Source organism: Nematolebias whitei, chromosome 18 (genome assembly GCF_014905685.2).
Source record: "Nematolebias whitei isolate Nwh7 chromosome 18, NemWhi1, whole genome shotgun sequence".
Classification (NCBI taxonomy): domain Eukaryota; kingdom Metazoa; phylum Chordata; class Actinopteri; order Cyprinodontiformes; family Rivulidae; genus Nematolebias; species Nematolebias whitei.
In genome coordinates, this window is record NC_056515.1 from 25695084 (window position 1) to 25756368 (window position 61285).

The following is a 61285-nucleotide window of genomic DNA, read 5'->3' on the forward strand; positions in this document are numbered from 1 at the left end:
TGTTAGAATATAAAAAGGGGGTTGCATTAAAATCTTTATATTTCACAACTTCACCTGCAGCATTATTAGACATATGGAGCCTCGCGCACCCACTGAGCTCCTCTCATTTTTACGCGTCTTCCTCTCGCCGTGTCTCCCGAAGCCCACGCGAGCCCAGCACCAAGACGTATTGAAAGCTGAGTGGACAACTTCTCTTGGGACTGACAATGCCGCAATGATTTCCTCACCTCTCTGTTTGGCGGTCTCATAGTCGGCCTTACAGACCAGCCTGCTGTCCTCCATCAGGTAGTACTCGTCCCCCGTGGCCAGCTGCCTCTTGCACACGATGCAGGCGAAGCAGTGCAGGTGATAGACGAAGTCCTGCGCTCTCCTCACCACCTGCGTGGGCGGGATGCCCTGCTGACACGCCGCGCATTTAGTCCCGAATCTCCTTTTTGTCGTTGGGACACGAGAGCGTTAGAAGCGTTATATGGGCACTGCACATATTTGACGTGAACCCCGTTTCCCACTCACTTGAAGAAGTCCTCCTTGCAGTAGACGTTGTCCCCCCTGCTGAAGCACTTGTCCGCCAGCTGCGCGTGACAGTCGCTGCATTTCAGACACTTGCTGTGCCAGTGGCGGTCCAGAACCTTGAGGATGAAGCGGTCCACGATGTGCTGGCTGCAGCCTGCGCACACCGGGATATCTGCAAGACACCGGGGGGGGGGGGGGGGGGGGGGGGGGATCATAACAGGTTAAAGGAGAAAAGAGGAGCAGGAGAGGAAAAGTGATCCTTGTGTCGCTAATGCGCGCAGCTGCAGAAATAATCATCCTTTTGTTGCTGTTTAATTATGGAAACTCCCTGATTAATACATGGGATATATAGTAAATTAGATAATTATCAAAAGCATATAAACGAATAAACATGTGTTTTTCTTGTTTATATTTTAATTATTTTTTTTTAGTTTTCCCATGTTGCGATTTACCTGACTATAAAAGGTTAGTTAAAAAAGAAGGTGTGATAGCAGTTTATGGTTAAAATGATGGTAAAGCAAGCAAGCAAGCAAATAAATAAACAAACAAACAAGCAAACAAATCACGCGCTTATATCGGCTTGAGTCCGATCGGATAAGTCTGCTATAGCTATATTTAAAAAAAGATTGTATTTATATGTTTCAAAACAAGAATCAGCCAAAGAACACGCACTTTTTTGGTCGGCTGTTTTTGCTTTGTCCGGAAAATTCAACCTTTTTAAACATTTCAACCTCATCACACATAAAACAGTTGCTTTTGCTATGAGTAATAGAAAAATAAATAAATAAAACAAATCAATGCTTAATATGTGAATTTTATTTGTTGTTTTCAAGTGTTTGCACAAATGAAAAGGGGTTGGAGTTTTCCACGACACGAAACTTGATTCATTTGGTTCAGCAGATGCCCACTGATTTTAAAATGCCTTACACGAAATTAATTTTACAACTGGAATATTAGAAATAACTTTATTTTATTATAATGATAACCAGAACACCAAAACGGCAGTAAAAAAAAAAAAAAAAAAAATGCAAAAAAAAAAAAAAAACTGATTCCAGGATTTAAAAAAAGAAATGCAGTTACTTAATTACAATGTACTTATAATAAAACCATTAAGCATGATGGCAAAAATGACTTGTCCCATAATTATCTCCAACTATTCATTCTCACAATTCAAGTCCTAAATAAGTAACCAAAGATTGATAATTGATTTATTTTTAGTTTTTGAGCCTGAACTGAAATCAGCAGCTTCAACAGTTTGAGCGACTCACCGGAAGTGAAATGAGGACACGTGGGCCGCCAGGTGAGTTCTGGGGTTATTCGGCCTCTTTATTACTAATTAAAAGCAGCTCGAGCGCTGTGTGGGGCCGTGCGAGGACCGCGCGCCCCCATTGTTCCGTGGCGGACAGGCTCATGAAACATTGACGAGCATCAGCAGCGGGACCCGCGTCAGGAACAGGTGGATCCGGCTCATCATTTATTCACAGCCTCTGGGTAAAACTAGAAAGCTGCGGCCTGTGTGGCCCCGCGGATCAAACCCACACGAAATCCCGGCTCAGTTTGGACGGGTGGAAGGATGAGGATTCTTGTGAGGATTACAAGGATTTCCTGATGAACAGAAACTGTATATCCCCCCGCATTCTTCTAGCTCGATGCTGCAAAGAGTGCACAATGCTGCAAAAATGCGTAAAATCCAAACGGTGAACGATGCGAGGTAAACAAACTGTGCGTAAATAAAAATCTGAACATTTGCAATAAGACCCCCACCCCCATGCTGTCCTATCTGCTTTAAAATTATGTTTTTTAATGAATAAAGTGCAGCTGCATTAAGCTTCATAAAGATATACCTCCTTTAAACAACCCTAGGCCTATATATGACCAAAGCGCGCGGATACATTCTGTATCCCCGCGCGACAAAAACAGCAATGGAAGAAAAAAACAACAACAAAGTGGTGATAGTCTGAGTCCCCTTTACCTTTCCGTAACTCCTCACTGTGTGACAGCAGAGCAAGAAGCATCTCCGCATTGTTTGGAGCCTCTTTGAGAGAACTGCGCTCACCATGTCCATCCATTACGCATGATTTACATTAACACGTCGCGCGCGCACACACACACGCCCACAAACAAACAAAGGCACCCAGCAGGAGTGTTGCTAAATTTGAGCAGCGAGGAGTCCCGGACCTGAGCAAGAGCGCGCATGAATGCAGCAGCAGAGTTTGCTTGTTTTCAGTTTCAAGCCTGCGCAGGATACGCGCTGCCGTTTCCATGGGCGACAGCAGAGATCAACATCACCTGCTGGGGAGAACCTTACCCGGAAGAAGAACGGGCAGCAAGTGGCATGAGTTGAAGCCAAAAGAGTTTCAGCACTGAGAGAGGCAATGGCAAAGATTTGAAAAAAAAAAAAAAAAAAAAAAATTTTTTTTTAAACTTTTTATTTAAGTTAGCAAACTGAAATATGAGCATCTGAAAAAATAAATTCATTTTAATTTGTTTTCTCTATAAATATTCAGAAAATTGTGTGTAAATCTGGACTGATTCAGTCAAATCATTATAGGAAAAAAGATGACGTGCTCAGGCTTTTAGCTTTTAAAAACAATAAAGAAAAAAAAACTTTTTTTAAACTCTCAGAAAGATTAAACATGATTAAAGTAGTAGAAATAAAAACTGAGCCGACACAAACACATAAAACAGAGAAGAATGAAAATACACAACTAAAACTAAAGAAAAAGATGAAGAATACTTATTATTATTATTATTATTATTAGTGACATAAAGTTGTAAATATGTTTATTTTATTGTTATTTTCTTTTTATTATTTTATTTTAAAATTAAAATCCAACCCTGGGAAAAAAAATACAACACAAACAATCAAACAAACAAACAAACAAAAAAAAAAACAACACCAAAAAAACCGCACGATATAATTTTCCCCAAATAATAATAATAATAATAATAATTATTAATAATTATTATTATTATTATGATAATAATAATCTACAAGAGCATCTTCTCGTAGCAGTTAGAATAATTTTAATAACTCACTAAACATTAGCCCTGCCTGATTTCATAAAAAAAAAAAAACTTCAAGCGAATCATTATTTTTAAAATGTCTTTCACATTTTTCACAGACGTGCGCGCGCATGCACACGCGGTTCTATGCGAGCTCGGAGACAAGTGTTTATTTAGGGGAGCGACTGGTTGTTCAATAACATGTTGATCGGGCCAGCACCCCAATGAATTTTATTGACACTGATCTTTGGCACAAAAGAGCGCCTGGGGAAATCACGGCTAGTGGCCCCACGCAGCCCGGGGCCGCTGATGAATCTAAAATCAATGCCCCATTTGCCTGGATTTCAACAGTATATGAAAGGCGTTTTTGGAGAAAGGTGTGTGGGGTTCATGGATGCTCTTCCTTCCCACCCTTTCTCTCCCCGCATATACTTTGTAATATTTCTTATTTCGTATTGATCGGTGGCTTTTGAAGCGGGCTGAGTCGACAGTAATGTGACAACAGGGCCATAAAATGACCATCAGAGGACTGCGCAGTCAGTTAGAGGAAACTTGGAAAGATGATGAAATAATAAAGTCTTTATCTAATCCCAATCATCTTGATGGTCTGGGAATAAACCAGTCACGCACCTGGATCTTATTTGTAACCCGCAACAGGTGAAACCTGCAGATCTGGGGTGCTTGAATTTATAATGAGCTCCCGTTTGCTCAAGAAGACCCGAGCACCTCCTTGCCCCCCTCGGACCTTAGGTGTCCCACCTGTCGGGGCAGAAACGGGACACCTGTTGATCGGTGCGTCCTCCGCGTCCTGCTCTCCGCGCTCCCGCGATGTCTGCGGGCGGCGGTGTGAGGTGACAGCACGCGCATAACATCTGCTCGTGCCATTCTCCAACAATGAGCGCTCATTACGGATTCATAACGTCTCCGGGCAAAGAAATAAATACATAAGAGAGAGACGCCAGGAAAATGTCTCAGTGGAATCAAGAGATGATGATTTTTAAAGGGAATTTCTGCAACTTTTACCTCCGTGTTTGACCCCCCCCCTCCAAAAACCCATAAATTATTTTTGCAACGCGTTAAACTATTTTAAGCACCTATTTCATGCTTGTCAGAGTGAACTGGACCCTTCAGTCCTGCTGTGCTGCACGATGACCCCTTCTAAACTCTCTTTAAGGTTCCTTCCTTTCTTTACGCAAATCTCAAAGCTGTGAGTGTCTCACCTTGACCCGAGGCGTACCGGGAAAAACTTCCGCTGCTTTGACAACTTGATCCCGGATGTTCCAGCAGCATCTTCCCAAGATGCTCCAAGTGAAAGGAAAAACGGCAGGAAAAGGCGCAAATCGAATAAAAAACAAAATTGAATAAAAAATAAAAGCAGCTCAGTGTGAGCGGCCAATGGTTTTTATCCGCTTGAGTGAGCTGTCTATCCTCAGAAACACAAACGCGTCTTCATCAAGTTGCTTGTCTGTGATGCCTCGTTAATAAGCCAGAGATGAGAGGAGAGGTGTGCGGCAGTGGAAGGGGGGAGAAGTGCTGAGCCTGCACGCGCTTCACTTTACCTTTAAAACACCCGCTGCCTCTGTCCAGGGTGCTGAAAGGGGAGTTTCTCTTAAACTGGCTGCTCTATCACCCCTCGAGGCTATATTTAAAGCTCTCTCTCTCTCTCTCTCTCTCTCTCTCTCTCTCTGTCTGTCTCTCTCTCTGTCTCACACACACACCAGTCTACACTTGCCCTCCCCTCTCTCCCTACTTATCTTTGTTGCACGTGTCTGTCTTTGAAAGGCGCACAATGGGGCAATTGGACATTGTTGTCATGCGTTTCCATCTCTGCGTCGCTCCTTTGTCGGGATAAAAATAGACTTAAATCATCCGAATGGATGGAGCGAACGCGCTGTTGTCTTGGCCTGCATGAAAACTGTCTGATCAGCTTTACAGACAATAAAAGACACAGGAAGTAGGTCTGGACCTGGATGTTTTGGCATGCGTTTTGTTTTTAGTAGCCAGATAGAAACACCGCCTATTTTTGGCTGGGTGCCACGTCTTAATAATTTGGTGCAGCTTTGATTCAATTTTACCCGCCCGGCCCACAAGCAGTGTAAGCCAATTAACAACTGGTGTGTTCATCATTAGTGCACCAAAGGAAATTAGACATGGACAAAATAATGATCTATTATCTCATGATCATTCCCAGCGCATTCTTTCCTTTTATAAAAAGCATGTTTACACAGTGAGGTTTTTTATGAAGTCAGCAAGACCCGATAAACAAGCAATGGGCAGATTAAGGAAGAACATGTAAATCTGTAAAGGCTTCCACACAGCTGGAGGAGCTTAAAGCAGGAAAAACAAGACTGCTTTCCTCTTCTCATCCACAGTGAAAAAAAAAAAAAAAAACACGATTTTTTTTATATGTATGACAGAAATGTGACTTGGCTGACTCAGTTTACTTAAAAGGAATAAACTGACAAGCTGTCTTATCTGAACACAAGCATTAAGATATATTTTCTACCTCCTGAACAGAAAATATTTATAAAATTGCTATCATGACCTATATGCCAATCTGATCACATTTTGTGAGTTTTGAGTGCTTGTAAAATTTTGCTCGCAAATGTAACAACAAGTGCTGGTTTATACCGTAATTATTATGTAAATAAAATCCAAATAGTGGAATTAAAACTAATGCAAGACTAATGAAAATTGATTTCTTTTTCTTCAACCCTGTTTTTAGCCATGCACGTCCTCTGGCATCCAACAAGGGGTGCTGCAGCACCCTTCTCACCCCTACTTCCTATGTCTGTGAAGATGACAGAAATGCTAAATAAGATGTTAAAAATTCAAGTTTTTTTTTTTTTAAAGCAACTTTCTTTTTTTCTTCTTTTCATGTTGTTTTGACATTCTCGACCGACACCATCAAAATGTGGGTGCGAAAGGTGAAGCACCCACACCTGTCTCCATCCTTATTTGCCCCATTCTGGACCCTTGAGCAAGGCCCTTAACTCCCACCATCGGCTCCCCCAGGTGCCCTAGATGGTAGCTCTTTGCTCCACACAGAAGGCTGTGGTAGCGCGGTGGTCTCTGGTTTGTCATCCAGTGTAAAAACAATTGCCAAGTCTTTGTGCTAATTAGCTCACTGTAGTGACCCCTGAGGAAAGGAGCAGCAGAAAAAAGAAGATTTAAGATGAACCGATCCCCGTCAAAGCTCTGATCCTATTTTTTTGTTTTGTTTCCACGCACCAGTATCCACACAGCATCCTTACAGAAAATTGGTGCAGTGTTAACCCACCTGCGTCTCATCATGAGAGCAGCTGCCATAAGCAAATTTAATGGTCCTCCATAAGGGCTCTGTCTTTTGCACCTATGAGAACTTGATTTTTGACCTTAATGAGCTGGTTCGGCTGTCACAACAAGTGCCTTGCGAACAACAGCATCTTCAAAAGAACAAACTAAATGTTTCAGATCAAACCTCTGCTGTCGTTCAAGTGGGGACACTTGTCTGGAGGAAAACATTATAGCTTCATAAATGCAGCTTTCTTAAAATCAGGTGTGTTTCAAAATGATTAGAAAATGACACAAATACATTTATGTTAGTATTTTCTTTAGATGTTTTGATTTTTTTTGTAAAAAAAAAAAACTAAATATATTTAATACAATTGTTTTTGTGCAGGTGTAAAACCCAAATATCATTACTATCAAGCTATATTAGGAGACATACTTATATGTTTCTGAATCATTTGGCTATTTTTTTTCCATTGAAAACAATGTTTTCATGTCATGGTGCTCTTTAAACTGATTTTAGCTAATATTACTTTTGAAAATGTTGGTTTTATAAGTCACTATTAAAGGCAAGCCATCTTACTTGTACTGAATGGATAGCATTGGTACTATTAAGCATCTGTCTTTGAAAAACGCACAATAGTTCATTACTTAAAGGAAAAGTAGTAAAGGTAAGACCATAATGGCAAAAACACTGAAAAACATTAAAAATTTTGGAAATCAGCTTCTCTTATTTTTCTTGTTGATTTTCATGATAAGATTTATAGATTTTTCCAGCTCAATATGTCGCCAAACTCATGTACTGTATGTGTATGCATGCTGTCTCTCTGTGTAACTGCTTGCAACTGAGTTGGGTGAATGAGTGCTGCTGCGGGGGGTCCGTGTGCACCCATGCCACCCCTCTGACACCAGGCCACCATTGTGCTGCTGTCATGATCAATCATATCTTATAAAGAGTGGCCTTGTCCAGGAGGGAGGGGACCAATCACACGCCTCATTACCCAGGCTTGGTTACTCTTAAACAGTTTCATCCCAAGACACCTCAGCCTGTTGCTGTTTGGAAAAAAAGACAGGAAGAGCTAAACAAGCATGTGACGCTTTGATATGGACAGAAAGTTTGAAAGTGCATCCTAATGATGCAAGTTTGTAAAAATGGCAGTAAACGTTGTTTAGATGTTCTACATATTCAAGGTTGTGTCACAGATTTTAGCTGCATTAGAACTCCAGCATGATCCATATTTCAATTGAACTCATTTAGAGTTTTCAAGGCTTTGCAAAGTACGTGTGTTGCCTGGTTAACCAGCCTCTAGTTTGTAGCTATAGCAGGCAACTCTCTTTGTTTTGAAAAGGGCTCCATCTGGCAAGGTTTCACTGACCAGGCCAGCTGAGGCTCGCAACCCCTAGCAGCTGGCTAAACTGTCCAACCGCTTCACCGTTTGGCCCTCGCACTAACCGATACTTTGTTGGCTTTACCATGAACGCACACACACACAAACACACAATACTAGATGAGGCTAACTGTCCACCAACCTGCCAGTCTTGGGGTCAGCTGGCTTGAGTAGAAGGAGGGGTGGGGTGGAAAGGGGTGACACCATTTTGCCTTTTGTTATTCATCCAGGAGAACTGGAGAAATGGGTCAAAAGTGCTTCAAAAACAATAGAAGAGAAACAGATTCTATTCTTTTGAGGAAAAAAAAGAGTAAAAAATACACCAAGTTGCAACGCTGCTCCGCTTTCCAACCACTGAGAAATTAAGCAACTCTTCATCAGTTGTGTATTTAACTCAACAGTTGGCCCTTCAGAGCTGAAAACATGTCTTGTTTTTTGTGTCTATGAGGGTCTATAAGGCTAAAAAGGCTGCCACCTCTGCCCACCATCAACCCCTCTGAATATTGATATGCTAATGATGAACAACACAGGGAACAAAGCTGAACTGCTACCACTGGAAACCAGTACAATGGACCCTCAGTCAGGCTTTGACACTTTTACCACCCAACATGTGTCCTCAGTTTCATTCACAGACAACAAAGGTCAACAATTGCCAATTCAGTCATATGAGGGACATTACTAAGTTCTGCTGCACCGTCTGCGCTCTCTGACTGGTGATGGTGGGTTTTCCTCATCTTTGTTCATGGTGGGAAATACCAGCTATTTAGAGCAATTCTAAGCCACCCAAGAGGCGGCCATATTACCACACAGGCCAGAGTTCAAACTTGTCAGGCAAAGTCCAGACTTGAAGGTGTCTTTACAGATGTTGACCTCTTGTGACGTTGTTCTGATTTATGTTGGTCAAAAACACAAAAGTAGTAAACATGAAAATAAAAAAAAGATTGTGATTATCTTCAAACAATCAAATAGTTTATGGTGAGGGATAATCAATTCAGCACATCTCGTGTCTTATTACAAAGTGACCAGACAGACAAAATTGATGCTATATGATCTTTAGTAAGACATTTTTGTTATAATCAAGAATATGATAATTATCTCATGCTCAGGATCTCAGTGATTTCAAAATTCTACAAGCTTTCCACAAAAAATAGATTTTCTGTAGACTCTATACATCAAGCAGTACAAAACAGAGTTTGCCTGTGATTTTTGTATTTCGGCACAGCAATGATTTGATTTTAAACTAGTTAAGTTCATTGCAAAAATCAATGCAGACATGTTCCTGTTTTAGAAATTTACATTGTTTCATTATGTATCTTGTTTTACCATTATTTTGTTTATTTTATATACTTTTCATTTTACATGATTTTATATGTATGTTGTATGTACCTCATCTGTGTTCCCTGTTTAAAACAGGTCTCTCTTGTAAATGAGTCCTTGTGACTCCATGAGACTAACGTGTATAAATAAAGGTTGAATATCCTGCTTTGACACATGAGTGGAAGTAGAGTCCAACAATCCAACAATAAAATGTAAAAGAAAAACAGTAAAAAGATCTAAGATATGAACTAAGAAAAAACATCATCTAAATAACACACTAAGCACTGGTAGCATAAAAACATTGCGTCAAACAGCAGCACGAACATGAGTCTGTGTGAGCAGACGAGCACACATGAACACAGCAACATGAAAAAAATCAGCAGCAACATGATGTGATTTTTCACAGTGATTATTCTGGTTAGAGATTCATGAGTCTAACAGCATCAAGGTAGAAGCTGTTCCTCAGTCTAGTGGTTCTATACACTTAATGCTCCTTAACCTCCTTCCTGAGGGAAGTGGGGCAAAAAGTGTGTGTGCTGGGTGAGTGGGGTCCTTCATGATGCAGGTGGCCCTCTTCCTGCATCTAGAGGTGTAGATGTCTTTGATGGTGGGGAGGCTGACTCCAACAGACTTCTGTGCAATCTTCACCACTCTCTGCAAAGCTTTTCTTTCTGCAGCTGTGCAGCCTCCATGCCACACGTTGATGCTGGAGCATGGGATGCTCTCCACTGCACACCTGTAGAAGGAGGTGAGGACTGAGCTTCCCAGACCAGCTCATCTCAGTCGCCTGAGGAAGTAGAGTCTCTGATGATCTTTCTTGATCAGGCTGGTGGTGTTGTTATTGTATGGGAACATACACTGATGTCAATACATAGCACTTATCTATTACTAATGGTACTAGTACTACAAATACTACTACCAATACTACTTTTTGATTTAGAGTAAAATACTTTCTTAAAGGCTATACAGTATTATTAATATGAGCATATACCGGTACATTATGCTATGTTTCCTTATATTTGTCTATTAATATTTAATTTAACTAAATTATTTCAGAGCAGCACGGTGGCACAACTGGTAGAGCTGCTGCCTCTCAGCGAGCAGGTCCTTGGTTCAAACCCCGGTCCATGGGCCTTTCTGGGTGGAGTTTGCATGTTCTTTCTGTGCATGTGTGGGTTTTTTCCGGGTACTCCGGTTTCCACCCACAGACCAAAAACATGCATGTTAGGCTGATTGGTAACTCCAAATTGTCCCTAGGTGTGAGTGAGAGAGTGAATGGTTGTTTTGCCTCGTTTGTCTCTATGTGTCCCTGTGATGGACTTGCGATGGACTCCCGCCCCTCGCACAGTGATTGCTGGACATGGGCACCGGCGACCCCCGTGACCCAAAATGGAATAAGCGGGTAAAGATAATGGATGGATGGATGAAATTATTTCAGAAACATTTTAAGCCTGAAAAAAAAATCATTGGCCCGAGAGTTATTTCTATTATTTACCTAATTATTTGCTTTACAATGAACATTTGTGTAGCAATGCAGGAACAAACACCACTGACAGTGTCAAAGGTTTTCTTTAATATTATCAATGTAGGGAATGAAAAACACAACGGTGTCAAACTTTCCTTATTACCGATTCTTAAAGGATCATTGTAATCTCAAAATTCTAAAATTCTGGTACTAAATTAAAAAATACATTTTATTTGATTGTTCTTTTTAAATATGAATTAGGTAAAAGAGGGGATGGGGTAAGATTGGGATATATTCTATACGTTATTGAAGTATAACAAATAACTACCAGTAGTAATAATGTTGTGTTTGGATTCATATGAAGGTTATGTGAAGGAGCATGTGTCAGTGGTCATAACTGACTCCTCTAACCCTCTAATTGAAATCTCACTCTGTTCTCTTCTGTCTCTAATGAGCCCCTGGCGACACAGCTAACCAACCATTTGATTGGGACTCAAGCAATAAGATACTTTCTTCTCTTGAGTAAGATGAGTGAGATTTGTTTCCCTCTTTTACTTACACTGCATTTTTTAGCTATTTTACAAGTTCCCATTCTCTGTCAATGACATATTTTGCAGTCATTAAGTGGAGGCCTGATCGTGGCCATAAGGCAGTGGGGACCTCTGATTTTTCTTCTTCTTTCGTCTTTTCCCTCTTCAGGGGTTGCCACAGCAAGTCATCCTCCTACATCTCACTGTCCTCTGCATCCTCTGTCCTCACTCCAACTACCTCCATGTCCTCTCTAATTACATTATATATCTCCTCTGTCTTTTTCCTGGAAGCTGGATTTCTAACATCTTTCTACCAATGTACCCACTGTCCCTCCTCTGGACATGTCCAAACCATCAGTCTGGCCTCTCTAACTTTTATCTCCCAGTTGCTCAACCTGTGCTGTACCTCTGATGATCTCATTCCTAATCTTACCCATCCATGTCACTCCTAAGGATAACCTCAACATCTCAGCATAATTTCTGCCACTTTCAGTTCTTTCTCGTCTCACCACTGTCTTGTAAACTTTTCCTTTGACCTTTGCTGCTACTCTTTTGTCACAAATCACTCCTGTAACTTTTCTCTATCCATTCCATCCTGTCTGGACTCTGCTTTTCACCTCTTTACCACACTCCCTTTTTTCCTGGATAGTGGACCCCAAGTATTTGACGTCCTGCAGTTTTGTGACCTCTGCTCCTTGAAATCTCACTGTTCCACCTGCCTCTTTCTACACTTACTTACCTGTCTTACTATGGTTGACTTTCATTCCTATTATTTCAAATGCATACCTCCACCTCTCTACATTCTCTTCTGCCCTGCTCTCCACAGATCATGTCGTCTGCAAACATCATAACCCACTGAGATTCCTGCTAACTCTGTACATCACCCTTGTTCTTTAAAATAGACACCAGCACACTTAGTCTCCATTCCTCAGGCATTTTCTCATCCTCAAATATGCCTTTGAACAGTGACGTACAGTCAGGGGAGGCAGGTGAGTCATTGTCTCACCCGTGAACATGACAAGTAAAATACTAACAATGCTCAGAGAAAGTACATTTGACCACTTGACTGTTCTATAAAACTATTTCTGATTTATTTCAACACTTCAATGGTCAAAATCATGGATTTTATGCATTACCTGTTCAAACATGGAAGAAATATGGGGTGAGGCAGTGTAGTACTGTGCTTCACCTCTGGTGGTGCTGTGTCATATACAATATGAAGTAGATGGTTGGATCATGCCCATTGCTGTCTCTGTTTATATCGCCAATATAAATGTTTGATTACACATGTGATACACATGCTGATGTTCTACAGTCTGTCTAATATATTGAATGAATGTGTGTGACATATTTCTTCTTTCTATTCGGTCATAAATGCATGGTGAAAATACACAGGGGTGAGGCAGAAAGTACCATGCCGCACCAATAGGGGGCAGTGCTGCCCCATAGGGACAGTGAAGCAGGTGCAGTCTCTGTGTGTTCTTCTGTTACAAAGAGGGGCAGGGGTGTGTAGCAAATCTATAATGGTACACTTGTTTAAATTTGTTTAGCCAAAATGGAATCTCAAAACTAAAGGATTTTTTCTAAACTCAATTTTCAGTAAAAACAGAAGGTATTAGAGAAAGGAATAAAATTAAGTGGCTCAAACCTCACCGCACATCACTGCCATTGAATATTTGAGTCAAAAATCTCACTGCCATCTCTCCTAGACATTTCCAAACTTTCACTGGGGTGTCATCAGGTCCTACTGCCTTCCCCTTCTTCATTATATTCAGAGCTTTCCAAATTTCACCCTCACTAATCTTTCCCACTTCTTGGTTCAGTTTCTATGACCTCTACTCTTCTTTCCCTTTCATTTTCTTCATTCATTAGCTCTTCAAACTACTCACTCCATCTTCTCAATGCACTCTCATCACTTAGAACATTATCATTCTTTTTTTTCCACAAGCGTAACCTGCTGCACATCCTTTCCAACCTGATCCCTCTGTCTCACCAATCGTTAAAAGTTCTTCTCGCCCTCTTCAATGTTCAGCCTCTCATACAGCTCATCATACGCCTTCCACTTTGCTTTAGCTACCTCCCTCTTTGCTCTATGTTGCATTTCCTTATAGTGCTGTCTCCTCTCTTCAGTCCTCATGCTGTCATATTTCTTCATGGCTAACCTCTTTCTTTGAATAGCTTCCTACAACTCACTATTCCACTATCTGGTGTCCTTATCATGTTTTCTCTGTCCAGATAACACACCTTCCTATCTGTTTCTCTAATTACTGTTGCTGTAGCATCCCAGTCATTTGGAAGCTCTTTCTTACCACCAGAGCTTTTAACAGCTCCTCTCTGAACTCATCACAACATCCTTCTTTCCTCAGCTTCCACCATTTGGTCTTCTTCTCTGGTTTTACTCTTTTTTGTTCTTCACAACAACAGTCATTCTACACACAACCATCTGGTTTACTGGCCACACTCTCCCCTGCCACAACCTTACAGTCCCTAATCTCCCTCAGGTTTCCTCTTCTACATAGAATGTAGTCTACCTGTGTACTCCTTTGTCCATCCTTGTAGGTCACTCTATGTTCCTCCCTATTTTGGAAATAAGCATTGACAACAGCCATTTCTATTCTCTTGGCAAAATCCACCACCATCTGTCCTTCATGATACCTTTCCTTGACACCAAACATACACATCACTTCCTCATCCCCTGTTTCCTTCACCAACATATCCATTCAGGTTTGCTCCAATCACTATTCTCTCCTCGCTGGGAATACTCTATCACTTCATACATATCTTACCAAAATTTCTCTTTCTCCTCCACATCCCATTCCACCTGTGGAGCATAACCACTGACAACATTTAATGTCAGACCATCTACTTCTAACTTCATACTCATCACCCCATCTGACACTTTTTCCCACCTCTACTACATTCTTTGCTATCTCCTCCTTTAGGACCACCCCTACTCTATTTCTTTTTCTATCCACACCATGGCAAAACAGTTTGAACCCTGCTCCAATGCTGTTTACCTTGCTGCCCTTCCACTTGGTCTCTTGGACACATAAAACATCTACCTTCCTTCTCTGCATCATGTCAGCTCTCTACGCTTTTCTATCACTGTCCCCACATTTAGACTTGTCACCCTCAGTTCCACATTCTTGACTTTCCTCTTCTACCTCTGTCTCCTGACATGTTTCCCTTTACGTGGTCTTTGACTATTTGTAGCACAATTTCCACTGACACCGTTTGTCAACAGCACTGGTAGTGGTCATTGTTAACCCAGGCCTCAACGGATCCAGTATGGTGTTGCTTAAATGAACTTATATATTGTTTTTTTTCAAAAGTGTTTTATGCCAGATGCTCTTCCTGACAACCCTCACCATTTACCTGGGCTTAGGACCAGCACAAGAGATACACTGGCTTGTGCTCCCTAATGGCTGTAGTGACCTCAGATGATGGTGATTATTATTTTTTGGCTAAATTAATGACTTTTGCATCAGTTATGTTTTGTTGCTGAATCAGAGTATATCAGAGGAGCAAAATGCCATCAAGTTATCAGGTGCTTAAAGCCAACCTTTATGAAAGTGTTGCTTCTGGATGTTATTGCTGAGCTGATGGGGGATTCAGAAAATTAGAGAAAATCATTATAAAGACTGTTCTCAATCACTGCTTCACTTTTTGTTTATTCATTTTCTTTAGTCATGACCATAGTTGAATAAAAGATCAAACATTATTCTAACAAGCTTATAGGGATGTTTGTGTAGCCCTTGTTGATGTAACATGTTTTTCTTTTCCCTCCTTTCTTTTCTTCTAGATGGAGAGGGGTGGGCGGTATGGATAAGAGGCAACCCGGCACACGTCTGCATGGCCGTCGGTAATCCCACAGTCTCAGACTCATGACCCACTTTCTTGGAGGAGCTTGATGGAGAAGCAGCCTCCTCTCACCCAATAGGTGTCTCCAGACGCAGGGTGGGTGATGTACACCCCCCACCCCCCAAATCACATTAAGACAAAGGAAAAGGCAAAGTCCCGAGAAGACTCCAGAAAGGCCTACAAGAGATTCAAATATACCTAAACTCCATGCTCTTATCAGCTATAATTAATAAACAACAGAAATCAGAACACTTCCATTGCACATAATATTTGTTTTTGCCATCATGTTGTTATTTATGGCTATAATTAGCATTCTATGAAAAAAAATCACACTTTATGCAGACAATGATCTCTTTTACATGAAATTCTAAAACTGTTGTTTGGTGGAGGTAAGTGACATATATATGGCCACTTTGTGAACTTAGCTCTTGTGATTCTGCTTGGGATGATCCCTAACACGAGTCAGTCTTTTGTTTCCTAAAACAGGAAACTCTTTAATATTGAGCGATGATCTCAGCCATATTCTAATTAAACCACTCACTTAAATGGAGCTCATCCACTAATACAAACAACCAAAAAAGAAAAGAACAGCTTCCCCACCATTGTGTCTCATCCCCTGAAAACATGCTGACCGGCATCATGGCACGAGCCACCCCACCCACCCCCAGCTCTTGCTTTTATTCTCTGCTGAAAGCACCACAACACACATCGCTCTAACTTCTCTCTTTATCTTAATCCCTGGCAGACTTTAAGTGTCTGGCATTGGGACAAAATCCCAAACCGGAGAGGAGCGTGTTTGGAGACCTAATCCCCTTACCCATAGACTCGAGTTGCCCCCAATTCACCTCTGCCAAAGTAGGCCAAGAACAAGGAGCCACAACAGAGAAGCAAGCGGCTTCACGAGGCTCAGCATTATCACGACGCCAGACGAAAAGAGGGACACAAAATATAAACACAGAAGGACACAGGAACAGATGATGCATAAGCTCAGCTACTGTACTGACACACATGCAACAAGCTGACTTGAAGACAGCCACACGCAAGCTATAAGCTCAGAATCACACAGTTTATTGCTGGTATTGTCTCTCTGTTGGAGTCTACATTAATTAGATACACATGCATTGTTTTCCATGTGTGTCTTCTGCCATAGCCTCCTTTCATATTAAGTCATCCAGAAATGTTTCACTCATCCACTGAGGCAAAACAGATCAGCTACACGTTATTCCCTGTTTCTTCCTAATTACGTTATAGCTTTCTTTCAGTGTGCAGAAGCTTAAAAAGAGATGATGGTCTGAGTATAAGCTGTGAACACAAATCAATATTTCTCCATGTTGCATTCCCACATGCTGTTCTCAGAAATCTCCAGGAATGGTCACTTTCTATGGCTAAACATGTTTGTGTTTAAAAAGATGCAAATAAAAAAATAATTTGCAAATGTTTCATATCTGTTTACCAATCTTCTTATTGAGCATGCGTCAGAATGTTCAAATCAATATTTGGTTAAAGGACAACAACATCAAAGTAACAAAAGTACTTTTTTTATAATTTAAGTTTATTTGGAAAGAAATTATACAAATGTCCTTGCAAGAACATTTTTAGTTAGTTTGCAACTAATTTGTTTTAAAAGTAAATTTAAATTCATCCATCCAGCAAAGGAAAATCTCCCTAAGGGGACAATAAAAGTGATAATGATGATAATGATGATAATGATGATCCATCCATCCATCCATCCATCCATCCATCCATCCATCCATCCATCCATCCATCCATCCATCCATCCATCCATCCATCAGTGCTCTGAGATGACTTCTGTTGTGACTTGGCACTATATAAATAAACTGAATTGAATTGAATCCATCCATCCATCCATCCATCCATCCATCCCCCAACTTTTTCTGTAGGAAGCCAGTGGTCATTAAGTGAGAGAAAGTGCACTCCTAGTTTCCCTAGAAGCTCACTGTCAGTCCAACACATGACAGAAATGATTTAAATAAATCAGTTTTATGACTATTCTAGATAGATAAAACAAATATGGATGTTGTGCTTTCCATTTCTATTTCTAGATCTATTCTTTGACCCAGCCGGTCGAAGCAGATGGCCGCTCGTCCTGCGCCTGGTTCTGCTGGAGGTTGCTTCCTGTTAAAAGGGAGTTTTTTTCTTTCCACTGTCGCCGATGTGCTTGCTCAGGATGGGAGACTGCGATGAAGTGAAAATTCAGCACAATCTGCTGGCTTCCTTAGATAGATAACTTTTACTAATTAACTTTTATAATGTATGTGAATGTTCGTGTAAGCGGTTGTTTGTCTCGTTTGTCTCTATGTGTCCTTGTGATGGACTGGAGACTTGTCCAGGGTGTCCCCTGCCTCTTGCACAGTGGTGGCTGGTTATGGGCACCAGTGACCCCCGTGACCCAAAATGGAAGAAGCGGGTAAAGATAATGGATGAACTGAAATTAAATATTGTTTTTAGCGCAGTTTACAAAAACATACCGCATGCTTCCTTGGAAGAGAGTGGATTTCTGCACATGGTTCTGGTAACTTTCTAATCTAAATCTTTCGAATCTGTGAAAGATGCTCTTAATGTTGACAGATTCTGCCAACAACACAATGTTTGTGGAGCACGAGTTGTTGCTATTCAATCAAAACTGACATAGAAATTTGTATTTAAACAGCAAACCCCAATACATTTTAAGGGTGGTGTTGGAAATATATAAAACTGTAACAATTTCGTATCTCTTTGCATTGACAAAAACACCATATTTTATTAAAACACATTATTAAAACATAATATAGACTGTTTTCTTTGCATGCTATATGAAACATTTAATGCATTTATTTCATTATTTGTAAATGATTAAATAAATGCCTAGAAATGCCCCCCCCCACCCCCGAACTCATATTAGTGTCAACGATTTGAGAATAAAAATGCCACATATCTGCAAACTGTTGTTTCCCTGATTTTCAGTGTTGTATTACAAGTCTTTGTTTTTAATTGTAATACGCTGAGCTAAAAAACGACCGTTGTTTTTAAGGTTTTACCATAAAGGTATGAACAGTGGAGAAAACAATTTACCTAATGGGGGGAAGAAAAAAAAAGTCACACTTAATCTTTTCTGAAATCAGCCTAGGAGCTTGATGAGACGAGGAGGGAGGGTCAAAAGTAGCGAGGGAAGGAAGTGGAGGAGAAATGAATAATAAGTGTTTCCAACTGGAGCTGATGTCTCTGATCCCCGTCTTTAACCCTTTGCTGAATGTCCTTTATCTTCCTTCAATCCCCAAAACAGTCATTCAGTTTCCCACAATCCCTCTGGTATTAAGAAGGCTATAGTTTCCTGTGGTGCAATTCTGTTTTGTTCTGATGGCTAAGGTTCATATGTTTAAAAAAACATCATAACACAATAATTTGGCATTAAATGTTATTAATTCTGGTTGCATAAATTGAAGGTTTAATGACTATATTTGGTGGACTGTTTTAACAATCACTGATTATTTATGTTTGGAACAAAAATATATATTTATATATTATTTATAAAAGTTATAATGTCAATTTGCCTTATTTTAGTTGTTTTATTTATTTTTTTTACCAACCAAAGGGTGGCATCATTGTTTGATTTCTTCTTTGTGAACATTTGTTGATGCTGTTGTTGTTTTATTTGAAACATTTTTATAGTAAAGCTGTAATACATCTAAAGGTCAATATAACCAAAGACCTGTAATCGTAAAGATTCTGATGAAAAGGTTGTGGTCTGATAAAAAATAAATAAATAAATAAATAAATTGCATTGACAAAGACTAGAAGGTACAGGTATTAAAAAAAAATATTAAAAAAATCACTTTTTTATTTTCATGTTTCTTCCCCACAATACTTTTTTTTTTCCTTTTTTTAAGTTTTGTTCATAGTACAGAATAATTTGAATATGAAACATAAACAAGTTCCACTTTATAACAACCTAGTTCTGGTGAATGTTTTTAATTGATTTGTATATTTTTATAAAACTGATTTTATGAAACATGTTTGGAAGGTAAATTAATTCTGCATTTTGACAAACAAAACACACCTTTTATAGCTAAACACATCACACAAACGTCTGAATAAAAATCACAATAAAACAATAAGTTGGTGGTATTATTGTGCATCCCACATAAACTATTTTCTTTTAACGTATGCACTTTAAAATGTAGAAATGTAGTGTGTTGTCTGAAATGCTCAGACCAATTTTTAGATTGACCATTTAAAAGAAAGCAAATTTTTTTTGGAACATTTTAAATTTGTAGGGTCTGTTTTAAATTTAAGTCATTTATTGAGATCAGGAGTCTTCTGCTTTCTTTGGCTTACAGAATCAAAATGATTATTATTATTATTATTTTAAAACAAACAGAAAACAACAAATCGTCATGATGGATTTTGCTAAAGAACCAGGCAATTAATCTTCCAGTTTGTTGCAGTTGAAAGCAGTAATCTCCTGACAGACTCTATGGAAAACAATATGACAATTAGAGCTTATACCTACTAGAAAACAGATGGTTTTATTTTTGCAAACAAAACAAAAACAAAGTAAATTTAAGTTGCTCAGCTGTGAATCTAAAATCAGCTTACCTCCATCTTGTTTTCTTTTTGTTGCATCTTTGTCATCTGAAATAAGCTGCTGCTCACATGCACAACACCCAACTGGGGATTTAATACAAAAAATAACAAATTATACAACATAATATAAAGTAAAACATGTTTGTGTTGTGTGAGAACACTGAGTTTTCTTGAGAAAATTCTTTAGTCTAAATATAGACACAGACATTTATTAAACTAATGTTTTTTATTTTTTTCTGCCAGGATTTCATACCAAACAAAACAAACATCTGAAGATTAGTGGAAACTTCTTTGTCTTTGGATCAAAAAACATTTTTAATATATGATATTCAGGCATAAATATTTACCCATATGTGATGTCACTAAAACTGTACCTCATCTCCATTAATGACTTTATAAAAAAAAAGACCAATTAAATGTGTTTTTCTGTGTTTATTTATTTTGTAATAACTGACTTTAACCATATCAAATAATACACATTTTTTTGTATTATTTCTAATTTTTATATAACTTTTCAGAAAATGCATTAGATTTTCTCAAAAAATGTATTCACATGCATACCATTTAGCAACATAAATCTAATCAGAATCAAATTTACTTATCAATATGTCTATTGTATTCCTCAGCACTTTTCTTATTTCCTGTAAGACATTTAAAAACCGCTATATTTTATTTAAAACTGACTTTATGGCAGTTCAGTCATGTATATGTGAAAAAAAGAGAAATACTGAAATATTTTCAGTCATAAGAATAATTCCAGGTCAATATCTGGTTGTCTTCTGTTGTTTTCATGCATTGCTACAGTGCAGTTCTGCCCTCTTGTGTCCAAATGTATGTACTGCAGAGCATGTGTAATTTGAATGATTAAAAACATACAAAAAACAACTGAAGAGTCAAACTTCTGTTAAACGTCTCATGATACATAGGTTCAGATATGGGGGGGGGGGGGGGGTTGTCCTGTCTGTTTTCAAATACTAGATAAAAAAAATATATATAATTTGAGAGGTATTTATGTAGGGGTTAGAAAAGGGTTCTTCCAGGATCCTGAATCACAAGGAAAGTTAGTGAGATTCCATCCATCCATCCATTATCTTTACCCGCTTATTCCATTTTGGGTCACGGGGGTCGCTGGTGCCCATGTCCAGCAATCACTGTGCGAGGGGCGGGGTACACCCTGGACGGGTCGCAAGTCCATCACAGGGACACATAGAGACAAACGAGACAAACAACCATTCACTCTCTCACTCACACCTAGGGACAATTTAGAGTTACCATTATAATTTATATAATATAATATATAATAATACAATATATAATATAATCTAAGTGATACTACTCTAAGCTGATCTTTTTTTGTCACCTTTGCCTGTACATCCTTTTCTCACCTCCTTTACTTGCATCACATCAGCAGCACTAAGTCTGTGTGAGCAGATGAGCACAAATGAACAAAGCAGCATGAAACAGATCAGCAGCAGCATGAAACAGATCAGCAGCAACATGATGTGATTTTTCACAGTGATTATTCTGGTTCGAGATTCATGAGTGTAACAGCCTCAGGGTAGAAGCTGTTCCTCAGTCTAGTGGTTCTACACTTAATGCTCCTCAACCTCCTGCCTGAGGGGAGCGGGGTAAAAAGTGAGTGTGCTGGGTGAGTGGGGTCCTTCATGATGCAACTGGCCCTTCTCCTGCATCTGGAGCTGTAGATGTCTGTGATGGTGGGGAGGCTGACTCCAACAGTCTTCTGTTCTATTCTTTGCATATTTAAGCTGTAAATGAGTTAAAATTGGATGGATGGATGGAAATACAGTATTTCCGTACATACCCAGAGCTCATACTGTAATGTTTATTTATTTATTTTTAATTAAGTTTTTTATCAACATTACAAACGTCTGCCAGGGGTATATTAGCAGGTACAAAGGCAATAGTATTCAAGTATAAAAAAGAACAACATCATTATAAAAGGGTACAAAAGGTAAAAAAAAAAGTCGAAAAAGCTACAAAACAATCTATTTGCAGGTTATATAGATACATTCCCATTAAGTTTTTCTAAAACTGCCTTTTTGTTTTCAAGTCTTTTAATTGTGGTGCTGTATATGTAAAGTTCCTTGCTGAAGTGGGTTATGCTTGGCTTGAAGTTTGACCACTTTTTCTTGTGAATGTGAAATTTTCCCAGGAGAAGTAGAAGTTGGGTGAAGTGCATCAAGTCTTTATCCATATCAACAAAGTCCATGCTCAATAATCCAGGTATATTTATCCATAATATATTTCCCTGTAAGTTGAAGTATTTGTCCAGTTTTCTGTCGTATGAGTTGTTGTACATCTGTCCAGAATGCCTTTGTATGATTACATTGCTAGAATAATGAGAGATTGTCTCATACTAATGTTCTGGCTCAGCAGCCGAGACAACGTGACGTAAACGAGGGGCGGGGCTTCGCGCTTCCGGGTTTGTTTGTAGGAAACCTCACTTCCGTCGCCGAAGCTGCCATTACTTGAATGAAGAAAGAGTAGAGAAAAAACGAGAGGGGAGGGCGCCGAGAAGCGGCACGCCTCGAGGAGGAAGAAAAGGCTCGCTGCCTTTGGAGGAAGTAATTGTAAAAAAAAAAAAAAAAAAGAAACCTAGCTAGAGGAAGCGAGCTCGAAGTCGAGCACATTAGCAGCTCCCATGGCTCAGTCAGCGGCTAACGGCGTGAGCCAGGACCTGGCGAGCAAGAGGCTCAACTCAAGGTAGGAACACGACGGGGTCAGCCGTGGCTGTACCACGACCATCGTCGGCGAAAATTAGACAAAATATACGAACGGAAGCGGCTAAGAGGGTTAAAAGAAAAACCGAGGGGAGAATAACAAACAGGGGCTGCTAGCTCAGGTCTGAAGTTAAGGAGGAGCTAAGCAGCCAGCTTTCAGTGATTTAACAAAGCTCAGGACCAGCTGGTGATCCAGAGTCCAGGTCCTGGTCCTGGGTTTGGCTCATTCAAGTGTACAGACTGAGAGGAGCTCTGTAAACTTAGAAAGAATATTGATAAGGACAGACTGTCAACAGGTTGGATATATTCAGTATACACAAGGTTAAAAGTACCAGAGTAGCACACAACACTTTCAGTTTTACTCCATATTACCATGTACTATATTACTTTGCATGGGCTATTTTTCCTTTTCCTCCATCATTGGCTATAATAAATATATTGTCAATTTTGACAAGATTGACAACTACCTGTTGTCAACAAAGAGTCTTATCAACCAATTAACTAAGTGGATCAACTAATGATCACTGTATATCAGACTCTTTGGAGGATTAAGGTCTGACGTTGATGTGTTTGTCATGTCACACCACAAGAATGCTGTTAAACATCTGAAAGTTATGTTTTTTTTTAAATATCCCTCTAAGAATTTATTGATTTGGTCCCATCTACAGTATACAGTCATAACAAATCAAAGATGAATCACAAGTTTATACAATAAGTTGGATTAAAATTCAAGTGTCACTCTAAAGGAATGGGATGTACGGAAATACTTTTAAGTTTGTGCACACATACATGTTAACATTGTCTTTTCATAAAAAAAAAAAAAAAACATTAAAAGAAATTGACACAAAGCCAGAATCACCTTCTTAGTGTTGCGAACACAGCAGTCGGTGTGGAAGTGTTGATCTGAGAAGTGACATTCACGAGGCCTGCAAGGTTGTCATGTCCCTGACAGTCACACACAAATATAAATACACACGTTGAAGTGTTGGTCACAGAGCGGTTGCTTTTCCTTTTTGTATTTTAGATAAAGTCAAAACATGACCTTTCCACCATGTGGGTTGAGGATAGTGCGTGTCTTCCAAAAAGTCAGATGAAGGAAATTATCTCTAGGCGTTTTGTGTTTTTCTTAACCAATACCTTTAAAATTCTTCTTATTTTTTTTATTGTGGGGGAGAAAGTTATAGCACGAGTTTCGCCTGGTGTTTTTTCGAACAAATTATAATTCTATCCAAGTAATTCTGCAACTAAGAAAAATAGTATTCATTACTAACAAAATAAAAAAAAGACGTTCAGATTCATGAGAGCAAAGAAAACGCAAGACAGTTCTGATTTTCTCTGAAGGAGACCCTCTCTGCAGGAAGGAGGACATTCCTAAAGAGTTTCTCTTTGGTTTCCTTGACAACTGGTTATGGTAGTCTGTAATTATGGGTTTATTACGACTCTGAGCCCAGGGTTTCAACGTGATGCCAAGAATTATAAACGCAGACCTTTTGGTTTTGAAATAAAAATCCATTAAGAATTAGACTGCATTAAAGTATCACTCATCATATATGTATGGTTGTGTCACAAGCATGTACCAGAGTATGCACGCATCACTTGCTTTAAATAACAGTTCTAAATAGGTTGTTCAACTTTTCTAATTAACTGATAGTAATTAATAATTTCTTTTTTTATATACATTTTTTTTATTCTAATTGTAAAATGTTAACTGCTCAATATTAGAAAAATCCTGAACATGAAAAACATGAACTTTATTCTTCAAGTTGTTCTGCCATTCTTTGGTAGAACAACTTGGGGTCTTTGTCTTGCTGCATGACACCCCCCCCCCCCCCACTATCGTCATCCCATTGATTGAAAACACCCGACTCTAATTTCACCTTCAAACTAACTGCTAATCAACATATTGAAGGTTATATAATTAATTATAATACCTTATATTGCTGCTACACCCTGCTTCCTGACACTTTGCTGTTGTAGTGACTTGAAGGTCTTCTTTGTTGGATCATTGGCAGTTTATTATGGGATGACTATTTCCCCAAAAAGAGCAACAGAAAGGCTAATCAGAGGAAAGTATAGCTGACTTTTTTTTTTTTTTTTGCACAAAACATGTTTAACTCCAGCCACAAAGATTGTAAGACTGAACGTTGAAGTTCTGTGGTGGAAACCAAACTGTATTTGTCTTAGCTGCTATTTTGTTTTAGTTTTTTTGTAATATTTTGACTCCTTAAATCTGTTGTAATTCTCACTTCAGATCTATATCAGTTTTTGTCTTGAACTTATTTTCTGCCAGAAAAAGCAGCCAGCCCACATTAAGTATTTTAAGTTGCATAACTTTGAATAGAAAGTGTAACATTTTTGACAAAAGGGTTTCTTTAAATATTTTGCTTTTCTTCATTTTTTTTAAACCTAATTTTATAGTTCATTAGTGGCTTTGACTGGTGTAATTACCATCTGTCTTTCTTCTCAACATCTGGTTTTCTACTAAAATTGAACTTCAAAAAAATTATCTGCTAGAACAACTATCCTTGTCCGGTCCCTTCATATTTGTGATTGGTACGTTCCTTTGATTGAATACTATGCAAAACACAGTTTTCGCCAGTACTGAATGATTCTCCTCAAGGTCTTTTGTATTTGTGTTGGTCAGATTCTGAATGTTTTAATGCAACAAAGAACATCACGCTCACTCTAAAACAGCAGCCCTAACTTATTGTCCGTGGAGTTTTTCACTCAAATTAAAACATGTAAGATTTTGTAAACTCTTTGACCTCTCTTTTGCCATGAACAGTCATGCAATCTTGCAATTTCCTTTTTGCACTAGTAGCTTTGGCATAGTTGAATATCTTTTGGTAAATTGCAGCAATCTGTAAAATTCGTTGGCATTTTAATTAGGGGGCTGTTGAGTTTCCACATATTTACTGAGCTGCAGTGTTTCTTCAATTGGCACTGGAGTGGCTTTTGCTATTTTTAGTTTATCATGCGTATGTACATTTTCAAACGCTTATCTTTAATAGTAACCAGTTGCAATTCCAGTGTCCCTTTATGTAGTGCGTACCTTTCAAAAAGTACTTGAGCCCTGATTCTGAGTTCAACCACAACAACAAAGTTAATCTGCTTTGAGCAACTATGTTTCTGAACATTTAGATTAGAGGATAATTTTTTTAAACAAATGGCTTTCTGCATTTTTTTGTACCATTACCTTGGCCTTTGATAATACATAAAATGCATATATGCACAATTTTATAATTTTAAAAATAATCTAAGTTTTCTTTAAACATGGGTACAGTTGAGAGTCTAGACTGCATCAGTTGTTCGTGGTGCACAGATGCACTTGCAGTAATTATAAGTGGATATTTTCAAGAGTTTGTCATGATTCAACTGTTGAAGCAGACTGGGGTGAATGAGAAATAAAAATGCCAGTTTAAATCCTTATTTATTGATGTGTTTATTTTTTGCATAAAAATAAAATCTTAATGTTCAAAGGAAGGTGCATTCATTCAATAACTTAATCCCAATCTTTATGCGTCTTTGCTGGTGTCCTAAATATGTTTTTGCTCATGTCAGCAGATAGGTGGATTAGTCAGGGCCACTCGCTTCACCTCGTGCTCTTTCTTAAGGAAGTGCAGGTTACAGGATTAGCAGTTCCGTGTCCCTCTCATCCCTTCTTTCTGTCTCTCACTAGGGCAGTGGACAAGCCTAAGTGCATTGCTCTAACCCAGTCATAGTAAAATGTATCTCTGCTCTAACCCAGAATGCTGTGGTAAACAACTTTTGCTTTGAAAGGCAGAACAATGAATTCCATTGTTTCAGCTGAAAATAGGTTGACAACAATCGAAGGAGGAGATGCATTCTTGCTATGGATACTAGGAACTGATGACGACAAAGAATAAATCAACATTTAGACGGAATTTCTATGGATTAGTGAAGGAAAAAAAAACTGGGAGTTGAAGACATTTTAAGCAGTAGTTTTGCCAAGAAGTACAGTTGTAACTGGTTCTGTTGTTTTGTGGAATTTTTTATTTTTTTATTCCCCGTTGACTGTTTTGGCTACCACAATGGAAGAATAACCATTGGTTTTTGGAACACACTTGGAAGACTTGAAAAGCAGATGTTGTTCTTGGGTGTTCATGGATGGTGTGTGGTCATAAGTCACAGTTCGAATGTATCCAGATTTGCTTTACTTGTTTCAGTACTTTGGATTTTGTTGGAGCCATCAATAGACAAAATGGAAATGTATTGGACAGCTGGCATGGTCAAAAATCTCAGCACTGCATCATATGGGATTTGTGTTAGTTAATAACTTCTGCTTATGTTTAAATAGTCGTGTTTATTAATTGATTTATTGAGCATTTAGCTTTTCTTTTTCAACTTTTCGTCATGGCTGCTGAGCCTTGTCCTCTCACTGGAGCAGAGAGGGCAGTGTGTAGACTGGTTCATTGTGGAGCCCGACCTCAGTCTATGATTAAACCTTTACACTTGGAGCTCCGGGGGTATGTGGACAAACTACGAACCAAGCATAAACACAGGTACTTGTGTTGATGTGAGCGTTTTGCCACTTTTTAAACCAATCAACTTCAGGTAGACTCATTCAACATCTGATTAAAACAATAACCTCTGGTTTAAGACCATGTTGGTAGCACAAACATTATTTTTCCACTTTAAAAGAACCCTCATCCCGTTATGCATTTATTTGTTTATTTTTGTTTTTACTCTTGAAGGAGGCATTTCGTAAAACTAATCAGATTCACGGATAATCCTTACTTAACTCTATGTTCTGGTGACTTATGTGGACTTTAGAAGTACAACTCAGCTGCTCTTTACTTGATCCTGGATTATACAATGAACCTGGAGTATCTTCTTTCTGGCTGCAATTCTCTGATTAGGCCTTGTTGTACTTGTACTGTTGTCTACTGAAATGTTTTTAAACACACAAAAATGTTGGTAAAATAAGAATTTTAAAGTGTAAATGATTACGCAGTGCGTCTCTAGACATGGAAAATATAGATTTGCTTTTTGTTAAAAAAAATTAAATCATGAAAAGCTAAGCACTTTCGAAAGCTTTATACAGATAATGATCAGTGCAAGAGTATTTTAGCCTGATGTAAGCAGAAATGAGTGAAGTGTAACATCTCAAGGTATCTATCTTAAAGCTCAGACTCTGTTGCTAAGGCAACAGTCCACAGAAGCGGCTACAGACCTTGTTGTTGTCATGGTGATGCTGTCAGCGCTTCACCGTGGGATGATCTTGCACCACTGCTGTAATTGTATTTCTGTAACTGTACATTATCATCTGTGCAATAATTTTTGTGCTGATTTATTTGAACTTTGCATCATTCAGGATGGAGGCGTCTTGCTTGGAGTTGGCCTTGGAAGGAGAGAGGCTCTGCAAGGCTGGGGACTTTAAAGGGGGAACAGTGTTTTTTGAGGCCGCTGTCCAGGTTGGCACAGAAGACCTGAAGACCCTCAGTGCCATCTACAGCCAGCTTGGCAACGCCTACTTTTACCTCAAAGAGTATGGCAAAGCCCTGGAATACCACAAACATGACCTCACCTTGGCCAGGTGAGCACTCAAGCTATTAAATGTATAGATTTTTTTTTTTTGCATTTGACAGTTTTAAAGCAATATATTTTCACAGTATGAAAAAATAAACATTACACTTTCCATATTTATTATTAAGAAAAAGATATTGGTCGATAAGTTTCCCCCCAAATTAATATTGATTTTTAGAATGTGAAAAAGGAAAAAATGCTTTGGGGAAAAAAAAAAATGCTTTTGATTCATTAATATTTTCAACAAGTATTAATAACAAATTAAGAGGCAGGAAGTCTCTTCGTAACTTTACTAATGTTTTATTGGTTATAAGTCTTTCAGATGGACACCATTTTTAAGATGAGTGATGCAATTCATATTTTAGCTGTCACCTTCTTAAGAAAAAGCTCTGCTCTGTGCTTAGTCTTTTTCCTGGCAAGTATGAGTGATGCATGTGATTTTTGTGTTTGATGTGCAGACAATCCCAGAAGAAAACATTTAATATTATACAGATGCACCACAGGGTCATTGGTTACTTCAGTAAAACACAATAAGCAGAGCTAACATGTAAATCCCACTTTTACATAAGCCAGTAATTACAAGGGTTAAAGAAAAACATTTTTTCAATGAGTAAAGACGTCAGACTAAAATCCACTTGATACTGCCCGTGTAGGAACCTAATTATTCCAAACTATTATATATTTGCTTTAAAAGCTTATTTTGAAGTCTTGCATGGTTGATTCTCTTGAGGCTATTGCAATTTTTTTTGACAACCCAGTTGCCTTACAAGGTGATTTCAGGTTACTTTTTCCAATATATTTTTATTATTATATTTTATTTTTATTACACAATTAGATGCAAAGAGACCACCAGGAAAAAAAAATAAACATTTTTGGATTTTTGTATAGTAAAAGTCTGCAACTAAAATTTGTTTATTTAGCTTGTGAGTTATCTGCTCTCCTGCAGTGAGTGCAGCTGGTAGTTCAGCAGGGAAGTGATTAAACACCCCTGGGAGGTTTACCTTGTTACATTACATTCTCACCAGGACCACTGGGACCTGATCCCTGGAAGTAAGCAAATAATGTTGTGTAACAAATCCTGCACTATTTCCCAATTAAATCCTGTTAAAGCATCTTAATAGTTATTGTTTAACCAACAAATTAACTGAGTGAAGTCATCTGCGCTCCCACCAATAAACCAAACGATGTGTTTTCCATTTCTCAGAACTATAGGAGACAGAATTGGAGAAGGAAAAGCCAGTGGCAACCTTGGCAACACTTTAAAAGTGTTGGGGCGCTTTGATGAGGCTGTCGTCTGCTGCCAAAGACATCTGGACATTGCTCAAGAGCAGGGTGACAAGGTAAAATGGTGTATTTTAAATTAACTGGTAAAGATTCAAACAAATCAACATGTGCACACAAATGATGAAACTTTGGATCCAAATTTAAATGACTGCAACAATCCTGACTTCTGCAATGAAACCAGTCTTCCCTTGCTGTAATGCTGTAGGTTGGAGAAGCCAGAGCGCTGTATAACATTGGGAACGTGTTTCATGCAAAGGGCAAGCAGCAGCTGTGGAGCTGCCCCCAGGAACCAGGAGACCTGCCAGCTGATGTTAGAGACACACTGCAGAAAGCTACGGACTTTTACGAGTACGTGTCCTGAGCAGTGCATTTAACACATTCGACAAATTTATAAACGTGCACAGATGAATGCTGGGTAAAATGATAATGAAAACATCTCGTTATAGTCTGTTGTGTAAAACTAAACCAAAAGCAAATGTAAAAAAATGCATAAAATGCACAAAAAACTGCAAAAAAGTTTAGGTTCAGCTGATTTTAGATAAAGGTATGCTATATTTTCTTCAATAAATTAGAAATAATATGATTTGTTTGTAGTTCTGATATATATTTTTCGATAATACAAACATAATGACAAACAAAAGTCTGATCCTTTGTCTTGCTCCTTCCAGTGGCCAGTTTGTATGGGCTTCTTTTGAAAACGTCATCACAATTAACAAAAAAATCTTTGTCAATTTTAAAGGGGAATTTATCGACTCCTCACATTTCAAATTGATTACAGTTTAGAGGGCTGCAGTGATTTATAAAATTGTTACAGATATGCCTGTCGCAATAAACAATAAATCAATTAAGCGCATTATTAATAAAAATTAGGTCAATAATTTTCATTTATCGGCTTTATCGTTTCTTCGTGTCTCTCTCTTTCTACTCAAGACACAGGATGACAAAAAGACTCTACTTCGGTGCTGTTCTCTGACCCCTCCTTTTCTCTTTTCACTTTAAAATCTGTTTTAACCATTCAAAATTGCGTTTTTGGATTGTTAAAAGCAGCTAAGCTGAAAAGCTAAGCTAACAGGCCGACCTCGGGGGAAAAAAAAAACTGTCATGTCGAAGCTCCAAATTTCACAGTTAAAACCCATGCCTTTGTGTAAAAAGTAGTTTCTTTCTGCAAAAAACAGCTGAGAACTTGTTTACTGATTTTTTTTAAATTTAAAGGTTTGTGTGAAAAATGCTATGCTAAAGAGCTCAAACCACACCGAGCGTCCACCATTTTCAGAACTGAAAAACAGGAAGGAGAGACAGTCCAGGTGATGTCAAGGGGCCTCCCTCCAATATTCTTAGAGACACGCTGGCTCCCTCACTATCCATCCTTTGAGTCAAACAGTTTTATACTGTATATCGAGTGGTCAAAAAAGATACTACACTCAAAACAAATTACCAACATTTCTTCTTAAATTTGACAATAATTACTAATTATTGTCAAATTTCAAACAATATTATCGTTTATCGCAACAATTTCTGAGACGATTAATCGCCCAGCAAAATTTGTTATTGTGACAGGCCTAATTATAGCGGCAACAAATTGTGTCAATATTTATTCTATTTATCACTATTGTGTTAAGAGCTTTAATTCAAACACGACTATGTAAACTACCTAAATAAAACAAAGATTCAAAATGCTGAGTACAGTGACCGGATTCTGTGGTGATACAGGTCCATTCATCACATGTTCAAGCTATTGTACCTGCTTGCTTCAGTGTTTCCACAACTTTGATTTTGATCCCATTAAAGCAGTGGTTCTTAAAGTTTTGGTCACTGTGTATAATGAAACATTAACTGAGGGCCCCCAGATAACGTACAAAAAATAAATCAAATGTATAATGATAGGTAATGGTATGTTTTTGCCATAAATATAAATAAATATTATAATTTCAGTGTTAAAAGATAGTGTAATTGCTGTTTTTTGGAACTGAATATAAAGACAAAAAAAAACAGGTAAACAACTTTGTTTTACTTAGGCGTTGAATATAATGTGTGCTGCTCTTGTTTGTTCTCATCTTCTGCAGGATGAACTTGTGTTTGGTCAAAGAGCTTAGTGACCGAGCTGCTCAGGGGAGGGCCTATGGGAATCTTGGCAACACCCACTACCTGCTGGGTAACTTTGTTGAAGCAATCAAGTTTCACCGTCAGGTAAACAAACTCAAAGTTTTACTTTAACCGTCATCATATTTCCAAAAAAGTTCAATCTGCTCCAAAGTGCTCCAAAGGGTGATGGGAGTCAAACTGCAAATACTGGTCTGTGTGTGTGGGTTTGCGGTACACCTCGGTTTGCAAATGTCCTCTATCAGAGACTGAGACCTCACAGTCCAAGAAAGCCAACTTGTCATTTTTTACATCTTCTCGTGTGAACTTGATGTATTTATCCACAGAGTTGATGTGGTCAGTAAAATGTTGGACTTCCTGAGATTTAATTTTAACCCAGGTGTCGTCAACTTACCTGAACCAATGACTTGGTGGTGTCCCTGAAAAGGACGTCAAGGCTCTCTTTTCTACCTCCTCCATGTACAGGTTGGCAACAATAGGAGAAACTGGAGACCCCATAGCACACCCATGTTTCTGCCTATAATATTGCTCCTCATATGTGAAGTAGGTTGACTGCAGGCACAGTTTCAAGAGTTGACACAGTTGTTCTGTGGAAAGCGTGGTCCTGCTGCTCAGCCATCAGTGTGCTAATGATCCATTGTTAGGCTGATGGTCCTTCTTGACCATATGAGCAGCTGGTTTTGGTTGTCAGCAGCAAACTGGTTGATCCACTCTTGAGAATGTGCTATTTAAGAGACTGAGCTGAAAACAGCACCTCAGACTGAGGAAGTCTCTCGGATGAGAGACGAAATGTTTCTACATTTTTTATTTTATTTATTTAATGTCCAGAGGACCAGATTGAACTTTTTTGGATTTTTCTACCTGGATTATTGAGCATGCATCAGGATACGTCATCATATTTGTGTCACTGTGGTGCAGAGATGAGTTAACGTCATCAATTATTCATCAGTTAAATCATTCTGAAGTTGTTCAGGGACTTTTTGTTCTTTCAACAGAGAAAAGAAGTAAATATATTCAAAATGAATCATTTTCCAATTTCACAGATTTTTGTGACAACACAAACCCAAGCAGATTATCATGTTTATTGCTTTTGGTTTTGTAGCTCTGCATTTTAACTGAAAATGTATTTCAAGGCTGTTTTGTCACTATTACATTATTTCATATTATATTTTGTGTTTTTAATAGCTTGAGCCTGCAATTTTAGTATTTGTTTAAATAAATAAATGAGGAAAAAAAACAACAAAAAAAAACAACCAAGCATCATGTTTATGTCTTGCTGAGAGAAAACCACATTTGACTACTTCAGATGTCTCTGGCTAAAATTTTACATGCAAAACAACCCATTTGCTCAAGAGGGGAGAAGACTGACTCTCATTTGAGTAAGTCTTTCTTCAGTCATAATATATGCAGTTTTGTTTAGTCTGATTTAAAACCATTTGAATAAAAAAGTCCTAATTAGATTGGCAGTGTTGTTGCCTAATCTGAGAAACATACATCTAGATTTATTTTTCAGTGCATCTCGTGCTGTAGTAGCTCAGCTTGCAGAGGTTGTTCCATTACAAAACAAGGAGGAGGAAATTGGTTTCTTGGTGATTCATTGAAAAATATAGCTTAAGGCGGTCTCTTCCTGTGTTTTCCTGTCACTCTCTATTTCAAACCACTTCTTTCCTTGTGCAAGAAACCAGTCTGTCCTCTCTTTCCCATTACAAATCTATCAGTGTGCCTCAGAGGGGAACACACTGCTTATAGAGAGAATCAGACGGAGCGATTTGATGCATCAGTGCTGCAGATGCACCTCTGAGCAGAAAATGTGGCATCCAGCAGAGCTTGAATCTTCAATAACTGTCTTTGTTTGTGCACTAAGTAAAAAATGCTACAAAATGAAGAAAAAATTAACTTTAATATTAGAATTTTTATCATTTTTATAAACTCGCACAGAATGAAAATGCTATTTTATTGTGTTTGATCTCACTGCTGTGTCGTTTACAGCGATTATCCATTGCGAAAGAATTTGGAGACAAAGCAGCTGAAAGGCGAGCCTACAGTAACCTCGGTAATGCCTTGATATTTCTGGGACAGTTCAACGCAGCCACAGAGTACTACAGGTGAGGAGAGAGTGCAGTCTGACATTTAGTGGAGAGACGATCACAACCTCATAAAATGAAAAAAATAAAAAAATCCATCTGTCATTTGTTGTTCTTCCACACATTCCTATTGGTTCTTGGTAATTTCTTTGTTTCTGTCTCGTAGGAAAACTCTACAACTGTCCAGGCAACTGAGGGATCAGGTGATGGAGGCTCAGGCTTGTTACAGCCTGGGAAACACCTACACTTTGCTGCAGCAGTACGAGAGGGCTATAGACTACCACCTGAAACACCTGTGTATAGCCCAACAGCTCAATGACAGGTAGAGTGAGCATGAATAAACTATAGATAATGAGAACAGCAGCGGATTTAAACTAGATAGTTGATGGGAAACTCCAAGCATTAATGGTGGAATATAGAGGAAACACATGCAAAAAATAAAGTGGTTGCAACAGAATTTTTTGCCTTTCTAATGGTTCTATACAGAAAACTTCGTCAAAGTGTTTAGGTATTTTAATTATGATTTATCTGTAAAAAAGTACAGCATATAGACATGTAAATGGAGTTAAAGGTTTCTTTTTCATTTTCAGTTGCATTTTTTTTTTTTTTTTTTTAACGTTTGTATGTCGATTTCTCAATAGGGTGGGTGAGGGCCGTGCCTGCTGGAGTCTGGGAAATGCATACGTGTCTTTAGGGAACCACAAACAGGCTCTCCACTATGCCCGAAAGCACTTGGACATCTCTAGAGAAGTGAGCTATTTTATTAAGCTGAGAAATTTAATTAAATAATAGTAGAAGATTTTATTTTTTAGGAGTGAGTCCTCTGACACGTGGTCCTGATTGTGTGGATCTCTGTACCCGCTTCTTTCTTTTAAACCTAGATAGGAGACAGAAATGGGGAGCTGACAGCCAGAATGAATGTGGAGCAGCTGATGGAGGCTCTGGGAGTCAATGAGAGCGATCTTTCACCCTCCAGTTCAGAGTTTGAGATGCAAGGTAGCTCCTTAAGTTTGATTATTTTGATCGCAGGCACTCGTTTCCAAGTTTCAAACTCACTGTTTTAAGGGAAACTTGAATCGTAGGCTAGAGGCCATTTGAGTCCACAACCAAAAACTGAAAAATTGACTCCATTTAAAACTTTAGTTGGTTTTTAGGTTTTTTTTTTTTCTAGTAATTTATTGTACACAAATATCATTTCCATATTAAAATACAATTATTTTTAGTTTACCGGTAGTTAAATTAGTTTTTAAACAAACACTACTAGGGTGACCAAAGAGAGGGTCTGGCAGTGAACATTTAATCAAGGCTGTATTATTTTTTTTTTTTACTTTTTTTACAGAGGAAGTAAAGAACTAAAGGCAGATGTACTGATTAACAAATTAGCACCAGGTGTTTGATGGAAGCAGAAGACAAATTGACGGGCTGCGTTCACACTCCAGGCAAAATGGCCCAAACCCATTTTTCCTCCCAAATACAATTTGTATATAATTTTATTTTTTTTATGACTCTCTGAACATGTCAAATTATTATTATTTTTTTTCAAATGAGCTGTTTTACGGTTTCTGCCATCTTTGTTTAACATTAAACGATAGTTCATAATATACGGTAACCTAAACAAACCTAAAATATAAGTTTTATTAAAAAGGAAAGTAAAAAATAAAATAAAACTGGCAGCTGTTACACAAGAAAAAAAGTAGTCCAGTTTGCCAACTTTAGCATTTAATATGTTGACTTTGTGTTTTGGAACAAGATTATTAAAGTTTTGTCTTGTTTTTTTTTTAAATAAAAGAAGCAGCATTTAACACAAATGCAAGGACATGGAAATAGCTTTAAACATTAAAAAAGATTGTTTAGGTTGATTATGCTTAGAATAGGAGGTCTAGTTACCATTTTAATTCACAAAATACGTTTTCTTTATTTATTTTAATAACTGTTTATTGCCCATTTTAAATGTATGTTATAACAATGCAGATCTTGTCAGGCACATTCTCATTTTAAAATGTGTAGAAATAAGTGATCACCCTTTGCACATGAACATTGTTTCTGTAAAATATTTCTTTACCTCACGCTTTTCAATTCCTTATGTGTTATGTATAAGTTGGAACAGAATAGGCAAATGTAGACCAAAAAAAAACTGTTTGCTTCCTTGTTCGTTTATGTCTGAAAGTTTATTAAAAATAGGGACATGCCTGTCAGCAGTTAAAACAAGCTGGCTTTTTAAAATAAAAATGGAAGCAAACAACAATTATCATAAAAGGTTTCAGGCTAACCAATATAAATAATAAGATGCAGGTTAGAACTCAAGATGAAACATTGTTTTTGTGATGAACAGGAGTTTGCTGATCCCATCAAAGTACCATATATAATATTTTTAATGTCTATGTTTGACAAACTGTACTTGTGGATTTGACCAAGCTAACCAAAATATTACATAGATGCACACAAAGTGACCATAAAAAAATGTAAGACTAAATTTAGGCAAGACGGTGTCTGTTATGTCTGACCTGATGCTAAATTTGATCAAACTAAATCAAGTGAGGTTAAAGTCTTTGAATCAGAGCTCACATACAGGTGCTTTAATCAGTTTATTTTCCTTGTTGTCTGCTTCATACCCCTGTTTGACCATCATTAGACCACCACTGAAATTACAAGCTAAATCTAATTACTGGCATGTTGCAACCTTTTAAAATGGTTTTTAAAACAAATTCAATGTGTTGCTTTCGCAAGGTGACATACGACATGTGCTGTTATGTGATGTGTTTATTTACTTTTTTCCTGAAGGAGCAAGACCCAAAATTACCAAGAGAAACAGCATGGACAGTGTAGAGCTATGGAAGTACTCTTCAGATAAGGTGAAGGAATTCTGCTTGAAAAAATAATTGTTTGCTTTTTCTCTGGTTTCTCTTACTAGTGTCTTTTTCACAAAGTATTGTATTTCTACAGAATGGGGACAACCAAGACTTGGAAAGTATACCAAGAAGATCTAAGAGTCAGCTCTCACAAGCTGGTAAAAGAAAAGGCTATTCTGACAGTCAGACGTCGGACGAAAGACCCTGGTTGGATTCTCCCGTAGACACTGATGACATCACTGTTCAAGTCCCTCCTCCAGTGTCGGTGAGTAGCATTGCTACATTTTTACTTTTAAAACCACATTTTCTTTACATGCTTATACATTATTTTAAATGTATAAGCACATAAATATAATTGTTGTAGGAAATTCTGTCCATAAAAGTTATGAACAGAATCTGTGACGACGGGTGGTCCTGGTGAAGTTCCACTCCCACTCTGAAGGAGTCTGATACTGCTGACATTGTGAACCAGACTCACACCTTTTGTATAGGAACTGACTGGTCTGTAGCAAATGTCTTCCAATCCCATGCTTATGGAGCACCATGGGGAACACGGTTGAAAGCCTTCTCCATGTCAACAAAACATGTGGACTGGTTGGGCTAACGCCCATCTCCCTTTGAGGACTCAGATGAGGGTAAAGAGCTGGTCATTGCACGGTATGGCCTTGGGATAAACTTTGTAGAGTTTTCTAAAAAAGTTAAGTTTTGAATGTCCAGAGGACCAGATTTAACTTTTTTAGATTTTTCTACCTGGATTATTGAGCATGCATCAGGATATTTGTAGAGTTTTCTTTATTAAGAAGCTCTGTCTTTAACAGATGTGGGAGGATCAGGTGAAGGATGAGGGGCTCTTTGACCATGACTGTAGGAAACACTGCAGGAAAATAGGAGTATACTCTTTTATCTTGTTTTTGCATTTACCATATTTTTCAGCCTATAAGTCACAGTTTTTATGCATAATTTGCATGCCCTGCAACTTATACGCCGAAGCGACGTATTTATGGATTTTTTCCCCCATATTTATATATAACCAATTTTTGGCTGAGATATGACTGTTTTCATTCATTCTGACTGAAAATATTGACCACTACCTTTTTCAGCTGCTGTATGGCATGTCGTTGTATATGTAATAGGTTACTGCCATCATCGTCTGCACGGAGGAAATGTCAAATCAACTTCATTTTGCTGTGCCGCCTGGCGAAATGCAGCTAATTTGACCATTGAATTGTATTTATTAAGTAAAAGTTCAACTGAGACACACCTTTGCTATAATTTCAAGCAAACAAATAATTGTTTTTAGGTGGTTCTCTTGTTAAATTTCGAAGAAATGAAGAGCAAGTCACCCTTTGCGCGTTCATGTTTCCGCGTATCGGCTTTTGAAAATGCAGCTGGTTTTTTCAAGTGTTAATCTTGTTAAATTCTTGTTAAAGTCCTTCTGTGCATGCTCCCACGGCCGCCCAACAGTTTTTGGCACAACACCGGCCCACATTTCCGGGTTGTCACTCAACGGTGACGCATAATAGATGTGACGTCTACGGCGAAGCGACATATTTATGGATTTTTCCACTTTATTAGACATATTTGGACTGATGCGACTTATAGGACGGAGCATTGTTTACAGCAGAAAATATGGTATTTACATTTGTTTTTTGCAAATATTTCCTGCTTTGCCCCCTTTTCTTTTCTCTCCTAATTTTTTCATCTTTTCTTTCTTGTTCTGCCGCTTTGGCCCACTTGATTACTTAAACATTACAAAGGTAGGAGTGACTAAATTCACAGGAGGACCATGATGCCAAGGACACTGGACAAAATTTGCTTACTCACACCTGATTATCCTTTTTACAGTGCAAGAATGATTAGTTTCTGAACATAGTTAAACTTTGCTAGCTGTTGGCAAGCAGTGTTCTCTTAACTAACCCCTGCACCCATATTTCTATGCTCCATCTCCCTCCTCCCTTTAGCTGAGCCTCTCAGCAGATAATGTGACCTTGATCACAGAACTGGTACCCTCCCCACTGGGTCAAACGCCCAGCTTCCCATAATGAGTTGTTTTCCCACAGTGGGTGAACAGGACAGAAATGGCCTGCCGGAGAGCTTCAGAAAGAGAGTGATAGAGGGACGGAGAGCTAGTATGTAGTTTTAAAGAGGCCTGAAAGAGAGGGACACTAGAGGCGAGGAAATTAGTGTGGTGGGTCATCTAGAGCAGGAAAGTAAAGAGAGAGAGAGAACGAGTGGTGGTGAAAGCAGAGCAGAAAGACGTGTGATCCAAGCATGTGATGCTCAGGGAGGAATGAGATAAAAGACAAAGAATTATCGTTCCTGGTAAGAGGTTTTACTTTGGCTTTTCAGCTTAAATAACGAGACCGTGCAAAGGATTCTGTGTTTATTTACTGATCCGGTTTGGTTTCTATGTAAATATTTCAGCATGTTAGGTGAGTTTTACAGTCTGTACATACGTTTTAGTCTTGTTTTCTAGGTGTCCATAAAGAATGTGTCAAAATCTTCTTTTTTGCATTTACTTATAGAATTTCTCAAATGAATAACTGGTTGAAATCTGGTGTCTGCTGACCTGCTTCACAGCTAGCTCAAAATTTATTTTTTATAACTTTTTATCATCTTAATCTGATTTTTAGATCTTAATGTGTCTTGGTGGTACACTGAAATAGTTGCTTTAGTAAAAATTTACAAGTACTTTGATTTGTTTAGATATGGCACAAGTGTATCATTTTAATTAGTGTTACATAGAGAGCCGGCTTTGGTTTTTGTTGCTCCGTTTATCTTGTTCCTTTATTAACCTCCTTTTAAATTAATTGAACAAAAATATAATGAAACTACAAACAGCCCCATCTACTAAAATATTAGTTTATAATAATTTATACTATACTGCTTTTATATTTTAGTACACTTATGGGAACAATAACTGTTCTAAAATCAACACATGCTCATAAAATTCATATTTAACTACTAAAAAGTAATTACTAAACAAGATTACATCAATGGTTTTCCCACAAAATCAAAATTTAACTAAGTTTTTGATAAAGTATTTTCTTCTCTGCATTAAACAATGACTGTTGTTTACTGCAGCTGTTGCAAACAGTTTCTTTATATCGATTTAACTACATTTTTAGTTCATATATATAAATGTTTTATTCCACTTCTACAGTGGTGCCTAATGTTTTCAGTTGAAATGACATTGGGAGCAGATCATTTCTGTCCTGCAGGTTGCCAGCAGAGTTGGTGGCTACAGCTGCTCTCTGCTGTCAGATCTGAGCTCTCAGGGTTAGCTGCCTGAAACATTTTATCTGGCATGAGGACCTCCCTGTACCCTACCTAACCCTGTCAACCACCAGAGAATTTTCATCGCTCTGAGCTGCAGAATTCAACAGCACAGCTTTGACCATGACGCAGACACAAGCTGGATATTTGCTCTCTCCTGGGCTGCAGGGACTGGTGTTTATTCTGCAGTTTATGTGTCCATGACTGGCTAACACGTTTATAACTTTGCTCCATTAAACAGTAAGACTCCACCTGGTGTTGCAGTCAAGTACTACTGCAAATCCTGTTTAATTTTTATTATTAATACTTGCAGTAATTGAATTAATGCTTCATGTTCCAACATTTTTTTAAACAAGGGTACATGTTTCGTGAAACATATTCGTTATAAAATTAAACAGTTTAACTGACATTTCCAGTACTTTATTTTCTCTTGAGTAGTTTTGATCAAAGCTAAGAGATTCAACATTAAGTTAAATTTATCACGACCGTAAATAGTAAATGAACTGTACTTGTATAGCACCTTTCTATCTTATCAAGACACTCAAAGTGCTTTACAACACAATCTGTGCCTCATTTACTCATTCATACAGCACTCTACAAGATCTCTAATAAGAATAATCAGAGCTTTATCACATTCTTACACTGATGGGACACGCATTAGAGGCAATGAGGGGTTCAGTGGCTTTCCCAAGGACACTTTGGCATGTGACTGCTGGTGGAATCGAACCCCCAACTCTTGCATTGGAGGACGACAGCCCTAACCACTCAGCCACAGCCGCCCAAAGAAAAGTAGTGCTTAATTAACTTGCAAATTATTTGTATATGTGCATTCATATACAAGCAATTCAGTAGTGTTTAAGTGTAAATGCTATTTGTTTAAATACATGTTTTAGTTTTCATCTCAAAGACTGGCAAATTGATTCACAAGTTCAAATTTTATTTTGTTTTTATCAGCAGCTAGATTTTTGATACATGTAGCTTTTGTTATTGCAAAAGATGAGTGAAAAAGAAAAAAAAAATTGCTTGCTGCTTCTTGACGAAAAAAAAAAAATGTCAAACTGATTAGCAGAGAGGTCAAAGCAACTTAAACAACATTCAGTCAGTCAGTGGAAACCTATTAAGAACCAGTCACAATTCCAGTTATAGCTCTTTATAGTTTCATCTAAGTTACCATTTTCGTTAATAATCTTGTTCAAGATAAGTATATCACCTTCCATCTAAGCTAAGGTATTCTCAAGATAGCCATCCCTTGTGTGTTAATCAGATGATGGCTGTCCTGAAAATCTTTCTTATACAGCTCATATGTACATTTAGGTTAATTATTTCACCTGTAGAGCAGGCTTCTGGAACGAAGCAGTCAGGTTATCCAGGAAATGAATCTGCATCATGTCTTATCCTTTTAGACTAGAACAATAACTATTATACAAGAAAATAATTGTAAAAAGTAGTTTTCTCCCAAAGAATAATTAATCATTAAAAGGGAGGTCTTCATTCCAGCATTAAAAGAAAACAATTGACAGGATCACAAGAGACAATAAAAACTATGTTGAACAAGTTTGAATTTTTCTGTTTCAGAAGCTGGGCCGTGACCCCTCTGATGAGGACTGCTTCTTTGACCTCCTTAGCAAGTTCCAGAGCAGCCGCATGGATGACCAGCGCTGCCATCTTGATGATCCACAGAACGGAGACAACGGAGAGGGAACTGCGAACACGCCAACCCTGAATGAGATGATAGGTTGTTTGATCAATTAGTATCAGTTTTGTTTACATCACAAGTTCTTCCTAACCGTTCTTCACCAGAGAAACCCCATCGTTGTCACTTAGGACTTTTCACTTTTGTCTTTTTAGATCCTGCAATTACTACTTCCCCCCAGACCGAGGAGCTCTTTGATTTGATCGCTAGCTCTCAGAGTCGTCGTCTTGACGATCAGCGTGTAAGCGTTGGAAACCTTCCAGGCCTTCGGATCACACATAACAACCTAGGGCATCTCGTTGGTGAAGGAGATCATCAAGAACCCAGTGATGACTTCTTCAACATGCTTATAAAGTGTCAGGTGAGGATATGAGGCAAACTCAGGGTTTTAATCAGCACACCAACTGAATGTGTGTATTTTATATCAAATGTTAGGCAAACATGAAAAGATCCTGTTCATCTTATCATATTTGTTTAATTAAACATTTTACTTAAAAAAGTACACTAATTGATTAATTAAACTGATTTTTGCTTTTTTTCCAAAATGTCATTGGCCACACCTGAGCATGCTAACTAAAAAGTCACAACTGTGGGCGGCACAGTTTTGTGTCGATTTCTGCTTCAAAGGTGCCTTTTATTCCAGGGGAGCTTTTCTTGGCACAACACCTAATGGGAGCTTGTGGTGGAGTTTATAATCTATTTTAGATGAATTGCAGACATGGGCTATTCTGAGTCCATTTTAAAATGTCAAAATCGATTTTAATAACATTAATCTGCTGCGTCTTTAGGAAAATCAGCAGCGTAGTTGATGTGTAATACCAAGTGACACTAGATTTGCTGTAGCTGCTGGAGTTGAAACATGCAGCAGTGTTTTCACAAATTTCTCATCTTTTCTTCGTTGAACCTCAAAGATTATGTCTCCAAGTAACGGATGAAGTTATTTTAACATGACTGTCTGTAGAAGGGCTTTTGAAATGTTTCACTTGTGTATACATTTTTAGTGATAAACATGATGCGTTAGCTTTGTGTTTTCAGTATCATGTTGGCATCTAAGCTAGTTGTTTGCCAACCTGTGATTAATAAGGTTTTTTGACGTATATCTTGCACTCTTTGTCAGACATATAATTGTATGTAATCAGTGTTTTGTTCCTGTAAAATAAGTCAGTTATGTTATTTTGTTTACCGAATAAATGCATTTAGTCTGTTAGTCTGAACCAAGTCCTTACTAGTGGCCTTCATTTACCTTACTGTAAGTGTTGGCCCAAATTTCTTTATTCACCGTTATATCCTTCTCAAAACTTAATAATATATTGTATATCAATGTTAAACAGTTATTTCTGTACATAAAAAACAGTAGGATTGTCATAACATTTCAGCAGATCAGAAGAAATTATTAGAATTGGGGTTAACCAAATAGTTTGCTTCCATCTGTTTTTATTAACCATTAGCCATGGTAAACTCCTAATCTGTTGACTTCTATTTAACTGTGTCCGTCTTCCTGGCTCCAGTCCTCCAGGATCGATGATCAGCGGTGTTCCCCACCAGAAGCAGGCCCTCATGCCCCTACAGTGCCAGATGAAGACTTCTTCAGTCTAATCCAGAGGGTGCAGGCCAAGCGCATGGACGAGCAGCGAGTCCAGTTGCCCGAAGACGACCAGGACAACCCTCCGTCTCCTGACCCAGAGCCACCCGGTGGCTTTCCAAGCTAGAATTGGGTGAATAATGCCACACAACTTCGTGTCAAAGAAAGTAAGACCAGAGAAAGTGAAAGGATGATGAGCCGACATGTAAAGGCCGCACTGAAGAGTGAACTAACCAGAACATTATTAAGAAGACAAATTCCATGTGCAATAGGTGGTGCTCCATTTAATGTTGCTTGATGTATTAATTACATGCAAATATAATAAAACATGCAAAACAGAGGCTTGATGGGGGTGGGCAACAAAAAACAGTTTGGGGGTAAAATAAAAAAAGCTATAGTACAATGTATATACTAAATCTGATGCCTTAATCTGAATATTTTCAGACCCATGATTGTATTCCCCACTGTCAGACGTGTTTTTGTAGAACACAGTGGACGTACAGTTTGATATGGACAACTAATGTGGAGACCTGCAGTGTGAACTGTGAACGTCACAAAAGTTTATGTAGAGAAACAGTGTTGACAGGTGTGCACTGACGTTTTATATAAATGGGAATTATATTGTTAATATTAGACAAATTTATTTCAAAATTTATTTGAGTAATGCTGCTTTTTCCGTTGAAACAAGTGTTATTTGTGCAGTAACAGTATTAGTATTGGCTTTTGAGTTAAAATACTTGGATCACAATTTTTTTCAGTAATTAACTTTATTTTTTATTTTCAGCTTCGAAAAAGTAAAATGTTTGTTAAAAATATGGACAAAACCATCTTTTTAACTTGTATGCAATGAGTGTCCCTCTTTACAAAATATGCAGTAACCAAGGTTACTGAGCAAATTATACCATCAGCTTATTAAAAAAAAAATACAGGTTTGTTAAATTAAGCTTGATTTAATGTTTCCTTTTAAATGTTTCCTAATCTTTATTTAGTTTATTTTTTTTTATCATATTCCCCTTATTTTCTGTACTTCGGTCAGTGAACTACAGTTTACAGTAGGGATGCACGATATCGGCATGGTATCGGTATTGGCCGATATTAGCGATAAAGTTAAATATCGGACGTCAGCCATTCCATCAAACTTACTCACCGATATATTTAAAAAATAAATAAATAAAATGTATATGTGTGTGTGTGTGTATGTATATATATATATATATATAATTTTTCTTGTAAATATTTATACAAAAGGTGCTGTATGACAACCTAGCGACAAGCACAACGTTATGACGTCACGTGTGACGTTGAGTTTAAATTTGTGAAAATTTACAAATTTGTACTGTTCCAGTGTTGTCATTGTGTGTTTTAATTCTACAGCAGAGAAAGATATGTAGTCTCTGTAAGTAGGTTTAGGGGAAAAAAATTGTTATTGTATCGGTTATTGGCCAAATAAGTTTTAATACATCGGCATATCAGACATCGACCAAAAATCCAATATCGTGCATCCCTAGTTTACAGCAAATATTTTCAGTTACCAGAGCATTTAAACAAGAAGTTTTATTGTTGAGCCTTGTTTTAAGACAATACAAAATCTTTAGAGTACATCGATAGTACAGACTTGTCATTTTGTGTCAAAACCTTTTATTACATCTGAATTACAGAATCTGTTGGGACTAAAATGCACTCTTCAATCTGAAATTACATGACATCACATCCTAAGTATGACAGTTCAGAATAATTTTAGTTTTGTTAATCTGCCATACAAGCATCATTTTACAAAGTTCAAAGTACACGTTTAATAAAAGCAGAATGTGCTTTCATGTTTGGTTGGTTGTTTAAAATAAGGAATTATGGTACGAACTCCTGATAAAACGAGTCTGAACAAGATGGCCTACAGAGCATCTCTTTAATGGTACTAATTTTTGACTTTGAGGCTTGATTTTTATTCAAAAGCAGTGCATACCTCATATCTTTATCAAAGTTTATAGCATTAAATGATGAACCAAGCTGGATCATGTTGTAATACTTTATTCATCTCTTTTAGTAACGGATACATTGGGAGCTGCAGTTAATATATTACTTTTTTTTTTGTAATTTAACTTTCATAGAAAGTATCTGGAATGCTTCATTTGCCATAAATTGTACATCTAAATATATTTTGTAATTTTGTTCCTTCTGAGAACACGAATATGTCGCCTCATGCTTTTAATAAAACGTTTCAGATGTCGATTTGAATGGGGGTTATTTGTTCAACGTTTCGGCACAAACCACTTTCTTTTACAAGCAGAAAAAGAAGCACTACTTGACGCATAAATATCCACACCTAACAAGGTTGAGTCGGGTCCTCCGGACTGAAGGAGTCTTTTGGATAAAAGACGAAACATTTCAACAAGGAAGAATCCGTCCAGAGGACCTGACTCAACCTTGTTAGATTTATCTACCTGAGCAGCATCAGGACATGAATACCCACACATTTGGCGTTTAGAAAAATATTTCCTGATGTGATTTCTACACAGTTCATTGAATCAGAGTGGATTTCCCAAGCTGTAATCTTGGGTGGAATAAAGCACAAAGAGCTAACTAGACTTGGCCAACTCCAGCTACAGTTGTGTAATAAAGATTAAGAAGAAATGTGAAGTGTTCAGTAAAACACATGGATATTGGTCTCGGAGCAACTGGGCAAATATACATATCAGAAGTAGACTTGCGGTATTACAGCTGTACTGTTTACAGGTGTCGAACTTGGTTACCAAAAGGATCAAAATTTACAAACTTTGTCCGAGCCACTTTCAGCTGAAGCATTAACTCGAGTCAGATGCCTGAGATCATTTCTTGATTGCAGGTTCATCAATAAGATTAAAAAAAAACACTGTAATGCCACTTTAATTTGTGGTACGTGACCTATCTGTGCTGCTGATTATCTCATGCTGCTGTATTCATTCATATCCATTTACTCACTACAGACTCATGTTCGGGCTGCTGTTTAATATACCGTATTTTACATTATTAATGTTTAGCGTATATCTTAGTGTATCAGTATATCTTAAATCCTTATATACTGTTTCTTTTTATACTTAATATTTTTGCTATTTTTGGGTGTAACTGGGACCTTGAGTACACAGTTTTGTTCCACTTTATGTACCACACATTATGCAAATGACAATATATGTATATCACTTTTCTATCTTATCAAAATACTCAAACGTGCTTTGCACTACAAGAAACAAGAGTGTGATCTGTCTCACTTGATGCTCTGTTGCTCTTTCTACATCAGAATCAATAATGTCAGAACGACCAAACCTTCTTTTTGGCTTCAAAGTTAACCAGCTGGCAAGAGAAGTCCAAATGATGCATTTATCAGGTTTTTTTTTGTTTTTTTTAATTAGAAGAGAGACAATATTTTACATTTAAATTGTCATCTTGGGGAGCCAGATTTGGCTCGCGGCTCTTGTTCTAGAATTGCACCGCACGGGGTGGCTGCTTGTTGGAGCATCTCTTTTACTTTCATTCTGAGATTTTGCTTTAGGAAAATTTAATTCCTCTTTTTCTGGATGTAAATCACATTTTCTGTGATGATCGTTTCCTCTGGTATCGGATGCTGTGCAGCTGGAAGGATTTTTACTGAAACTATTTTAGTTTTGGACATTTGTTATGATGCATAACCATAACAACAAGGTGTTTTTTTTACAACCGGAAGCAGATGATCAACACCTCAAAAGCTCAAATAACATCTCAACTACAGAACCCAATTCTCAAATGATTTGAAAAGGAGGTGCCGTAGATGCATTCCCGTCTCCTTGTCGGCTGTGCTTGAGTGCCTAACCGCTGACATCCTAGAGCTGGCAGGAAACACGGCTCGTGACAGCAGAAGGACAGGATTGCCCCCCCAACACCTGCAGCTGACTGTTCGCTGTGACAAGGAGCTCGGCAGGTTGCTGGGAGGAGTGGCCTCTGCTTCTTGAGATGGCTCTGGAAGGAGTTCTGCCCAGCATTCAGGGGGTCGCTGCCCAAAGGAACTGGATAGTCTGAGTGGACGAAATGGATGGCATCTGTTGCCAGTTTCTTCGGATCTGCTGTGGGACTGACTTTTATAAGAGATCCTTCCTGTCTACAGCCATCAGCATCGATAACATCTCTTAATGAAACGAGGATAACGGCTACAACATTTTATTTCTCTTTGGGAATAAATAAAAGTATTTGAATTGAATTGAGTTTGACATGTGGTACAGTAATTTAAAGTATTAATATATCTGCCATCCATCCATTATCTTTACCCGCTTATTCCATTTTTGGGTCACGGGGGTCGCCGGTGCCCATGTCCAGCAATCACTGTGCGAAGGGCGGGGTACACCCTGGACTGGTCGCAAGTCCATCACAGGGCCACATAGAGACAAACGAGACAAACAACCATTCACGCTCTCACTCACACCTAGGGACAATTTAGAGTTGCCAATCAGCCTAACATGCATGTTTTTGGTCTGTGGGAGGAAACCGGAGTACCTGGAGAAAACCCACGCATGCACGGAGAGAACATGCAAACTCCACCCAGAAAGGCCCCTGGACCGGGGTTTGAACCAAGGACCTGCTCACTGAGAGGCAGCAGCTCTACCAGTTGCGCCACCGTGCTACATATCTGCCATATTTAAATTAATCGAGCTTCCCACTTTGAACCAGACTTCCTCACAAACATACTCTTCAGTTTGTTCCTGTAACACAAACCTGCTTTTCATAAAAACTGGAAAAGCAAGCAAAGATAAATAAACCACAAAATGCTCAAGTGCCTCAGTCCCCCCCTCCTCTCCCACTGCCTCCAATCCCACTCATCCACTGTGTTCTCCTCACCCTCCCTTCCTCTCCTCGTCAGTTCTTCCTCCTACCCAGAATGCAGCGCAGGCTGAGCAGGCTCAGCTGAGCTATAAAAAGGCATCTGATGGGGGAGGGAGGGCTGCCGTGCAGCAGGAACTGTGCAGACTCACGGGCATCCAGGGACGGCAGCCCCCTTTCGCTGGGATCTAAAGCCACATTGCGGAAAAGAGAGGTCAGTACAGAGGACAAAGGCTGATAGAGGAAGAGCAGGCAGGAATGTCTGGGACTGGGTTGGTGATGAGGAGAGGGATGTGAGGGATAAGTGGGCAGAGGGGGGAGTGGCTGTTGAATGGGATGGAAAGAGGGAATAACAGTGTCATTGTTAACTGTCGTCTTGTTTCTGCAGTGCTCGGTCACAGCTGAAACTGGGTGGCAACTTAAAAAGGATCAGTTCTGGTGTTGAGCACAGGCATGCAGCTCTTGTTTGTCATTCCCAGAGATGAACTCTGCAGCACAAGTTCAAAGAAAAAACACCTTTTTTTACATGTGAAATTGTTATATTTTGCTGTGATGTTTAATTGAAGGTGGTCTGCCACTGATTCAGCAGCACATCAACGTGTTCCCTAACACTGCAAGCGTTAAAGGTCATCTCTATGCAAATCTGTGGGGCTGTTTTAACTCCACTGCCTCATCTGAGCCTCCATAAAGGTCATTAACAGCTGAGTGCTATTGATTCTGGTTTGGACATCCTGCGAATCGAAGAGGCCTCTTTCCAATCCAAACACAGCCACAACAGTAGCAGCGAAACAACAAGATTTCTCACGCTCCATCCTTTCACAAACATCATGGAATATCTCCAAGTCCTCTGACGTCAAAGAGTTCCCCACTTCTTCCTTAAAGGGACAGTACGCATAATTAAGTTGAAGAAAATCTCAACTAACTTGTCTATTTGAGAAAGGGAGGGAATCAGGCACTCAGTAGTTTGTTTTTTTCTCCTGTTGCTTCAAGAGCAGACAGCCAGAGCTTCATCTCCATGTGCCTTTTCACTGCTTGATACAATATCCCGTAACAGCTGCAGACTCACTGTCTTTTTTTAGCAGCATGTTAAAAAACATCAATAAGATGTGGGTGGGACAGGACGTTAGGGTGGGAGTTATCTGTTCGGGATTTTGACTTTATAGTTACAGGGGTGTCAAACTCACTTACAAAAGGGGCCCAAAATCAAAACTTTTTTTCAAACTAAGGACCGATTTCAGAATCTACATTCACTGAAATTAAATACCCAACCTCTTTTCTTGGTCACAGGTTCCTCAACAAGAGTTTGATTGGTCTCATTTGTTGTTCTCTGTTGTGCTTTCGACATCATAATCAAACATTACTGAAGAAACTCAAGAGAAAGAAGTATTTTACGTTTCACATATCATCTTGGGGGCCAGATAAGATGTCAACGAGGGCCACATTTATATTTAAGGTTAAACACTTTTTTTTTTTTAAACTCATTGAGTTGTTGCAGAATTTATGTTTTAGTACATTTTAAGGAGAACAGAGTGGATGAAGGCTCAGAAGAATTCAAACGAATATAAAGTAGCAAAACTCTAATTTTACACATGAACACATTAAACTGCAGAAATGCCACATATTGTTTTCCTTATTTTGCAAGAACAAACCCATTGGACGGATCTAAAATGCCAAAGAGGCAGTGGACCCAGGGGATGGTGCCATAATAGGCCAGGGTGGGATTCCCAAAGAGGCTCTGTGCTGACTCAGATACCAGTCTTCAAGTGACATTTAGCCTGGCGGCGGGGTTAATGTGCGCCGACATAAAACTGGACACCTGACACACAGCACCACTGCTGAGGCGCTTTTACAGAACAAACCAGTTTGTACCACTCTTCTGTATGACTGACTTAAATTATAAACTGTGTAGTAATAATCCTAATGGCTTATTTTATTAATTTAATCTGATGCTGGGATGATTCATTAAAGGCAGGCCAGAACATCAAAACACAACTTTGCTTAAAAATGTTGTTCCGTTAGCTGTAAAAATAACTTGAGTGTGAAACTTCCAATAAATAAATATATAAAATGCAGCAAACAGACTCTACCCTAATCAATGGGCAGCAGCTGCACGTTACAGGAGAAACCTTTAAAGAAAGCAGATAAAATGAAACTGTGGTGTAGCTTCTTCTCAAATTGACTTCTTAACACCAGCAAGCTGCAACACAAAGATAACTGCTGACACTTCTGCAGAATCACCGTCCTCATTCTTCCTCGTCAGCTAAAAGAAAAATAGAGTAAGAAGAGACCCGTTGTGCTCGTTGTCTTCTTTAGACCTATTTGCTGTTTGTACCTAATTAATAGTGATGTGCCAAATGTTGGATAAAAAGCTGGAGGTGCAGCAGGAAGTAACCTGCTCTAAAGCAGGGGTTCTCAAACTGGGATTTGTGAGCCGGTGCTTGTGAGGGTCCGTCAATAAAAATAATAATTTTTGGCCGGCTTCCGTCATCGATGAGTTTACAAATTAAGTCCTGTCACTTGGTATGACTCCTGCTGTTCTGATTCTGTCCAGTTTTATGTAAAGAGTTTTCTGTATTGAAGAAGTGGAAAAACATTTATGTTCATTATGTGAATAGGTAAAGTTTTAAAGTGTTTTTTTTTTTTAATGCTGTTAATTTTCTCAAAACTTTAATTTTTGGAAGTTGAAATCAAACATTTTAATAAAATGTGTCTTGAATGAAAAATACCCCATGTTTAAAAGTATGAAAAAATTGTATTAACACTAGAAGAACAGGTTTTAATTACACAAATATTTCCATTGCATTAAAGGGACAACCTGAAGAAAATTGTTTAATGAACATGAGGGGGGGGGGGGGGGTGTCCCTGAAACTTTTTCTCCATGAACCCAAAAAGTTTGAGAAGAACCCCCTGCGCTAAAGGACAAAAGCAGCCATACTTATCCTTAAAGTCATGGGTCATTTTTGTTTTTGATTACGCTTTAATTGATAAATATTCATCCATCCATCCATTATCTTTTACCCGCTTCTTCCATTTTGGGTCTCGGGGGTCGCCGGTGCCCATGCCCAGCAATCACTGTGCGAGGGGCGGGGTACACCCTGGACCGGTCGCAAGTCCATCACAGGGATAAATATTCACTTAAAATCAATTTAATGCCAAGAGAGAAAGGCACAAGTGCAGATCCAGATTGTCGAGTCGACTCAGGCTCTTTTATTTGTTCTCCCTGATATGTTGAGCTGGCAGCAGCAGAGTCTTGACACCTAATTTACAACAAAACACATCCTCTCTGCAGAGGTTCAGACCAGAGGTTTTAAAAGTCAAAGTGCAGCGGTAACTCTTGGCACATTCGAAGACAAATGAAAACTAAGGTCTAAAAGCAGGAAGCTGTAGAACTGTGTCGCTTAATAAACAAAAAGAGAAACAACATAAAGATTCTGTTTGCATTCTATTGATGTCCTAGTGTGATTGTGCTACTAATACATATGAATAATTGATTAGAAAAAAAAAATACTTAAAAGATAATGTTAGTGAGAGCAAAATTAAGGGTTTTTTTTTGTAAAATAACTAAAACTGGCTTATTTCGTCTACACCTTAAAAATGTGTTAACATGACTTTGTTGTCTTTTTATTTTCTTTAGTTAAAGGAAAACACTCTGAAGACGCAACACAATGGCAGGTAATGAATGCACGTGTGTCATTAAGGTGATAATAGTGATAACTGCTCACCTAAATATAATTAAATGCTCATATTAATTTGTTTTCATTACTTTTTGTGTGGATCTTTTTTATCTGTTGCTGCTGTTACACTTGAATTTCCCATCCGTGGGACAATAAAGGCTGTTTCTATTCTATTCTATTCTATTCTATTCTATTCTATTCTATTCTATTCTATTCTATTCTATTCTATTCTATTCTATTCTATTCTATGAGTGGGAGAAACTACAGGCAGTCAAATGTAATGTTTTGGTCTCTACCGCCCTCTGCTGGTGATTTTTCAGAAGGCAAAAAAAATATCCCACCACTTCACATTAATTTAAAAAAAATAAAAATAAAAAATCTGACACTAAATTACGTAATATAACACAGTAAACCTGTAATATGGTATTACAAATGTATTAAATTTAAATATGCAGTTGAAGCCTTTATTGCATTTCCCTTTATTTTCATGTAAAGCCTGATGTTATAGCAACCATTGCCATGCGAACGCAGTTTGAGTAATATCACAAACCAAACAGTCAAAACAACCTGTTGGAGCAGCAGACATGGAGCAACAAAATACAGAAAAAACATCCACATTTGACTCACAAGCTGGTTCGTTACACTCTAACCTGTTGTGGGTTTAATTGTTGCATTTAGACAATTTGCATCATAATCTTTTTGTCTGCTTTGATTTCAGACAAAATAAAAGATGCCAAGATCATCTTTGTTGTGGGTGAGTACACTGAGCCTTAATTCTTCATCAGCAGCACATTTAACCAGTCTGTCCTGCTACACTGAAGCTGTTGTTCGTTTTTATTTATATTTTTTTAGGCGGACCTGGCTCTGGAAAGGGCACCCAGTGTGAGAAGATAGTTGAAAAGTATGGCTACACTCACCTGTCTTCTGGTGATCTGCTCCGTGCCGAGGTGGCCTCGGGCTCTGAAAGGGGCAAGAACCTGCTGGCCATCATGCAGAAGGGAGAGCTTGTACCCCTGGTAAGAAAATGACCCAGAATTCAATGTGAACTAAGAGTGCAAACCTATTGGCAACGTTTTTTGTATTTTCTGTCAGAAGTATTAAGTCATGATGAAGGCTGATCAGCATGTCTGACGTCTGCTTGCAGGACACAGTCTTAGACATGATTAAAGATGCCATGATTGCCAAGGCGGATGTCTCCAAGGGCTTTCTTATAGACGGCTACCCCCGTGAGGTAAAGCAGGGAGAGGAGTTTGAGAAGAAGGTGGGTGCGTTTGCAGAGTCTCACATTTCAAAATGCAACTCCTGCAGCACTGAAAACAACAAAAAAATAAAAAATAAACTCATTAGTCAACTCTCTGATCCCAGATTGGCAAACCTTGCCTGCTGCTGTACGTCGACGCAAAGGCAGAAACCATGGTCGGTAGGCTCTTGAAGCGTGGTGAGACCAGCGGCCGCTCTGACGATAACGAAGAGACCATCAAGAAGCGCCTGGACTTGTATTACAAAGCAACCGAGCCGGTCATCGCTTTTTACGAGGGCAGGGGCATCGTGAGGAAGGTGCGTGGGACAGATGCGCTGCCTATAAATCAAATAGCAAATGAGTTTTAAAATCTAATTCTTGTTCTGACCCACAGGTGGACTCTGAGCTGCCGGTCAATGACGTCTTTGCCCAAGTCTCCCTGGCTATTGATGCACTGTAGTAAACCAGCAGAACCAGATGAGCCGTGTCTTGTTTTCTTTTGAATTCCCTCTTTAGAAATTCCTAACAGACTAAACATAAGTCACAGGATAACGTTCCTAAGTAGAACAACCTATATTTTAAAGATGAAAAGGAGGCCCACTGAGATTTGACGATGCCTTAAGTCAAATCCAAGGATTCAAGTTTGAAGCCACAAACCAACAAATCAGCCTAAAGCAGTGTTGTCAAATATTTTTCTTCTCTCTGACTATGAGTTTGTTGTATAAAAGTCTTTTTTTATGTGCTGAATATCCATGTGTATGGGACAAACGCACCCTTTACAGAATCTTGAAAGTGTCTGCTCAGTGCTCATTTAAAAGTTGATGATTCTGTTTTGACATCCTCCTTAAACTTTACAGAAAACACATTTTTCTTCCTCGTATTGATGCAGCGCCTCTTGTGACCCTTTACCTCCTCCACCCCCCCACCCCCCAAACAGCCGAGCTGGCTGATGGGTCAGAAATGAAGGAGTACCAGCCAGGCGCTCATTCTTTGTTTAATGGAAGCCAAATAAACGGCCAGGGCAGGCATTATGCAAATGTGTTACATGGTGATGCTGATAAGAAACTTGAGAAAAAGGCTGCTTGACAAATGAGGCATCTCTCTACTGTCCAGGAGCAGCGTCTTCTGGGAAGAGAAAGAATAACCTTCTTTGTTGGAGACTTTGCAACCTTGCAAACCTTTTCTAAGCACGGAGCTGTTATAGAACACACAGAAAGGTGAAAACCTCTTTAGTGCTGCTTCACGGCTCTTTTATCATCGTGTCCTTGAACAGAGACAAACTGTTTACACTTTTAAATCTCTTTTCTAACCATCGTCTACTCTCTATAAGATACATTTGCATCTATATTTAAAGCATTTTGTCACTATGTCAGATATAAAACTTAAAGTCCGTTAAGGATTCTATAGTGAAATATTGATTTTAAAAATACAATCCCATAAAAAAATAGACGGGACACTGCCACTGTAAAATGTAGTTAAAAGCCGAACTGATGGATGCAAATCCCATAAATTCATTTATTCACAGTGAAACATAGGAAACATTAAAGTGTCCATTTTTTTTCTCTTTTTATGGGAAAGAAGGTAATTTTAAATTTATAGCAGCATCGTGTACCCAAAAAAAGTATTGACAGAGCCATGTTCACTTCTTCTTTTGACCAGTCTGTAGGAAATGATGATTTTTCTTGTCACATGCAGGATTTCAGCTGTTCAACAGTCCTGGGCCGTCTTTGCCAGATATTTTACTGGATGGAAGCACATGCCATTTTAAAACCTGTATTTACTTTTCTGCATGAAGGAGTGCTTCTACATGTGCAAGCTGCTGATGCCAGAGGCACTAATGCACCCCCACACCATCAGTGAGGCAGCCTTTTGAACAATTTGCTGAGAACAAGCTGGATGGTCTCGCTTCTCTTTGGTAACAACGATGTGACGTTCATGGTGTCACAAAAAAATTCCAAAGTTTAATTTGTCTGCCCTCAAAACCGTTTTTCTTTTTGTTTCCGTATATATAAAATTAGTTCTGGTCCATGCAGGCATGACTGCTTTAACCAGCATTTGAGGCTAGCACAGCAAACTGTGTTTACAGACAGTGATTTGTAGATTTCTGAGTCCATGCTGAAAAATTAACCCAAAGATTACATCCAATATTCACTTTCAGGCTTGACTTTTATGCACAGAAATGTCTCCAAATTCTTGAAAGGTTTTGATGGTATTATGAGCTGTAGATGATCGGACATTCCAAGTTATCCAAATTTTCAGCAGAGAACCATTAGTTCTAGAATTGCGCTGTTCAAGATGGCTGCATGTTGGAGTAACTGCTACTTTCATTCTGAGATTTTGCTTTTGAAAACTTTATTTACACTTTTTTTCTGGATGTAAATTGCTTTTTTTTTTCCAGATGATTACTTCCTCTGGGATCTGATGCTGTGCAGCCGTAAGAATTTTTACTGAAATCTTTTTTCTTTTGGACATTTGTTATGAAGCGTAACCATGACAACAAGGTAGTTTTTACATCCGGGAGCAGCTGATTAACATCTCAAAGCTCAAATATTCCCTCAAATACAGCCCCAAATCCCAAATGAGTTGAAAAGGAGGCATTGTGGATGCATCTTTGTCTACCTGACGGAGGTGCTTGACTGACTGCTGGGCAGGAAATGTGGCTCATGACAACAAGAAGACCAGGATCATCCCCCGACACCCGCAGCTGGTGTCTGCAAAGACGAGGAGCTCAACAAGCTGCTGAGAGGAGTGGCCATCAGGAGTTCTGCACAACATTCAGGTGGTCCTGCTGCCCAGGAGGACCGAGAGGCCCACTGGGTCCAGGTGGACGGATCTGCAGCCAGTTTCTTCAGATGTGCTGTAGATCTTTCCTGCACAGCCATTAGCATCTATAACAACTGTGAATGAAACCAGCATGATGAGCTACAACAACATTTAATTTCCCTTTGGGATTAATAAAGTATTTTGTATTTAACTGAATTATTTAGAATTTTTAAATACTTATGATTTTTTTTTCTACAGACTGGTTAACTTCTTTGCTTCTGAGAGATTCAACCTCTAAAAAGCATTTTTTTATACCCAGTCCTTTTATCAACCTGCTGCCAAGCAACCTCATAAATTACAAAATGCTCCTCCAGCTGATTCTTATTCATACCTCTCACTTTTACATCCTTTAGTTGCTCTTATCCCAACTTTTGATGAGATGTGTTGCTGCCATTGAGTTCAAAATTACAATTTATTTATGTGTTTAAAAAAAAAAGTACAATTCATTAATTTCAACTTTTGATTTGCATAATTTGTTTCACTCTAAATGAAGTATGGGTTCATGTGATTTTCTAATAATCGTTTATTTATATTTCATACAACGTCCCAACATTGTCAGAATTGAGGTTGCTACAAATCCTGGACGAACAATAAACGAAAAGCTTTCTAATAATAAGTCATTATGGAGGTGCTGGAAAATGTAGACCAAACAGGATACAGGACACCCTGTTAAAAAAACAACAGCTCAACCACTGTTATTCCAATAATCCCTTTGAGGCCTGGATGACCAACTGGTCTTCTTCCTCTGCCTCACACCTTCCTCGTCTTCCTCTTGCACAAACACGTACATCATTTCCAGCTGGCTGAGCAAACATCAGTGCGAGTTTCCGGCCTTCTCTCAGAGGACAGCTCCGATCATGACTCTGCACTGCAGGGATGAGGAAGGGGGAAACGGATCCGAAAAGGTGGACAGGATGCGTCCATCGGAAAGTCAATCAACAGAGGGCGTCTGTAAGCGCCTTCAAAAAGTCATTGAGGATGTTGTTTGCATGCTTGGAATGTTGCTCTTACTTCATAAAGGTGCAAAACAAAGAGGGTGTGATGAAATACATCACAGATGAAATCTAAAGTAAACAAACCTAAAATAAACTGAAGCATGTGTGATTTATCAAGAACCTGCTAAGAGGTTAAAAGAAAGCAGATTTAATAGAACTACGCTGAACTCCTTTGGAAAAGACAAACCGAAAAGGACCATAAGACAAATACTATGTCTGTAACTTTTACTTTGTAATAGGTTTATTACATTTTAAAGTTTTAACAAGTTTTTTTTCTGTAATGCAGCAGTTTGACAAGATGATCGTCACTTTCCACCAACATTTTACTGCTTAAACAGCATGTTTGTATATACGATGAAGTCTCTGCTTCTCTTTAGGAACGTGCAATGAATTCTAGGTGAGATCTGACGGCAGGACAGTTTTTATAGCGGTTTATAGGAATAAGGAACAAATGCAAATGTGAAACTGAACTTCTAGAAAATAGGCTCTTTAGGTCAGTTCCTAATGTGAGATAATCTGCACAGCTGCTTGAACAAAATCTTAGTTTAAAAATTTTATAGGTGTGGATTATTTTCTGCACATCATCCTTTTACATTGTAGAATATGCTAGGATTTAAAGAATGCAATCCAATGGAAACATATGGAGAGGGGCAGATGGGTTACCGAACTGATGCGCAGTATGTGTATATATAATATATACACATACACACATATATATATATATATATATAAAACCCACACCTGTCTCCACCCTCATTTGCTTCACTCTGGACCTTTGAGCAAGACCCTTAACCCCCACCACCTGCTTCCCTGGGCACCCTAGACAGCAGCTCTCTGCTCCACACAGAGGACTGTGGTAGCTCAGTGGTCCGTGGTTGTCAGGAATCGTATCCGGCGTAAAAAATAATTGCCAAGTCTTCGTACGACTTAGTTCTCTGTGGTGACCCTTGATTAAAGGAGCAGCCGAAAGGACTCAGAAACATACCTTGCATGTAAAGTTGAGACAATAAAAAAACAGTTGTCAATCAAAAGATGACATCCCAATGGCTTTATTGATCTTTAATGTTCTGTCATTTGCTCATTTCTGCGTAAGTTACTGGGAACTTAAAGATGTGAAATGACCCTAGAGAAACAAAATGACTTAATGATGCTTTTGCTAAATATATTAAGATCTTTGAAATTATTTCCATTTCACACCCTGTCTAATTTTCTGCTTAGTAAAGCTTTCAGTTTTCCACACTGTGCTTGTTTATTACCAAACCAGTGTTTTACTTCATTCATGATGTCACAAAAATCTCCTTAAACTCTTCTTAAACTATGATTTTTTTTTTTAAATTAGCCCAAGGAAACTTTACTCTTTATAAAGTAATGTCAGGTAGAGGTGTTTGAGGACTGAAGGAAATAAAAGAAACAATAGTTACACATAAAAGCTATAAAAGTACCCACACGTTCATAAATAAAACACAGGACCAGTTTTCACATCTTAAACATTAAAATGACTTTGTGTTGTCAGACTTTTGCTATTTTAGGAATGACTTGAGCAGCTGAGCATGAATTTAAATGCATGTTTTCAAACTCCAAACATGACAGAAAATAAAGCAAGCTGAAAAAACAGAAACGCTCTTTTCTACTGCAGTGAATAAGGACATGACAGGATTTTATTTTTATTTTTAAGAATTATGTTTTAAAAAATGTACAAACTCAAATTAAATGTTAGCACGGTGTAACAGAGAAAGAGCTTTCATCTTTGAGCATCTCCTTTTTGATTAATATATTTTTTATGATCTGAAAATCCTGCCCTCCACATTCTTACAGTTCCAGTGAAGAAACCATCAGAATGTTTACAGATGGATTTGTAGATGAACAAGTCTCTTAAAATGAACCTTTTGTGCTAAAGCTGGATGTAACATTGAACTCTTAACATTTCAGAAATGTTACTTAGAGCTTGAATGATTTGTTTTGTTGTGCACGTCACAGACTAGTGAGCATTTAAACAGTGCTTTCACAGAAACCCACTCATTTTACTATTCATAAAATCACATTATAAAAACACTGGAGCCATCAATTCCAAACATCACAATTCATAACTCAGCCTTGAAGTTGTGATTTTCTACATGTCCATACCTGCACTCAAGGTCTTTCTCTTAGATTCAACAACACCCTGAAATGTTATTTTTTTGTCAGCTGCCAAAAAGCAAAGGCTGGGATAATGTTTGTGTTTATATCAGATGTGTCCGCCTGTTAGAAAAACATTTCATTGAACACTGAACTAATTTTAATGAAACTTCCATGAAGTAGTCATTGGATGTGCATATACAACTGAGTCATTGTTGGAGTTAACCCAATCTAAGATGGCTGACACAATCAAGTGACCTTCAAAAACACAAAATGGCTATAACTTGGTCATTTTTACACATATTAGTCTCAAATTTGATGAGTTATTAGCAGAAAATGATCCAAACACATACTGGAAGATCAAAAATGGCCATATTTGGAGTTAACTTTGTCTGCTAGCAACATATCTCATAACCCACTGAACAAATTTTAAAGAACCTTTCAGAAAATAATAACTGGTTGCATTTTGAGTTTTGAAATTTCAGTAGTCCCTCGCTACTTCGTGGTTGGTTTTTCGTGGACTCACTCTATCGCGGTTTTTCAAAATAAGATTGGACATGACACACAATTGGCTGATTGAAGGATGAGCCGCTCGATCGGCATAGACTTTTAATTAAAATAAATTATTTAAAGTTATTCAGCACCTGCTGCCCACAGCTACAGGAGAAGCTTCCTCCTGCAGAATGTCATATCTCTGCTCTGCAACGGAGAAGTGGGCGTGGCCAAGAGTGCTGACAGGTGGTAGAGAGCAGCCGGAGGCAGAGAGCTGAGATCATGACATGCATATATATATATATATATATATAATATACAGTGTATATATTCTAAAATAAACTACTACTTACTACTTGTACTACTATTCCAACTTTGTGGTTTTTCACTTATCATGGGGCTTCAGGGTACGGATCCCCCACGCTAAACGAAGACTACTGTAATCCAGTTCAATATGGCTGTCACTGCTAGTATGTTAGCCAACACAAAAATGTCTAACTCTGAGTTTTAGTTATTGAGCTAAAATGGAATGTGGTAGTAGCTGAGTCCCTCACAAATCGCTATGAGCAAGATATCTTGTGATATTTCACAATACTGTTTCTAGTCTTAGTTTCAAGGTTCATCCAAAATAACTGCAAAGCTTTTATTTCTTAACACAAGATAATCTTAGATGTGAAGCCTTTAATATACTGTTTGTGACTGTTTTTGAAAAGCTGCCACTTTTCTTAATATTCAGATACGGTCTCAGTCATGGATTTATGATATGCTGCTGTCATATTTTAACATAACAAACATTTTGACCAACAAAGAAGCACCCAAACAATATGGGTTACATGTGACCTGGACATTCTTTGTGTCAGCATTATTATCTGGGCCACCAGCTAGTGATTCACACTAGTTTGATCTGGGAGCACACTTATGTGAGCTTTAATGGCTACAATTAATTGGGACCACTCAGTCGACTAAAGCCTCTCTTCACTTCCAGCAAAAGCCTGTGAAATCCTTTGAAAGTGAGATATGATTTTGAAAATGAGGCTGTTCTGTAATGAGGGCCTTGTCATTTAGTTGCCTTAGAGGATTGGAGATGTAGGTTAAATAGCTTTCTAATGATGACAGACGTCTGTTCGTCTTGTATCAGTCTAGGATATTACCAGTGAAAGCCCAAGCGTGAGATTCCTCTCTTGGAGGGCGATAAGAAAATGAGGAAGTCGGCGCAAACTCTTTATTCTCTTTCTTTGCTGCAGTCTGTGGTGCGCTGGCTGGCAGCACAGAGACCCAGTGGCACCGTTTGGGAACCAGCGTCAACTTGCGATGAAAGACGGTGGCCGATTGTTTCCTGTTATTGAAAAAGTACGTGTGGGGAGGAGGTGAAGAATTGCGGGGGAAGACTCCAGTAAAATGGAAAGCCACTGAAGCAGAGTGCTGCTGTGGAAGTGTCCTTTAGCGAGGTGAATGCCAACCGTGACACGTTCTTCATCTGCTAAAGGCAAACTATGAGAGCTACTAGAGGACTGCAGTCATTTATGGACCACGAAATATACTGGAGTCGTAGATACAAGCATGCTCCCATGTCATTCTATATAAACCAACCAAAGATTGTGGCATGTGCACATTTGTTTAAATCATTTGATGATTGCTTGGCACAATTAAAGTTTGGATTATTTTGTGTTTTTAACATGGTATTATGTTATGTCATCTGGACTTCGTTTTTTAAAAAGAAACGTTTCGCCCCTCATCCAAGAGGCTTTGTCAGTCTGAGGCCTAGCCATCTGGTATTACCCAGAAGCCACCCTGACTCCTGTGTTTCAAGCCTGCCTCAGATACCCCTGAAGTCTGGCCTTTTCACTAATGGTTTCAAAAACACAAAGTTTGTTTTCTCAGTCATCCAGGTATATAACAACAAAAAAGGTTGAATCATGTCATCTGGACTTCGTTTTTTAAAAAGAAACATTTCGCCCCTCATCCAAGAGGCTTTGTCAGTCTGAGGCCTAGCCATTTGGTATTACCCAGAAGCCACCCTGACTCTTGTGTTTCA

At 38.4% G+C, this 61285-nt stretch overlaps 3 protein-coding genes across 3 annotated transcripts; 2 read left to right on the top strand and 1 right to left on the bottom strand.

The window, feature by feature from the left end:
* Positions 1-42: 42 nt before the first annotated feature.
* Positions 43-5133, bottom strand: lhx3 (LIM homeobox 3). The gene is made up of 3 exons (XM_037692004.1): positions 4740-5133; positions 514-685; positions 43-430 (listed from the first exon to the last, which is right to left on the bottom strand). Exons 1-3 carry the CDS (start codon positions 4807-4809, stop codon positions 43-45), a joined length of 630 nt encoding a protein of 209 aa, XP_037547932.1. The 5' UTR covers positions 4810-5133.
* A 17141-nt stretch (positions 5134-22274) lies between these two features.
* On the top strand, positions 22275-43528 carry gpsm1b (G protein signaling modulator 1b). The gene is made up of 14 exons (XM_037692287.1): positions 22275-22658; positions 28011-28232; positions 29427-29562; positions 29712-29854; positions 31570-31693; positions 33596-33711; positions 33857-34012; positions 34332-34440; positions 34572-34686; positions 36472-36542; positions 36634-36804; positions 41391-41550; positions 41664-41869; positions 43017-43528. Exons 1-14 carry the CDS (start codon positions 22597-22599, stop codon positions 43215-43217), a joined length of 1992 nt encoding a protein of 663 aa, XP_037548215.1. The 5' UTR covers positions 22275-22596; the 3' UTR covers positions 43218-43528.
* Positions 43529-48015: 4487 nt separating this feature from the next.
* Positions 48016-53303, top strand: ak1 (adenylate kinase 1). Its single transcript, XM_037692486.1, has 7 exons — positions 48016-48125; positions 51546-51583; positions 52304-52339; positions 52438-52601; positions 52730-52846; positions 52951-53142; positions 53220-53303. The coding sequence occupies exons 2-7, from the start codon at positions 51577-51579 to the stop codon at positions 53283-53285; spliced, it is 582 nt and encodes a 193-aa protein (XP_037548414.1). The 5' UTR covers positions 48016-48125; positions 51546-51576; the 3' UTR covers positions 53286-53303.
* Positions 53304-61285: the final 7982 nt, after the last annotated feature.

Coding starts and splice junctions, on each gene's coding strand:
- lhx3 (XM_037692004.1), bottom strand. CDS start 4,809: ATGCTGCTGGAACATCCGGGATCAAGTTGTCAAAGCAGCGGAAGTTTT. Junction 686..4,739: donor CCGGTACGCCTCGGGTCAAG/GTGAGACACTCA, acceptor GGTGTCTTGCAG/ATATCCCGGTGTGCGCAGGC. Junction 431..513: donor TGCAAGGAGGACTTCTTCAA/GTGAGTGGGAAA, acceptor AACGACAAAAAG/GAGATTCGGGACTAAATGCG.
- gpsm1b (XM_037692287.1), top strand. CDS start 22,597: ATGGCTCAGTCAGCGGCTAACGGCGTGAGCCAGGACCTGGCGAGCAAG. Junction 22,659..28,010: donor AGCAAGAGGCTCAACTCAAG/GTAGGAACACGA, acceptor TGCATCATTCAG/GATGGAGGCGTCTTGCTTGG. Junction 34,441..34,571: donor ACTTGGACATCTCTAGAGAA/GTGAGCTATTTT, acceptor TTTTAAACCTAG/ATAGGAGACAGAAATGGGGA.
- ak1 (XM_037692486.1), top strand. Junction 52,340..52,437: donor CAAGATCATCTTTGTTGTGG/GTGAGTACACTG, acceptor ATATTTTTTTAG/GCGGACCTGGCTCTGGAAAG. Junction 53,143..53,219: donor GCAGGGGCATCGTGAGGAAG/GTGCGTGGGACA, acceptor TCTGACCCACAG/GTGGACTCTGAGCTGCCGGT.